A 72,089-nucleotide genomic window follows, 5' to 3' on the forward strand; every position below is an offset into this window, starting at 1 on the left:
CTCTTGGTATTGGGCATGCTCAGACTGATTAATGGAGAGAAGTCCAACCTCACTTTTCAAAAGTTTAATTTGCATTTCTTTAAGATCTCTTAACTGTTTTCTATAAACACATAAATCATCCATGTAATTATCATGTATACCTTTTTGCTTTAATGTTATTGAATTTCCAAGACTATCAAGATAGGTGCAGTAAGATTGCAAATCTTGAATTCCGTGTTCGCAGCGCGCAATTGTGGCTTCAACTCTGTCTAAATCAGAAAGTGATTCTCTGCTCTTGATGGAGCTTTGAGACCTTTTATCACCACGAAAGACCAGGTATTGACTAAGGTCATGAACTGGGTATTGCAGGGGTGGTCACAAGAATTGACAGAGGAAAAATTCAGGACTTTTAAGAGCAAGCAACAATTGCTCATTAAGGATTGCTTGTTCTGTGGGGAAAGGGTGATTGTACCCCAAAACCTAAGGAAAAGAGTCATGAAAATATTACATAAGGGACACCCAGGTATCGTCTGCATGAAAACCCTGGTGAGGAGCTATTTATGATGACTACAGTTAGACCAGGACATTGTGGAATGGGTGGGCACGTATAACCCTTGCCAAGAGTTGAGGCCAGCTCCACCCAGAACCACACCATGAGAATGGGACACCCTCAGAGGCCTGGGGGTAGGGTACATATAGACTTTGCAGGACCAATAACTTTCAGATCACAGAGGAGAGGAAGGTAGTCCTTTTCTACTTTTTGCATTTTGCATTTTTGGAATTCAAGGAGGAGGGGGAGATTTAACTGGCTGGAACAGACAAAGGGAAGGATAAAAACAGGAAAAAGCCATTTTAATTTGCACTTCAGATCACAGAGAAGGAGAGGAAGGTAGTGGCCCGCGCGCCTAACGGCGCGCGAATCATATAACTATAAACCAAAATCAGCAAAGTTTGGTAGCAATAGGGGTTGTGGATTTTATTGCTAAGTACTTGTATTTCAATACATTGTTAAGATGACTGGCTTGGTGCAGTGTAACACTTGTTTGGCTGTTGTCTTCCGTAGTACCTTGTGGAACTTGGGGTACTGCCCTCTTTGCATTAGGACATCTAGGTTAGATGGCGAGATCTCTAGATTGCAGTCCTTAGTTTGTAGCTTGCAGTCAGAAGTGGAAAGATTGTCCCAGCCACGTGCTGTAATGCAGCCATGTGTCCAGCCTCCACTTCCACAGCGCCACCCGAGGAGGAGGGCTGTGTGGACAACTGTCGGTTCAGGAAGATTGCGTGCAGTTGAGCAAAAACATAGTAATTTTGGTCTCTCTTTATCGAATTCCTATACTGTTCTTGCGGATTTAAATAGTAAGGATGTTGGAGATATTAGCAAGGCCCCTCAGGCAGAGAATGAGGGGATATTCAAAGGGGAAGTTGTTGTAAATGTCACCAAACCATCAAGTGCAGTTAGTAGAAATATAAAGAGGACACATTTTCTTGTGGGTGATTCGACTGTTAGAGGTGTTGATTTGGGACAGAGTAAGGACGTGGTGAAGGTGCTGAGGTGTCTCCCAGGGGCCACTGCCAGCAGGGACAGGAGGAGGATTACAAACATTGTCAAGGCTGTGAGTAAAGGTAATAACATTGATGTGGTGGTGCATCTTGGCACAAATGATTTGCCCCAGAGAAATGTCAATGTAGTAAAAAGAGATTTTCAATGTCTAAGTGTGGAGCTGGGTAAAATAGCAGATTCAGTGACTTTCTCAGAGGTGTTACCGGTTTGTGGCCAAGAGGATAAAACAACGTGTATCATAGAGTTTAATGTGTGGTTAAAGCAGTGGTGTAAAGCTGAAGGTTTTGGCTATGTAAGTCATGATGTCAGTAGGTGGTCTAATAGGGAGTTGTTTAAGAGGGATGGTTTGCATCCATCATACAGAGGTACCCAGGTACTCGGTGAGGAATTCAGAACTTTTTTGGACAGGCATTTAAACTAGGTAAAGGGGACAGAGATGTAACTGATGTGGGTGATTTCTGTCCCCGACCAATGAGGATAAAGCAGTTTTTGGAAGCTTATGAAAAGGGAGCTGCAAATAAAATAGATGTAGTTGTTGATGATAAGGGGCAAACTAATAATGAAAATAATGTTCTTCGTGTAATGTGCACGAATGCTCGAAGCTTGAGCAACAAGCTCTGTGAATTAATGGCCATAATATCTAGAGATAATTTGGACCTGGTTGCCATAACGGAGACATGGTTTAAGGATTCTAATGAATGGGAAATATCCATACCAGGATATACACTGTATAGGAAGGATAGAATAGAGAGAAGGGGAGGTGGAGTAGCCATTTATGTTAAAGAAACTCTAAAAACAACACTAATTCAAAATACATGTCAAGATCTAGAGACCCTCTGGATTTGCATGCAAAATAAAGATGGTTCTGTCATTAGAATTGGGGTGATCTATAGGCCTCCAGGGCAATCTGAGGAATATGACAACAAGATGGTGGATGAAATTACCCAAATGGCAGTAAAGGGAGATATTGTGGTTATGGGTGATTTCAACATGCCTGATGTTGACTGGAATATCCCCAGTGCCCTTACATGCAAAAGTAAGAATATAGTAGAGGCCTTTACAGGAGCAGCTCTGGCACAGCTGGTTAAGACACCAACTAGAGGGGAGAATATTCTAGATTTAGTTTTTACGAATGGGAATTGGGTTTCAGATGTCAAGGTGGGAGAAAATTTAGGTTGCAGTGACCATCTATGTTTGTGGTTTGATGTAAAAACTCATTGTGAGCAATCCTATAATGCAACCAAAGTATTGGATTTCAGAAAAACAAATTTTAATGCAATGGGGGAATATTTAGATAATGAATTAAAGGGGAGGGATAAAATGGCAGGAGCGAGCACCCAGTGGACTGTATTTAAAAAGGCCATCTTAAAAGCCACTGGACTGTATGTAAGACAAATAACTAAAGGTAAAAGGAAGAAGAAACCGCTATGGTTTAGCAATGATGTAAGGACTATAGTCAATGAAAAAAAGGCTGCCTATAGGAGGTATAAAGAGTCTGGAAGTATAGCTGATAGGGAGGTGTATAAAATGAGACAGAAGGAGGCGAAACAGATAATATATGCTGCTAAAGCCTCAAAAGAGGAAGAAATTGCCAAATCTCTAAAGAAGGGGGATAAAACCTTCTTCAGATATATTAGTGATAAGAAGAAGAAAAACTGCGGCATCACAAAGCTTAGTACCGGGAAAAATACATGCATTAATGGGAATAAGGAGATCGCTGACCATTTCAATAGCTACTTCTGTTCAGTTTTCTCAAAAGACACCTTACAAAATAATAGTATAGAGGGATATAGCATTGCCTCCAACTGTACGGATTCAGCTCCAGTGATCTTAGAAGCCGATGTCTTAGAAGAACTTGAACGATTAAAGATAAATAAGGCAATGGGTCCAGATGGCATCCACCCCAGAGTTCTTAAAGAACTCAGATCTGTCATTGCTACCCCCCTGACTGATTTGTTTAACCAATCCTTGTTAACAGGAGATGTTCCTGAGGATTGGAGAATGGCAAGTGTTGTGCCTATCCACAAGAAGGGCAGTAGAGAAGAAGCTGGTAACTACAGGCCAGTTAGCTTGACATCAGTTGTCGTTAAAATGATGGAGACTCTACTGAAAAAGAGGATAAATCAGCACCTAAAAAACAATAAATTATTGGACCCAAATCAGCATGGCTTTACTGAAGGCAAATCATGTCAGACTAATCTCATTGATTTCTTTGACTATGTCACAAAGGTGTTGGATGAAGGTGGTGCCGTGGATATTGCCTACCTGGACTTCAGCAAAGCCTTTGATACAGTTCCACATAAAGAGCTGATAGATAAATTAGTGAAGATTGGACTTAATCCCTGGATAGTTCAATGGATTTGCAGCTGGCTGAAGCATAGACACCAGAGGGTTGTTGTGAATGGCGAGTATTCTGAGCAGAGTCAGGTTGCAAGCGGTGTGCCACAGGGGTCTGTTCTGGGTCCTATTCTTTTTAATGTGTTTGTGAGTGACATAGGGGAAGGTCTGGTAGGGAAGGTTTGCCTATTTGCCGATGACTCTAAAGTGTGCAACAGGGTTGATATTCCTGGAGGCGTCGGCAATATGGTAAATGATTTAGCTTTACTAGATAAATGGTCAAAGCAATGGAAACTGCAGTTTAATGTTTCCAAATGTAAAATAATGCACTTGGGGAAAAGGAATCCTCAATCTGACTATTGTATTGGCAGTTCTGTGTTAGCAAATACTTCAAAAGAAAAGGATTTAGGCGTAGTGATTTCTGACAGTCTCAAAACGGGTGAACAGTGCAGTCAGGCAGTAGGGAAAGCAAGTAGGATGCTTGGCTGCATAGCTAGAGGTATAACAAGCAGGAAGAGGGAGATTATGATCCCGCTATATAGAATGCTGGTGAGACCACATTTGGAATACTGTGTTCAGTTCTGGAGACCTCACCTACAAAAAGATATTGACAAAATTGAACGGGTCCAAAGACGGGCTACAAGAATGGTGGAAGGTCTTAAGTATAAAACGTATCAGGAAAGACTTAATGAACTCAATCTGTATAGTCTGGAGGACAGAAGGAAAAGGGGGGACATGATCGAAACATTTAAATATATTAAAGGGTTAAATAAGGTCCAGGAGGGAAGTGTTTTTAATAGGAAAGTGAACACAAGAACAAGGGGACACAATCTGAGGTTAGTTGGGGGAAAGATCAAAAGCAACATGAGAAAATATTATTTTACTGAAAGAGTAGTAGATCCTTGGAACAAACTTCCAGCAGACGTGGTAGATAAATCCACAGTAACTGAATTTAAACATGCCTGGGATAAACATATATCCATCCTAAGATAAAATACAGAAAATAGTATAAGGGCAGACTAGATGGACCATGGGGTCTTTTTCTGCCGTCAGACTTCTATGTTTCTATGTTTCCTAATAGTCATAGAGGCTTTTTCTATGACTATTAGGAAAGTAACCAGTTTCTCAGTAAGTCTGGCAAGAAATCAGGTCACAGTCATATCATATACAACATGCTGTGAGCACCACCACTAACTCGGCTGCAGACTTCACCCCCATTCTTTACTTAATAAACTATGAAACTTCAAAATATGAAGGATTTAGTGTCTTCAATGGATATCGAAGGACAACAGAGAATCAAAGAAAATAAAGATTTCTATCCCTTCTATATAATTTCTCCATATTTAACAAATAATACACTCTAAGGGCTGTCAGTTTCCTGCCTCTTAGCCAACTCTCATCCAAAAGAATTATACTTCTAGAACAGATGGGAATGAAATGTCACTTCAGGCACAGGGAATTTTAAAACCAGCTATAAATTAGAAAAGAAAATGACAAAGAAGACCCGCTCTTAATATCAGACAGAGTTCAAGTGAATTGAACGTCAACAATCTAGATTGCCACCAAACTGCATGGTTCTTTATGACCTTCTTTAGAATTCTTTGGAGAACATATGCCACAATGGCAGACAGCAGAAATCAACTCCCTGGGTATTGAAGCAGATTCCTCCAGCATCGCTTTGTGGACATGTCCTAACAGGAAGGATGACAATCGTTATACAAGAGTGTCTCCATGGGGTGTTTCTGCTTTTCTCCAGCTGCCCCTCTGTACATGGAGTCCTGGAAGAGGCCTGGAGGACAAATTATCACTCATGTAATTATTACAACCCCCAGACTTTGAGATGATTACTACTACCATTTTTCCAGTGACTGCCTTTCATATAATGTCAGACTGAAGCAATATAGAATGGATCTTGCATCAGAAAAAGATATAAGCCTCTACTCGTGCTGAATGGTTTGCACAAGATTGAGGAGACAAAACTAACTCAGTCGATTGATTCAACTCCATGAATTATGGGCTTTCTGATTCTGTTTTCGATGCTACTGGTGTCCCTGACAATCTCTCAGAGCCTTAGAATGAAGTGCCCACTGAGTATGGTGCACCTGGATAGAGAAAGACCATGGAGCTACTACAGGCCAGGAGACCATCTCATTGGTATAGTCACCAGTGCAGTAACACTAAACCAGAAAATGTTGTTTTTCAACCGGCTTCCTTTTAGTCTGTCTTACTTGTAAGTTATTCATTGTGTTGAAATTGTATTCCTTCTATCTGGCAGTTCTAACACTTTCATTCATTTCTCCTCATTCTGCTTACTCCTATATTTCAGAAACTGATTACTTTTGTTGATTGATCAGACTTCTGTGGGATTCTTCTTTTCTCTTATTTAGGGGAAGAGACACAATTTAAAAGATGAAACAGTAAAAAAAATACCCGAAAGAAGTCCATATCATTTTCCTCTACAAGTCCAATCCTGAATTTATGATTTGACTAATGCCTTTTGTTTAAAGTAGAGATCATTGTAGTTAACCCTTGTCCAGCTCATTTCCATATTTTTATAACTGCTCATTGATATTCAATTCATGATTCTTATAGGAATAGAAGATGGCTTGATTTTAGAACAGCTTTATTGGGTCAATTATGAAATATCTTCTTTCTTTTGTGATAGTTGTGCTTTAAAAATGATTTTTTTTGCAGACTGTGTATTGTGCTGATGGAAATTACTGCTGCTATAATTAATACACTATGTGTAATTCTTATCTGCTTTCCATTTTCTCAAAAATATTAAATGTTGATGGGTGACAATTATCTGTATTGGCTTCAGACTCAATAATCATGTGCTCATAAAGAGGATGAAATTGGAAAAAAAGTTTTTTATTACTGCTGTTGATGATGCTTGTATTAACCAAAGTATTATTTTACGCTAGTGAATCCTATACTTCCAAAGGAATAGAATGCTTTATTTTCACCATTCAAGAGAGCAACAAGTATATTCAGCTCCTGTGCAATCTCACACTTGGCTACAATATCCATGACAACTATTTGAGAACTCTTGGTACTTCAGAAGTCTTGTTAGACATGCTCTCTACCGGAAACGCCAATGTTCCCAACTACAGCTGTGGAAGGAAGGACAACATTTTGGCTCTTCTTGATGCATCTGACAAAGAAATTTCCATCCAGATGTCCACATTAGTAGGAATCTACAAAGTCCCACAGGTTTGTGTATATTTTTCTTTATAGAGTAAAATGAGTGGGGTGGCGCTGGGTGCAGGATAGTTCCATCCATATCTTCTCTATGGAATTAAAGAGTTGCTTTTCACTATGTCCATTGTATGAGGACAGAAGGGAAAGGGGGGGACATGATAGAAACATTTATATATGTTAGAGAGTTAAATAAGTTTCAGGAGGAAAGTGTTTTTAATAGGAAAGTAGGAACAAAAGAACAAGGGGGCACAATCTGAGGTTAGTTGGGGGAAAGTTCAGAAGCAATGTTCTAGAAACTAATAAAAGTTCTAGAAACTAATAACTTGCTCTCTAACAAACAATTTGGATTCAGAAAAAAACTATCCTGTAATATGCAGCTCCTCCTCAGCAAACATATATGGACTACTCATCTTGATCAAGGGAAATCTATAGACGGAATTTATGTCGACTTCTGCAAAGCCTTTGATTCAGTGGTTCATGATAAACTACTCCTAAAACTAAAATCTTATGGCATCTCAGGACCACTCCATAGCTGGATTACAGCATTCCTGCCAAACAGACAACAAGTGGTCAAAATAGGAAGCACCGTATCCACCCCATCCCTGTTATATCCATCCTAAGATAAAATACAGGAAATAGCATAAGGGCAGACTAGATGGACCATGAGGTCTTTTTCTGCCATCGATCTTCTATGTTTCTATGTGTCATGGCTGGGAACTGGGATGCACATTAGGATGGGATCATTTTCCTTGCAGTCAAGAAAAACCAAGCTTTTCACAGGTACCAAGTGCACTAATAAAACAGATGGTAAGGAAGTAGGGGAACTCAGGCACAAAACAGGTTATGTAGAAAGTATATACAAATAACAAAAGAAGAATTCGAAAAAAAAACCCCAGAATTATATTTATTGGGTATTTTTAACAAAAAAATGGAAAAAGAGGTAAGATATTTAGTTATACACATATTAACAGCTGCCAGGATAGCATATGCCCAACAGTGGAAAATAGATAAAGCACCAGAAGAAAATATAGTAATTAAAAAAAAATTGGACTGTGCGGAAATGGACAGATTATCCAAAAAATTAAAGGGAAAGGAAGATTCAGATTATTATAAAATATGGGCAAAATTCTATGACTGGTTAAAGGAAAGAACAGAGAAGAATTAAATAAAAATTCAAGCAAAGCAACATGTCAAATAAAAGAATTAAAGAACCAATATTATGTAAAAGAAGCAAAATTCTCTGATTGAACACTCAAAAAAAAGTGGGGAAACTCTCATTTCCCAAATGTTGTATGTATATGTATATGTTTTGAGTATGTCTTTTTCTTTTCTTTCTGTTATATTTGAAAAAAATAATAATAAAAATGTCTATACACTAATACAGAGGAATAGGTGAATTAGAAATTCAAGTGACAGCAGATATGATATTGTTGCCATTACGGGAAACTTAGTGGGAGGAAACCCTCAAATGGAATACACAAGTAGAGGATTTAAATTATTTAAAAGAAGCAGACAAAATAAAAGAGGATGTGGAGTTACAATATATATAAGAAAGAACTACATCTTTACTGAAATAGAGGACAACAATGATGAAAATTGTCTTGAATGCATTTGTGTCAATATAAAAAGGGAGGGGATGATATTGAAATAGATGAATATATTTTTAAAATTATTTTTATTTTATTTTTGTTTATTTGCCAAGTGTATATATGATTACAGACAAAGTATAAACATGATTGTGAATACATAAGATGTATAAACATAGTTATCAGTATATGAGATGGTTACTAATACATGAGGACATTAGGACAGAGATGATAGGCACGCTGGTGTGCTTATGCCTGCACATTACAGTCCTCTTAGTAATGGGGTGAGGTCAATGGTAGACATTCTAAGGTTAAAGTTTTTGGGGGTTTGGGGAAGAAACTACAGAGTCTAGTAATGTATTTCAGGCATTGACAGCTCCGTTGCTGAAGTCAATTTTTTGACAATCAAGTTTGGAGCTGTTTACATTAAGTTTGCATCTATTGTATGCTTGTATATTGTTGCGGTTAAAGCTGTAGTAGTCATTGACAGGTAGGACATTGTAGCAGATTATTTTATGTGCTACACTTAGGTCAGATCGAATGTGGCATAGTTCTAAGTTGTCTAAGCCCAACATTTCAAATCAATTATCATCATTCATTATTGGTGGGAAATGAAAGCTATGGAAACAGACACAATTTCAACTAAAGATTTATTGGCTTATACCACTGACAAATTATATGGGGAATACATCTCCCTATCTCATGTACAACTGGAAAGGAAACTAAAAAGATGGCTGCATGAAGAATATGAAATATAGAAGCAGAGAAAGATGTAACAATCTTCCAAAATTAAATGGTCCTTATTGGAACAATATACTACAGTTAACATCTGCACATGTGAGTCTAACTGAATCCTGTTGGAGTAGGTGGCATATAAATATAATAATAAATTAATAAATTACATTGTAGTGGTGATCGAGAAATATGATTTGCATTTTGATTATTTTTTTACTTAATTTGTTTCTCATTTTTATATTATCTTCTCAATATACTGTGTTTAATATTTTAAAAAATGGCCAATGAACAAACTATTCTAATATGTTTATCAAAACAAAATTGGATTTATTAAAGACTCATATTTTGGAGTTCTCTTCTTCATTGCTTTTCCAGATAAGTCATACAGTTGTTTCAGAAACTCTGAGTGATAAAAGTAATTTTCCGTTTTTCCACCGGATGCTCCTCAAAGAAGGGTTTCGGTATTTAGCAATTGTCCGAGTGCTCCTGTACTTCAGATGGACCTTGATTGGCCTCCTTGCTCCAGACACAGATGAGGGAGAAAATTTCCTTAGGACTTTTCCTCATTTGCTTGTCAGGAATGGAATTTGTGTCGTTATATCGCAACAATTCTCAATGAGTGGATATCCAGTACCCTTCAGGGATTCAAGCTTTTCTCAGTGGAAACAAGTCAATGTCTTTGTTCACTTTACAGAACACATTATCGCTTCAAATACATTTCATATTTTTCATCTAACACTTGACATTTTGTCAGGACCCATCACAGAGAAAATCTGGATCACCACAAGTTTGGGAAACTATAAAATTGGGTATGGTGGATATCACAAATACATTCATAGTATTTGGAGCTTTGAATTTATGCAAAAAAGAAGCCCAAAATATGGTGCTTTTGAGCCCTTTTCCTTTGTAGACTCCCAGTATGAAGAGAAGAATTTTCAATGCTCTTTTTTAAAGAATGTTTTTTCTGTCAAAGGCCGGAAAAGATGCACCCAAAAATCTCCAGTGAGGACCGAAGATGAACTTAATGGGATATTGGTTGAAAACAGTGACTCGGTTTACATTATCTTTATGACTCTGGCCCACGTCTTGAAGACTGCATATTCGTCCAGATCCTGGAGAAAGAAGGAGGCCCAACAAACATTGGAGGCTCCAAGGCTGCAGCCATGGCAGGTAAGGGGTTCCAACAAGGATCCAATGAACCACATTCCTCTGGAGAAGGAATCCATTAGAGAAAGGGGGGAATCATATCAACCTTCTTGTGCTACAGAAGGCCAACAGATTTGGCCAATTTAGTTGCTGAGGGGCATATACCAGATATATTTTGATATTAAACACTTCTAATTTTAAAAGAACAATTGCACTATTCCTGTATGCAGGGTTTGTGATGAGTACTGTAAAATTTTACTTTTATGAATTTGAAAGAGACCCTTCAGCTGTTTACGTCAGCAAAAATAGAGCTTCATCCTTGAGACAAAGGTCCATTTCAGGTAATCTGAATAAAGGTTAGCTCATTATAATACTTTAATTTTATCATAATGGTTGCAACATGTCAACCTGTGTGACTGCTTTCACAAGATCAGAGTTCATCCTTTTTGGTACAGGATTACATATATTGTATTTAGTATAAGTTAGGAAAAAAACTCCAATCTTATTGTTCTCAGGAATTCTTGCTACATGTAGTTTGTCAGTTTTCCGGTTGGTAGTTCAGTCTACTCTAACTTTTGGTGGCTTGTTTCTGTATAACATGATCACTTCCTGTCTCACATTTATTTATTTGTTTGTTTGCTTTTTTGTTTGTTCTTTGTTAGAAACATAGAAACATAGAAGACTGACGGCAGAAAAAGACCTCATGGTCCATCTAGTCTGCCCTTTTACTATTTTCTGTATTTTATCTTACAATGGATATATGTTTATCCCAGGCATGTTTAAATTCGGTTACTATGGATTTACCAACCACGTCTGCTGGAAGTTTGTTCCAAGGATCTACTACTCTTTCAGTAAAATAATATTTTCTCATGTTGCCTTTGATCTTTCCCCCAACTAACTTCAGATTGTGTCCCCTTGTTCTTGTGTTCACTTTCCTGTTAAAAACACTTCCCTCCTGAACCCTATTTAACCCTTTAACATATTTAAATGTTTCGATCATGTCCCCCCTTTTCCTTCGGTCTTCCAGACTATACAGATTGAGTTCATTAAGTCTTTCCTGATACTTTTTATACTTAAGACCTTCCACCATTCTTGTAGCCCGTCTTTGGACCCGTTCAATTTTGTCAATATCTTTTTGTAGGTGAGGTCTCCAGAACTGAACACAGTACTCCAAATGTGGTCTCACCAGCGCTCTATATAAGGGGATCACAATCTCCCTCTTCCTGCTTGTTATACCTCTAGCTATGCAGCCAAGCATCCTACTTGCCTTTCCTACCGCCCGACCACACTGCTCACCCATTTTGAGACTGTCAGAAATCACTACCCCTAAATCCTTCTCTTCTGAAGTTTTTGCTAACACAGAACTGCCAATGCAGTACTCAGATTTAGGATTCCTTTTCCCCAAGTGCATTATTTTACATTTGGAAACATTAAACTGCAGTTTCCATTGCTTTGACCATTTATCTAGTAACGCTAAATCATTTACCATATTACAGACCCCTCCAGGAATATCAACCCTATTGCACACTTTAGAGTCATCGGCAAATAGGCAAACCTTCCCTACCAAACTTTCCCCTATGTCACTCACAAACATATTTAAAAAGAATAGGACCCAGAACAGACCCTTGTGGCACACCGCTTGTAACCTGCCTCTGCTCAGAATACTCGCCATTAACAATAACTCTCTTTTATTCTTGTTTATATATTCTCTTTCTACCCATTCAAAGCTAAATGCCACTGGGAACTAAACTAATTTCAATAAACATAAATGGTCTCAACAACAATCAGAAAAGAAAAAAGGTTTTCTCCAAACTCCTGAAACAGAAAGCACAGATAATATGTCTACAAGAAGTACATATCAAACTTGCACACAAAAAATATTTAGAATACACCAAATTGGGAGAGCTATACACTTCTCTAGATGAAAAAGAAAAGAAAAGAGGGGTAGCCACATATGTGAAAAAAGAATTAAACCCAAGAGAGATAAAAACTGACCCAAAAGGAAGATATATTATAGTAGAAGTAGAAATCAAAGGAGAGAAAATATTATTAGTAAATATATATGCACCAAATCATTAATTGAAACAATTTTATAAAAAAAATACATGAAATATTATTACAATTTAACCAAACAAATATATGTATAATAGGAGACTATAACGGAATAGTGAACCAAAAACTGGACTACAAAATAGAAACCAAGAGTAAAATAAAAAGAGCCACACTACCAACCACATTTGAGAAAATGACGGATGAACTAGATCTGGTAGATATGTGGAGATTAATACATCCAAATGAAAAACAATTTACATTCTACTCTGCCCCACACAACTCTTTCTCTAGGATAGATATGGTATGGCTAAGTAAGAATATGCACAAAAAAATAAAATCTGTTGACATAGAACCAAATACGTGGGCTGACCATAACCCAATAACAATCACTTGGCAGGGGGAAAAGAAAGAATTTAGAAGATGGTCATTAAATACAAACCTACTTCGAGATGAAAAATATACAGAAATGCTAAACAAAGAAATAAAATTATTTCTAGAGGAAAATAAGAAACAACCCACCTCAACTCAAATACTATGGGACACACTGAAAGCATATACTAGGGGAGTTACTATATCATATACAGCTAAAAAACAAAAAGAAGAGAAGGCAGAATATAATCACTACGTAAATAAAATAGCCAACCTGGAAAAAACTCTTCAACAAAACCCAACTAACAAACAGACACAAATATCACTAAGGGAAGCTAAATCCAAAATAAATATATTAGAACAGCAAGAATTTATTAGAAATTTAAAACAAACGAAACAAAAATACTTTGAAACAGCTAACAAACCAGGTAGATGGCTTGCACAGAAAATCAAAAAAATGAGAAGCGAAAAATTAATTTATCAATTAGAGGATAAAGACGGGACAATACAACACATGGAACAACAGAAAAAGGAAATAATACAAGATTATTACAACAACCTATATAAAGAAGAACCAATCGAAATGGTAAAAATTACTAAATACATACAAGAAAATAATACCATACAAATTGAAGAACTCGATAAACAAATTTTAAATGAAAAAATTACTTTACAAGAAATCCAATTAGCATTAAAAAAACAAAAAAACAATAAAACCCCAGGGCCGGATGGACTCCCGGGGGAATTCTATAAAGGAAATAAAGATCTATTTGAACCCATATTACTGGAGACATACAATGAAATATTAGAACAAGCAAAAATTCCAGAATCCTGGAGAGAATCATACATAACAATGATACCAAAGGAGGGGTTAGACAAACAGAAAATAAAAAACTACAGACCAATTTCTCTGCTCAACGCGGATTATAAGATCTTTATGGTAATCTTAGCAGACAGAATAAAAGAAATATTAAATAAAATCATCAACACAGACCAAAATGGCTTTCTACCCTCCAGACAAATTTTCAACTGCACCAGGACAGTTTTAGATGTCTTAGAATATGGTGAAGCCCATCCAGGAAAACAAATAGCTCTTGTCTTCCTGGATGCCCAGAAGGCATTTGATAATGTTAATTGGCAATACTTAAATGAGTTAATTAGAGAATTAAAATTAGGTAACAGATTTGAAAACATTATCAAAAATATATATACCACCCAAAAGGCCAGAGCAATAATAAATGGAGACACTACAAAACCAATTTTGATAGAAAAAGGAGTCCGCCAAGGCTGCCCAATGTCACCCTTATTATTTATACTGACACAGGAACTACTACTAAATAAAATAAGAAATAATAAAAATATACAAGGAATTAAAATTAAAAAAGAAGAATATAAATTACAGGCATATGCGGACGACATGGTGTTCTTTTTAGAAGAACCAACCAGCTCTGCCCCAGAGCTAATCAAAGAAATTGAAATTTTTGGGGAATTTGCAGGTCTAAAAATAAATAAACAGAAAACAATGTTAATGACAAAAAACATGAGTATACGACAAATTAGGAAATTAGAAGAAACTACTAAACTCCAAACTACAAAAAAAATGAAGTACTTAGGATTAATATTAACAAACAAAACAATTACACTTAAAAAAGACAATTATGACAAATTATTGCAAGATACCAAAAAATTTTTAGAGAAATGGAAAGACCTACAAATATCAATGTTAGGCAGAATATCTGTAATAAAAATGGATATTCTTCCCAAATTTTTATATCTTTTTCAGACAGCTCCGATTAACTTGGAACCAAATTTTTTTAAAGAAATCAATAAAATCATCTCCAAATTCATCTGGCAAAACAAAAGGCCAAGAATAAAATATGTGTATCTCCAAGATAATAGAATTAGAGGAGGCCTGGGGCTCCCGGATCTAAAATTATACTACAAAGCGGCAAGCCTAATTTGGATAAAAGAGTGGATTAACTTAAAAAATAAGAGAATACTTGTATTAGAAGGTCATGACTTACAAACAGGCTGGCATGCGCATTTATGGAAAGATAAATTGCAAAAACAAACTATATTTGACAGGCACTTGATCCGTAAATCACTACTAAAAACCTGGTACGAAATTAAAAATAAACACTACAACAAAATTCCAAGATGGCTTTCCACTATGGAAGCCATCATCTACCCAAATTTGATCGACATAGCCAAAACCATCCAGTACAGAGACATATTACACCCAAACGGGGAACTCAAATCTAGACAAGAACTGGAAAGATTAAATCATAAAATGGATTGGTGGACATACGCCCAAATAGAATCCAGATTTAAAAAAGACAATCAAACACCCGGTATTCAAAAATCTATGAACCCATTAGATAAGATTCTGATAGGAAATGAAAACAAACAAATAAGCAGAATATACCAAATACTTTTAGAACAGGAAAGAATAAAAGATACGACCAAAACACCAATGATAGCGTGGGGAAAAAATCTGCAACACGCCATCCATATTGCCGACTGGGAAAGAACATGGACCACAATATCCAAAATAACCCTTTCGGCAGCATATAAGGAAAACTATTACAAATTATTCTACAGATGGTACCTCCCACCGGCGAGATTAGCAAAGATCCACCCAAAGTTATCAGACTCGTGTTGGAAGTGTAAAAAGGAAAGAGGTACGTTTTTCCATATGTGGTGGTCCTGCCCCATGATACAAAAAATTTGGACAATAACTCATACTTGGCTCACAGAGATTACGAAAGAGGAAATAGAACTCACACCGGAAGCTATGCTTTTAGGAGTTTGGAGAAAACATTATTCAAAACAAACAATGCTCCTCACAACACATATTAACACCGCCACGAGAATTGCGATAGCACAACTCTGGAAAAGTGATCAGATACCAACGGAAGATTTAATTATAGATAAGATATATGCATGTGTAGAGATGGACGAATTCACGAACTCAATTAAGGGAAATAAATTAATAGAATCAAAAAGAACATCAAAAAAATGGCACGAATGGGTTCAAAAGAGAACATAAAAGCAACATAATATGAAACAACAGTACAATTGAAACGACCTACAGTTACCGTGTATAATTAATGAACGTAATAGATTTTAGAATTTAAAAATATAAAATACAATGTATATAATGAAAGGAAACCGGTCAAAACTTACTGTCAGAATGTTAACTGAGAATATGTATAATCTGTAATTCAAAATAATATGTGATGGGAATGACATAAGAAAAATTAATAAAGAGATTTAAAAAAACAAAACAAAAAACAATAACTCTCTGATGTCTATGCTTCAGCCAGCTTGAAATCCACTGAACTATCCAGGGATTAAGTCCAATCTTCACTAATTTATCTATCAGCTCTTTATGTGGAACTGTATCAAAGGCTTTGCTGAAGTCCAGATAGGCAATATCCACGGCACCACCTTGATCCAACACCTTTGTGACATAGTCAAAGAACTGAATGCGATTAGTCTGACACGATTTGCCTTCAGTAAAGCCATGCTGATTTGGGTCCAATAAGTTATTGGTTTTTAGATGCTGATTTATCCTCTTTTTGAGTAGAGTCTCCATCATTTTAACTACAACTGATGTCAAGCTAACTGGCCTGTAGTTACCAGCTTCTTCTCTACTGCCCTTCTTGTGGATAGGCACAACACTGGCCATTCTCCAATCCTCAGGAACATCTCCTGTTAACAGGGATTGGTTAAACAAATCAGTCAGGGGGGTAGCAATGACAGATCTGAGTTCTTTAAGAACTCTGGGGTGGATGCCATCTGGACCCATTGCCTTATTTATCTTTAATCTTTCAAGTTCTTCTAAGACATCGGCTTCTAAGATTACTGGAGCTGAATCCGTACAGCTGGAAGTAATGCTATATCCCTCTATAGTATTATTTTGTAAGGTGTCTTTTGAGAAAACTGAACAGAAGTAGCTATTGAAATGGTCAGCGATCTCCTTATTCCCATCAATGCATGTATTATTCCCGGTACTAAGCTTTGTGATGCTGCAGTTTTTCTTCTTCCTTTCACTAATATATCTGAAGAAGGTTTTATCCCCCTTCTTTACAGATTTTGCTATTTCTTCCTCTTTTGAGGCTTTAGCAGCATATATTATCTGTTTCGCCTCCTTCTGTCTCATTTTATACACCTCTCTATCAGCTATACTTCCAGACTCTTTATACCTCCTATAGGCAGCCTTTTTTTCATTGACTATAGCCCTTACATCATTGCTAAACCATAGCGGTTTCTTCTTCCTTTTACCTTTAGTTACTTGCTTTACATAAAGTCTTGTGGCTTTTAAGATGGCCTTTTTTAATACAGTCCACTGGGTGCTTGCTCCTGCCATTTTATCCCTCCCCTTTAATTCATTATTTAAATATTCCCCCATTGCATTAAAATTTGTTTTTCTGAAATCCAATACTTTGGTTGCAGTATAGGATTGCTCACAATCAGTTTTTACATCAAACCACAAACATAGATGGTCACTGCAACCTAAATTTTCTCCCACCTTGACCTCTGAAACCCGATTCCCATTTGTAAAAACTAAATCTAGAATATTCTCCCCTCTAGTTGGTGTCTTAACTAGCTGTGCCATAGCTGCTCCTGTAAAGGCCTCTACTATATTCTTACTTTTGCATGTAAGGGCACTGGGGATATTCCAGTCAACATCAGGCATGTTGAAATAACCCATAACCGCAATATCTCCCTTTACTGTCATTAGGGTAATCTCATCCACCATCTTGTTGTCATGTTCCTCAGATTGCCCTGGAGGCCTATAGATCACCCCAATTCTAATGACAGAACCGTCTTTATTTTGCATGCAAATCCAGAGGGTCTCCAGATCTTTACATGTATTTTGAATTAGTATTGTTTTTAGACTTTCTTTAACATAAATGGCTACTCCACCTCCCCTTCTCTCTATTCTATCCTTCCTATACAGTGTATATCCTGGTATGGATATTTCCCATTCATTAGAATCCTTAAACCATGTCTCAGTTATGGCAACCAGATCCAAATTATCTCTAGATATTATGGCCATTAACTCACAGAGCTTGTTGCTCAAGCTTCGAGCATTCGTGTACATTACCCGAAGAACGTTATTTTCATTATTAGTTTGCCCCTTATCATCAACAACTACATCTATTTTATTTACAGCTCCCTTTTCATAAGCTTCCAGAAACTGATTTATCCTCATTGGTCGGGGACAGAAATCCTCCACATCTGGTACATCTCTGTCCCCTTTACCTAGTTTAAATGCCTGTCCAAAAAAGTTCTGAATTCCTCACCGAGCACCTGGGTACCTCTGTATGATGGATGCAAACCATCCCTCTTAAACAACTCCCTATTAGACCACCTACTGACATCATGACTTACATAACCAAAACCTTCAGCTTTACACCACTGCCTTAACCACACATTAAACTATCTGATACAACTTGTTTTACCCTCCTGGCCACAAACCGGTAACACCTCTGAGAAAGTCACTGAATCAGTTATTTTACCCAGCTCCACACTTAGACATTGAAAATCTCTTTTTATTACATTAACATTTCTCTGGGACAAATCGTTTGTGCCAAGATGCACCACCACATCAACTTTATTACCTTTACTCACAGCCTTGACAATGTTTGTAATCCGCCTCCTGTCCCTGTGGGCAGTGGCTCCTGGAAGACACCTCATCACCTTCACCACATCCTTCCTCTGTCCCAAATCAACAGCTCTGACAATCGAGTCACTCACAAGAACATGTGTCCTCTCTTTATTTCTACTAACTGGACTTGGTTTGGTGACACTATGCTCCTCATTTACAACAACTTCTCCTTTGAACATCCCCTCATTCTCCGCCTGAGGGGCCTTTCTAATATCTACAACATCCTTACTATTTAAATCCGCAAGAACATTATGGGAATGTCAAGTACATGTTAGAATTATACATTATAATTATACATGTTAGAATTGACATTATAGGAATGTCAAGTACATTTATGTCAAGTACATGTTAGATAGCATATACAGAGGTACCTCGGTTAGCAAACGCCTTGGTTAGCATACTTTTCAGATAACAAACAAAATGTTCGGCAAAAATTTGTTTCGGATAGCAAACAAAAATTCAGATAGCAAACAACCACAGAAAATTTTGTTTATTAACTGAAATGTTACACCCAGCAGCAAAGCGTCGCTTTTGCTATGACAAAGCAGGCGTGCCACTGTCTATGCCTCCTGTGTGTTACACCCCCTCTCAGAAACATGGGGGTTGGGGGCTGAGTCCACTGAGTACTGAGCCGATTTGGCGGTGGCAACTGCTGAGATGGCTCTGGCGGCTTCCCTTCATCACGTGACATTCCTGGTACTGCTGTTCCTCGAAGGGAAGCCACTGCCGCCGGGAGGGGAAAAGTTGGTGCAGCTGCCTATAGGTAAAAATAGAACCACTGAAGAAAGGAGCCCCCCAAAGCTGCCGGCATTGCAGCTGCCCCCATCTTTCCTGCAGCTTGGAGTGGTTAGACGGTAGACTGTGGGAGGATGTTAAGTGGGTGGCCAGGATGGACCTGTTGGAGGCTGCACCTTCCTAGAACAGCGAGATGTGAAGATGTCATCCAGGGTGGGTAGCTGGAGCCCAATAATGTTCTGGGCAGTTTTAATAATTCTCTGTAGAGCTTTTTTGTTCGCTACAGAGCTGCTCCCATACCAAGCTAGAATGCCGTATGTCAGGACACTCTCAATGGTGCTGCGATAGTAGGACAACATTAGATACTGAGATAAATGTAAAACAAGGAGCCCTCCGGGGTATAGTGCCACAAAGAGTTTGCAACAGTGCAATTCGGTCAAGAGTCTCCGTTGCTGCCCTATTCCAGGCCACAGCAAGAGACTCTGCCAAGCTGTGGACCAGTGAATGTGGTAAAACCCCAAGCGCCCTCTGAAAGCCCTCTGGGTCCATCAGGCATCTGTGGTGGAACCACCTAGTCAGTTTTGCCTCCCTGTGGATTGAAGATAGGGATGACCACACCTTGTGACTATAGGTAGGGTAGGGAGCTGGTTCTCAAAGACATTTCAAAGATTATGTTTAGAGGTTCAGTTGTGGCAGTTGAGAGTTTTTTCATAGCCCATCAGGTCCAACGGATAGAGGTTTTTGAAGTCTTTGTACTGCCTTTTCTACAATATCTTCTGTTAAATCCATTTGTGTTAGATCATTTTAATTATTTGTGGTACAACTAGGAAATGTTGGGCAGAAACCATTTCTTTCATACATGAAAATTCCAGGTGGACTGCTTTTAAAATTCCTGGATGTTTCCATTCTAGTTCCATTCCTTTCTGGAGAAGAATGAATTCTACAATCTTTCCCACTGGAATATTTACATGGACGATAATAGAGAAATGGTTGCAGATATGGACATTGAGTTCATGGTGATTTCACCTGAAGGGGATTCTATGAAAAGGAAACTGGGGAATATTGAAAGACAAAGAATTATTATTAACAATATTGCTCTTTCATGGTTAAATTTGCTCAACAAGGTGGATAAACATTGCTGTATTTTTTTCTTTTTCTAACGATTATAACCCATTTCAAGTTGGTTCAATCATTTTATTTTATTTATTTATTTTGTCAAGCATTGATATGATTACAGACAAAGTATAAACATGATTATGAATATATAAGAAGTACAAGCATGTTTACGAGTACATGATATTTTATGAATATATAGGGTTGTTAGGATAGGGATGCTGGTGGGCTTATTCACTCCCCTTGCAGACCTCTTAGGAATGGGGTGAGGTCAAAGGTAGACCATTTAAAGGTAAAGTTTTGAGGATGTGGAAAAGAAACTACAGAGTTAGTAATGTATTCTAGGCATTGACCACTCTATTGCTGAACTCGAATTTTTTGCAATCAAGTTTGGAGTAGCTTACATGATTTTTAATAGTTTCACATCATCTGCAAAGCAGATGCAGTAGCTTTTTATATTATATAACAGGTACAGGTTTTGATAAAGTGCTTCCTATTTTGACCACTTGTTGCTTCTTTGACAGGAACACCGTTATCAATTTGTGCAGGGGTCCAGAAATGCCATAAGATTTTAGTTTGTCATGTACTATTGAGTCAAAGGCTTTGCAAAAGTCTATGTAAATTGTGCCTATTGCTTTGCCCTGGTCTGGTTGTCCATATGTTTTCTACAGTGTAGAAGTTTCAGATTGGAGATAAATTTTTCTTATTTATCTGCAAATAAATTGCTCTTTCATGGATAAATCTGCTCAACAAGGTGGGTCAAAGATTGCTATGTTTTATCTCTTTTTTCTAAGGATTATGGCCCATTTCAAGTGGGTTAATTCTAGTTGCCATGTTGGATGACCATCACTGGGAGTTGAATTTAGAGAAGAGAAAACTTAATGTTTTGATAAATGGATTGTGGAGACTTCAATACTATTCACGTCTGTCAGATGCCACTATAAGGAATATCATTTTAAACGGATTCTTTTGTGTCCAATATTAGACATTGTGTGATTATTCTTTAGGATGGAGACCATGGATCAAGCTGGTGAGAAATATTCAAGTTCTGGAGGTTGCTAATAGTGTCAGGTTCATTTAACCAGAAGGTTTGGACTGATTCAGATGAAATATAGTCATGACTGATGAAAGGTCCTGTTGATTCCTGTGAGAAATAAGCCTCATCTTGTTCAAGTTAAGGAATGTCTCTCTTGAAAGGTCACTGATGTTCTATAATCTTTTTAAGCAGCCCAAGCCTGGCCAGAGTTACCCATATCTCTCTTTCACCCCACCAGGATAAGCAATAGGCCTTCTGCTCCTCTGAAGAAGCTCCAAAGATGTTTATAGTTCACATGAAACCATAAAGGCGGTTTTGATGTGAGATAATGCCCATAACATGGAAAACTGAAGCAATGAAATAAGACTTTGGTCCAAAGAAAAGCTCTTCTCCATTTTGGAAATAACAAGGAAGAATTTGAAAGGAAATGCTGCTTAGATTTGGGGTTTGGCTTGTAAGAGGGCGCTTCACCTGATGAACCTAGAATGCTTTTTAAAAAACATCTATATTGTTAACTACAATAAGTCCCTCTGAGCAAAAAGGAGAATCCAAATTTTACTGATAAGAACTGTAGATTTGTCTTTCTGTGGAAGTTGGTGTCTCATAATTGTATTTCTTCAGTAGAAAAAGATCCAGATCCAGAGCTGGATACAAGTCTTCTACTCTTGTCCCACTTGCTGAAGATGAAAAATATATATTTTTGAGGGACAAGTTTTCATGACCCCTCCTGCATCTCATCTCACCCCAGTTCTAGAAACTGGGCGGTCATTTTTTCATCTTGGTTGAAAGCCATTTGAATTGAGGAAAGAAACATACAGATAAATAAATCCCTAATTTTTAAGGATTCTTTTGCCTTTATAATCTTAATTGGGGGATAGTTTTGGACTCCTTTCAAAGGGAAGAAGTTTTGCAATGTTTTATATACTCTAGAAGAAGCCAATACAGATCCTCCTTCTCCAAAGTTTCTTTATTCATTAATGTAATATTTTATTTAATAAATCTAATATAATAAAAATTTAATAAATCTTTTACAATAATTTCTTTTCCAAAATTTCATGCAGGATCATCAGACTGTACTTTAAAGACATGGATGAACTCACAGATACTGTAACAGCACATGTCAGCTTCTGTAAAGACCTATGTGTACCAACCAGGAAGTTGTGAATATACAGTAACAATAAACCTTGGTTCACAGCTAAACATAAGCAGTTTATTTATTTATTTATTTATTTATTTATTTATTTATTTATTCATTCATTCATTCATTCATTCATTTATTTATCTATTTATTTATTTATTTATTTATTTATTTATTATTAGAGTTGATAGGGACCTTACAGGTCATCAAGTCCAACCCCCTGCTTGAGCGGGAAATCCTACAGCACCCCAGCCAGATGGCAGTCCAATCTCCTCTTGAAAATGTCCAAAGTTGGGGAGTTCACAACCTCTGCTGGCAGTTATATCATTGCAAAGAAGAAGCCTACAGAAAAGGTAATAGAATGCTATACAATCAGGCCAGAAATGTATTAACAAGGGAGATCAGAGCAATAAAAAGGAACTACTCTGAAAAGCTAAAGAATCAATTCTCAACAAATGAACCAGTAAACATGTGGAAAACTGTCAAAGACATCACCGGTTACAGCAAACCACTTTCCCAATCTAAAGGAAATCAGCAACTGGCAGATGACCTGAATGTGTTGTACTGCAGGTTTGAAAAGAAACTACAGCCACCTATCTCCACAATCTCCTTCCCAGGCACACCAACAACAGCCAAATCTTCTACAACTGAACACATCCCACTGGGTTTATAACTCCTAGTGATCACAGAAAAGGAAGTGCAAGATCTGTTTCACAGACAGAAGCCGGGAAAAGCACCAGGTCCAGACAAGATAACTCCTTCTTGCTTAAAAGTCTGTGCTGACCAATTGGCCCCCATCTTCACCCAAATCTTCAACAAATCACTAGAGATGTGCTATGTCCCTTCCTGTTTCAAACACTCTAGTATCATCCTAGTGCCAAAGAAGCCCTTCATCAAGGAATTGGATGACTACAGACCAGTTGCTCTAACATCTGTAGTTATGAAAACCTTTGAAAGGCAAGTGATGTCCCACTTGAAAACCATCACGGATCCAGTGTTAGACCCCCTGCAATTTGGATACTGAGCAAATAGATCAACAGATGATGCTGTTAATATGGCTCTGTACTAAATCCTACAACATCTTAAATCTCCAAAGACCTATGCTAGGATCCTTTTTGTAGACTTTAGTTCAGCATTCAATACCATCATACCAGACATTCTTTTAACTAAATTAAATCAGCTATCAGTACCTGAACATACTTGTAAGTGGATCACAAGCTTCCTAACAGACAGGAAGCAACAGGTGAAGCAAGGAAAAATCATATTAGGTACCTCCACAATTAGCAACACCCCAACCCAGGTTGTGTACTCTCACCATTTCTCTTCTCTCTATACACCAATGGCTGCATCAAAAATGATCCATCTGTTAAACTACTGAAGTTTGCAGACAATATAACAGTGATTGGTCTCATTTGAGACAATGATGAAACCGCATAGAGGCGAGAAGTTGAATAACTAGCCTCATGGTGAGACCGGAACAATCTAGAACTGAACACACTCAAAATTGTAGAAATGGAAACCATAGAACATCTCACAATACTAGACAACACAGTATCAACAGTAGAGACTTTCAAATCTCTAGGTTCTATCATATCTCAAGACATAAAATGGTCACCTAACATCAAAAACATCATAAAAAAACCACAACAAAGAATGTTCTTTCTACACCAACTCAGGAAGCTCAACCTGCCCAAGGAACTGCTGATACAGTTCTACAGAGAAGTCATGGAGTCTGTCATCTGCGCTTCTATAACTGTCTGGTTTGGTTCTCCAATCCAACAAGACTGAAAGAGACTTCAGAGGCTAGTCAGAACTGCAGAAAACGGCAGTCAAAATATTTACTGACCCCTTGCATCCTGGACATAAACTGTTTCAACTCCTACCCTCAAAACGTCGCTACACAGCACTGCACACCAAGACAACTAGACACAAGAACATTTTTTTCCCAAACACCATCACTCTGCTAAACAAATAATTCCTTCAATGCTTTCAAACTATTTACTAAGTCTGCACAACTATTACTGCTAGTTTTTTCCTCATCATTGCTATCACCCATTTCCCCCCACTTATGACTCGATGACTGTAACTTGTTGCTTGTATCCTTAATATTCTTATTAATATTAATTGTTTCCTCATTGCTTATTTGACCCCTATGACAATCATTAAGAGTTGTACTTCATGATTCTTGACAAATGTATCTTTTTCCTATGTACACTGAGAGCATATGCACCAAAGACAAATTCCTTGTGTGCAATCACACTTGGCCAATAAAGAATAAAGAATTCTCTTTAAAATCATAGTTCTGTCAAGAATGGATAAATGCATGTTAACAAGGCTAGGAGGAGGAATGAAACTGGTTGTCACTTAAGGCTGAAATCTTTTCAATTCCATTTCTCCAGTCTTTTTAAAGTAGGAAAATCCATTATTTCAATGTTAGATGGCAAAGGGGAGTGAGTAAATAAACAATCTGTCCATATTTATTTGCACTACTAAATACCTTTTTGAATGAGTTAATAATTTCATATTTATCTGAGTGAAAGCCAGGGACTATCTGCTTCTCTCCCAATACATTTTGTTTTGGCATTTCTTCTTTTTCTGCTTAGTCTCTGCCTGAGTCCCAATGTGTGGAAAGTTGTCATCCTGGATTTGTCAAGCGGAAACGAGAAGGAGAGCCTGCTTGCTGCAACGACTGCATTCCTTGTCCTGAGGGAACCATCTCTATCCACGAAGGTGAGGGAAAGCAAGGAAAAGGGCAAGCCTTGTGGGAGTGGATTAATCTGAAACATTGTCATGAAAGTTTAAGTTAGATTGAAGTTCAATTGTTTGTTTGTTTTTTGCCACCAGTTTGGCAGTTCAATTATCACCAGCTGAAAGACGATTCAGCCTTCCATCCTTCCGAGATTAATAATATGAGGACCCAGATTGTTGGAGGCAATAGGCTGACTTTAATCTGCTGAGATTCAATTCTGAGCAGAGACTGGTTACAAGCAATGTGCCACAAGGATCTGCTCTGGGTCCTATTCTTTTTAATTTGTTTGTGAGTGACATAGGAGAAGGTTTGGGAGGGAAGGTTTGCCTATTTGCCGATGACTCTAAAGTGTGCAATACGGTTGATATTCCTTGAGGCATCTGTAATATGGCAAATGATTTACCTTTACTAGATAAGTGGTCAAAGCAATAGAAACTGCACTTTAATGTTTCCAAATGTAAAATAATGCACTTGGGAAAAAGGAATCCTCAATCTGAGTATTGTATTGGCAGTTCTGTGTTAGCAAAAAATTCAGAAGAGAAGGATTTAGGAGTAGTGATTTCTGACAGTCTTAAAATAGTGAACATTGCAGTCAAGTGGTAGGGAAAGTAAGTAGAATGCTTGGCTGCATAGCTAGAGGTATAACAAGCAGGAAGCTGGAGATTGTGATCCCGCTGTATAGAGCACAGGTGAGACCACATTTGGAATACTGCGTTCAGTTCTGGAGACCTCACCTACAAAAAGATATTGATAAAATTGAATGAGCCCAAAGACAGGCTACAAACGTGGTGGAAGGTCTTAAGCATAAAACCTATCAGGAAAGACTTAATGAACTCAATCTGTATAATCTGGAGGACAGAAGGGAAAAGTTAAATAAGGGTCAGGAGGGAAGTGTTTTTAATAGGAAAGTGAACACAAGAACAAGGGGGCACAATCTGAGATTAGTTGGGGGGAAATGAGAAGCAACATGAGAAAATATGATTTTATTGAAAGAATAGTAGATACTTGGAACAAATTTCCACCAGACATGATTGGTAAATCCACAGTAAGTGAATTTAAACATACTTGGGATAAACATATATCCATCCTAAGATAAAATACAGGAAATAGCATAAGGGCATACTAGTTCAACTAGGAGGTCTTTTTCTGCCATCAATCTTTTTTGTTTCTATGTTTCTATGTTTAGAGAGGGCTGTAAAGTACACAAAGCAGTTTATATAAGTCTAAGAACTATTGCCATTATCTTCGGGTTGCACAATTTCTTACCTAGAGGAAGGGATATTAGAAAAACCTTGAGGGAAGACCTAGGAGGAGATTGGTGGTGGAGCAGATTGGACAAGCTTCTCTACTGCCAGAAAACTATACTTTTTAGTTTGGAATCCAGATTATTTGCAAAACTAACTTTTTTTCCTAGCTAATTAAATTTCAAAAGACAGGCTTCCCAAGTCAAATATGTTAAGAAGTTTGCTGGAGGAACTGGAGAAGTTTGCTAACAGCTTGCCTCCAGAGGTTGTGAATGCTCCAACACTGGAAGTTTTTCAGTAGATTTTGGATAGCCATCTGTCTGAAGTAGTGTAGGATTTCTTGCCTAAGTAGGGGGTTGGACTAGAAGACCTCCAAGTTCCCTTCCCACTCTGTTGTTGTTGTTGTTATTGTTATTGTTATATTATGATTGTGATTATTATTATTATTATTATGACTATGACTATGACTATGACTGATTATTATTATTATTATTGTTACTGTTACTGTTACTGTTATTGTTGTTGTTGTTGTTGTTGTCATCTGGGAGGATCCAGGAAATCTATATAGAAAGATTAACCGATGCATTATCTATCGCTAATAATTGATTGATTTAATTGGATTTGTATGCCACCCCTCTCCAAGGACTCAGGGCGGCTCACAGCACGTACAAAACAGAACAATAATATGAATCCAATTAATAATACATTAAAACAATCATTAAATTCTAATTAAAAGAAAACCCATCAAACCAGTTATTCAACAATCATACTGAAAACATTCATAATAATGTACGTTTTGCAAATTACAAAATAAATCATGCAGGTTTATTTATTGTTAGAGTTGAAAGGGACCATGACGGCCATCGAGTTCAACCCCCTGCCCAAGCAGGAACCCTATAGTACACCAGTCAAGTGGCAGTTCAATCTTCTCTTTAAAATGTCCAGCGTGTTAGAGTTCACAACATCCGCTGGTAGGTTGTTCCATCGCTCTGACCGTCAGGAAGTTCCTCCTTATCTCCATGTTGAATCTCTCCTTGCTCAGCTTCTAGCCATTGTTCCTCGTCCGGCCCTCTGGTGCCCTGAAGAATAAAGTGACCCCCTCCTCTCTGTGACATCCCCTCGTATACTTGTAGACTGCTATCATGTCCGCTCTGGCCCTCCTTTTCTCTAGGCTATCCATGCCCAGTTCCCTCAGTCTCTCTTCCTTCAGGTTCCAGGACTTCTTGTAATTTCATAAACTAAAAATATAAAGAGATTCTTTTTAAGATAATAATATTTTTCTTACCTTCTTTCTGCTATTGGTAACAAATGTTGTCACAGAAAAGTATTTCTTGAAAGGTGAAAGTATAGGGTTTTTTTTAAAAAAAAATTGCTTTCATTTTGTTTACTCAGATACAGAAAAATGCACCAAGTGTCCAGATGAAAAATATCCGAATGAAGACAGAATCAAATGTATCCCCAAAGTGATATCCTTCCTTTCTTATGAAGAACATATGGGGATTATTCTGATCTCTTTGGCCCTATTCTTTTTCCTAACCACAGGCCTTGTTTTTATCATATTCATTAAATACCGAGAAACTCCCATTGTCAGGGCCAACAACCGCAACCTTTCTTACATCCTCTTGGTCTCCCTCCTGATTTGCTTCTTGTCTCCTTTTCTCTTCATCGGTCAACCAAGGAAAGCCACTTGCCTTCTCCGTCAAACAATTTTCAGCATAATCTTCTCAGTTGCTGTTTCTTCTCTCTTGGCCAAAACCATCACAGTGGTGCTGGCTTTCCTGGCCACAAAACCAGGAAACCGAGTAGAGAGATGGTTGGGAAAGAGCTTGGCCAATTCCATTCTCCTTTCTTGTTCTAGTATCCAAATTATGATCTGCTGCATCTGGTTGGGAATTTCTCCCCCATTCCGTGACTTAGACTTTCACTCCCAGCCTGGGGAAATCATCCTGCAATGCAATGAAGGATTTGTTTTCATGTTCTACATCACCCTGGCTTCCTGGCTTCCTGGCTTCCATCTGCTTCACAGTGGCTTTCCTGGCCAGGAATCTCCCTGGAGCCTTTAATGAAGCCAGGCTGATCACCTTCAGCATGCTGGTCTTCTGCAATGTCTGGGTCTCCTTCCTGCCCACCTACCTGAGCACCAAGGGGAAATACATGGTGGCTGTGCAGGTCTTCTCCATCTTGGCCTCCAGTGCTGGTCTGCTGGTCTGTGTCTTCATCCCCAAGTGCTACATTATCATTCTGAGGCCAGACTTGAATACAAAGGAGTATCTTATGACCAGAAGAAATGTATAAATGTGAGTTAGAGGAATTTCCACTCTCAACACATTACAAAAGGCCTAGCAAGACATTATCCAGTATAATTGCTAGATGTGGCTAATCCGGTGTTTCTTCCTCATTACAAATTACATTTTTTGAGTAATTCCAAATAATTATCGTCTTTGATTGTTGTGCATTTTACTGTTAAATTTACACCTAAGTATTTAATTTTTTTTCTATTGAATTCCTTATTTTCCTTCCAATATTTGATTCTCTTTATTTGTTAATTTTTTTGAAATTATTTTGGTATTTTGTTTATTTATCTTTAAATCTGCCACTCTTCCAATTTTATTGATTTCTTCTAATAATCTTTATCCAGTTTCTAATGGTTCTTCAATATTGAATACTAAATCATCCACAAATGCTAAGAGTTAATATTCCTGTCTTTTAATCCCAAAACCTTTAATATCATTGTTGGATCGTATTTGAATCAATAATATTTCTATTTCCAAAATAAATACTAGGGGGATAATGGACATCCCTGACAAACTCCTTTTTCAATATTTATATTTTCTGTATTGTCTCCGTTGACTATAATTTTGACCGTTTGTTTAGTATTTTTGGTTTGAATCGTTCTGATAAATTTTTCTCCAAGTTTCATCTTTATCAATTGATTTAAAAAGAAGTTCTGGTTCAAATTATCAAAAGCCTTTTCTGCGTCAAGGAACGTTAGGGCTACTGGTTTTCCCGAGTATACCTCGTTGTACTCAATAATATTTAATAAAGTTCTTGTATTATTTCTAATGTTTCTGTTTGAGAGAAAGCCATTTTTATTAGGTTGAGTTATCTCATTAATTGTATTTTTTTAACGATCTGCAATTATTGTGGCAAATATTTTATAATCATGATTTAATAATGAAATTGGTCTATATTGTTTAATCATGTATTTCATCTTATGATCTTTAGGAATTAAAGTAATTAATCCTTCTTCCCATGTTTGTGAATTTTTCCCTTTATTTAGGACTTCGTTGAATGTTACTAATAATAATTTTTTCAAAGATTCCTGCATTATTTTGTAAAATTTAGCTGGAATCTCGTCTGGTCCAGGGGTTTTATTATTTTTTTGTTTTTTGATTGCTCTTTCTAATTCTATCATTGTTATGTCCTCTTCCATTCTGTCTTTATTTATTTCCAATATTTCTGGAATGTTAGCTTGGTCTAAATATACATGTATATCTCGTTTCTCTATTTCATCTCTTTTATATAATTCCTGAAAGTATTCTGTTATTATTTGTTTCTTCTCCTCCATCTCAAATCTTCTATTTCCTAGTTTATCTTCTAATTGTTGTATGTATTTTTTTTCTTTTTCTTTTTTAAATTTATATGCTAACCATCTACCAGGTTTATTGGCTTTTTCAATTTTGTTTTGCTATTTTTATTTTGGTAGCTATCTCTTCTTGTATTACCAAATTCATTTTGTGTTTAAGTGATTCTTTTTCTTCTTTAGTTCTCATATCATTGAGATCGTTTCGCATTTTATTTTCCAATTCTCTTTCATTTGTTCACGTCTAATCCTATTTTTCTTAACTGTATATGCTATTGTTAATCCTGTTATATATGCTTTTGTTGTATCCCATATATTCTGGATAGAGGTATCATTATTCCAATTCACTATTTAAAAAAAGGCTAATTATTTTCCATTAATTATTTATATTCTGTTTCTTCTATTACCTTTGAGTTCATTGCCCATCTATTTATTTTTTTCTGTTCTCCTTTAATTGTTACTGTTATGGGATTGTGATCTGCCCATATGTTAGGTTCAATTTCCACTGTTATTATATCCTTTTCTAACTCTATATCTGTCCAAAACATATCAACTCTGGACCATGATTTATGGGGATTTGAGAAGTATGTGTATTTTTCTTGTTCCCAATGTCTCTCTCTCTCCATATATCTTTTAGCTTAAATTCATTTGCCAGAATTCATTTGAATTATGAAGGCAACCCTTTCCTATTTTTAATTTTCCCTTTACCTTTATAGTCTTTTTAAATATCCAATACAGCTCCCACTATAAAATCTCCCACTATACAAATATTTTCTTTCTCTAATTTTATGATTTTTTTTGTATAGTTCCTTAAAAAAAATTCTGTTCAATGTTAGGTGCATATATTATGATTAATGTTACTTTTTAAAAATTCATTGTAATCTCAATAATTAGTATTCTTCCTTCTTCATTTGCGTATATTTGTTTAGGATTTAACCAATGTTTATTATATGTATATCTCTTTAACCAGCTGCTAGCAATCACCTGACATGAATTTATACAATCTTTTACAAATACTTAAGACAATATCTAATGCTAAAAAGCACAGAGAGAGAGAGAAAGAGTGAGTCAGAGAGAGAGAGCACCTAGGGAGAGAGAAAGGCTACCCCCTCCTGGTCCTTCTACTAAAAAACACAAGGAATGAAGAACAGGGTGGGATTCTTAAGGAGGGGGTGTAATTTTGTTTTAGAATTACTGAATCAGAAAAGATTCCATGAAGTAGAAACTTTTTTGATAAAGACAGGGAAACTGTGCTCATTTGTTATTTCGATTTCTGCCTTACTTCTAATCAAATTAAAATAAAAAACTCCTGCTCCTTCTTCTAAAAACACTACTTCTAGACACACACACACAGGCAGAATGGAAGGGAATGAAAAGGAACAAATCCTCTGATTGGCTGACAGGAAAGTGTCCCCTGCATCCAAAAGGCCAGGGTGAAAGTGCTTTTCAGTCCATTCAGCGAAAGGGCCAGGGGGAGCAGAAGGCTGGGGACTAAACAGGCTCGGAGAAGTAGAAGAGGCAAAAAGTCCCATTCCAAGGTGCTATACAGGTGTGCTGTATTCAAGAATTGGTCTAGCAAAAGTTTTCTAAGCTCTGATTATTAGTGTAATATTAATGTAATATTGCCAGAGAAGAAGCTATTCAAGATTAGATTAATAACTAAACACCAAATAAGCAGGAATAGCCAACTCTCCAGAAGATAGGCTCAAGATACAGAAAGATCTTGACAGACTTGAACATAGGGCGCTATCAGGCAAACAAAATGAAATTCAATGGTGAAAAAGGTAAGATTCTACATTTAGGCAAGAAAAACAAAATGCACAGGTACAGTATATGTGGTACCTTGCTCAACAGTAGTAACTGTGAGAGGGATCTTGGAGTCCTAGTGTACAACTATTTAAATATGAGCCAACAGTGTGCAGCACCTGGTCAAAAAGCCAACACAATTCTAGGGTGCATTCACCGAGGGATAGAATCAAAATTACATGAAGTGTTAATACCACTATATAATACCTTGGTAAGGCCATACTTGGAATATGGTATTCAGTTTTAGTCACCACGATGTAAAAGGTATGCTGAGACTTGGGAAAGAGTGCAGACAAGAGCAACAAAGATGATTAGGGGACTGGAGGCTAAAACATATGAAGAATGGTTGCAGAAACTTGGTATGTATAGTTTAATGAAAAGAAGGATTAGATGAAACATGATAGCAGTGTTCCAATATCTCAAGGGTTGCCACAAAGAAGAAGGAGTCAACCTATTATCTATCTATCTATCTATCTATCTATCTGTCTGTCTGTCTGTCTGTCTGTCTGTCTGTCTGTCTGTCTGTCTATCTATCTATCATTTATCTATCTATTTATCTATCTATCTATCTATTTATTTGTTTGTTTATTTTTTTATTTATTTGATTTCTATGCCGCCCTTCTCGAGGGCGGCGTACAACATTATATATTAAATCTAATAACTATAAAATATGAAAATTTACTAAAACATTTTTAAACACCCCATGTACACTCACACACATTCATCCAATCCAATCATATCTTGTATTTGCTGGAGACAGCCCCAATGGGAAAGGTAGGTTTTTAACGCTTTACGAAAGACCAAGAGGGAGGGGGTGGTATGTATCTCTGGAGGGAATTCATTCCAGAGGGCCGTGCCCACCACCTGCACCCCCCACCAGATGACATTGTCTGGCCAATGGGACCTGGGGCAGGCTGACTCTGTGGGACCTAACTGGCCACTGGGATATAAGAGGCAGAAAATAGTCCCAAAGATAATCTGGCCCTAAGCCATGTAGCGCTTTGTAGGCCATAGCCAGCACTTTGAATTGGGCCTGGAGACCAATTGGTAACCAGTGCAGCTCACGGAGTGATGTTGAAATGTGGGCAGATGTTGGCAGTCCCACTATAGCTCACACAGCTGCATTTTGCACAATTTGTAGTCTCCAAACAGTCTTCAAAGGCAACCCCATGTAGAGAGCATTGCAGTAATCGAACCTCAAGGTGATAAGGGCATGAGTGACTGTGAGAAGTGATTCCCTGTCCAGATAGGGCCACAACTGGCATACAAGGTGTACCCGTCCGAATGCCCCCCTCACCACAGCTGAGAGATGGTCTTCTAAGCTCAGTTGTGGATCAAGGAGGATGCCCAATTTGCAAACCCTCTCTGAGGGGGGCAAAGATTCCCCCCCTCAGGGTAATGAATGGACAATTGGTATTGTCCCTGGGAGGCAAAACTGACAGCCACTCTGTCTTGTCGAGGTTGAGTCTGAACCTATTAGCACCCGCCCAGACCCTGACAGCCTCCAGACACCAGCACATTAGCTCCACTGCTCCACTGAATGGACATAGGATGGAAAGGAGTTGACCTCTGGCCATCTGCTAACTCTGACTGTGACTGACCAGAGAGGTAGAAGGAGAACCACTGCAGAACGGTGCCTCTCACTCCCAACTCCTCCAGCCAGTGCAGAAGCCGGCCTACTTTCCAACAAACAATTCGGTTTCAGGAAAAAAATTATCCTGCAATCTGCAACTCTTATACTGTAAAAACATATGAACTACCCAACTTGATCAGGGTAGATCAATAGATGCAATCTATATAGACTTTTGCAAAGCCTTTGACTCAGTAGTTCATGACAAACTTCTTCTGAAACTAAAATCCTATGGCACCTCTGGACCTCTGTAGAAGTTTGTATTTCAGCTTCCTGTCCAACAGACAACAAGTGGTCAAAATAGGTAATGCCATATCTAATCCTGCTCCAGGTAACAGTGGTGTCCCACAAGGCAGTGTTTTAGGACCTACTCTCTTTATACTCCACATAAATAATCTCTGTGACAATATCACAAGCAATTGTGTTCTCTTTGCTGATGATGTTAAACTATTTAATGCCTCTGACAATACTTCTACCCTTCAAAAGGACCTTGACCATGTAGCTGAATGGTCTAACAACTGGCAACTTCAAATCTCTTCCAACGAATGCTCCGTCCTACACATTGGTAAAAAGAATCTGAATACTAAATACATACTTGGTAAAACTAAACTCACAGAGGACCCTCACTCAGTCAAAGACCTTGAAGTACTCATTTCCAATGACCTAAGTGCTAGAGCCCACTGTAACGGCATTGCCAAAAAAGCATTAAGAATTGTAAATCTAATCTTAAGTAGCTTCTTCTCTAGAAACACTGATTTATTAACCAGAGCATACAAAATATTCGCCAGACCTCTTCTAGAATACAGCTCATCTGTGTGGAATCCACACTGCATATCAGACATTAATACAATTGAAAGAGTCCAGAAATACTTTACAAGAAGAGTCCTTCCCTCCTCCTCATGTAATAAATTACCTTACTCCTCCAGACTTCAAATACTACATCTAGAAAATTTACAACTATGTCGTCTCGGAATTGAATTAACTGAATTAACTGTTCTTAAAATCATACATCATAATGTACTCCTTGTCAGTGACTAATTCACCTTTAACAACAACAACACAAGAGCATGTAGTAGATACAAACTGAATTAAGGGGCGTGCATAAGTGCACCAGTGTGCCTTACGTCCCCTGTCCAATTGTCTCTCCTTATCTCATTTATCTTTTCTTCCTTTCAAATATGTTCACCTATACTTTTATATTTTTCTTCTATTCTTTTCTTTGTTTGTATTATTACATATCTATTCTCTTCAATGTGTATTATGTATTGGACTAACTAACTAACTAACTAACTAACTAACTAACTAACTAACTAAATAAATAAATGTAAATAGCTCCAAACTTGATTGCAGAAATTACAATTTCAGCAATAGAGTGGTCACTGTCTGGAACTCATTACCTGTTGTTGCTTCCCCCAGCCCCAAAATCTTCAACTTTATATTATCTACAATTGACTTCTCCCCTTTTCTAAGAGGTCTATAAGGGGGTGTGCATAAGTGCACTTTTGCGCCTACTGTCCCTGTCCTACTGTCTCACCTCAAGGTTCGACTACTGTTAACTGGGGGTTTGATTGAGAGAGGGAAGCTGACCAAATAGATAGAACTAACCTGATCATAACTGGTTGAATATGGGTCATACTTGGTGACATCTGATGTGCTATTCAAAAGTTGTCCTATTGTATGGCCCTTGGCTTCTCAGTGCCTGGCTACCAGATATTTTGTGGCTCTGGATCCCAGCTGTTGCATTTGTATGCCATATTGATGCCTAACAAGGTTGCTTTCACTGGATCTTCTTATTCATATAAGGGCAGGTGGATTGGTCCTTGGATTACCCTGTGCTAATCCTTGCATGTACTTCGATTTATAGACAAAGTTCAAAAGATGGAACACCTAAAGGACATCTTGAGAGCATTGAAGGAAAACTCTAATGTAATCTAGTCAAACATGTAAGAGCCCACATTTGAGATTATCTCATGATGATAATGGTAGTGAAGCAGCAATATTATTCCACTCTCATTGTGTCTGCTGATAACCAGTCAGCAGCCTTATGTAGGGTAACTCAGTCCTTGTTGGTTCAGTCCCTATAGTTCAGGGTTGAGATATTAGGTTCTTGGTGCTCTCTGAGCCTGGTTGGGTTGTGGGGTTTATTTTGGCAGATGTTTTATTACCCAAGCGTATCTTTCCTTAAAATAAAACCCCTCAGCTCAAGGTTGACTTAGCCTTCCATCCTTTTGAAGTCAATAAAATGAAGAACCAGATTGTTGGGGGCAATATGCTGACTCTGTAAACCATTCAGAAGGTACTGTAAAACATTGTGGAGTAGTATATAAATCTAAGATGATACAACAGTGATTGGTCTCATTTGAGACAATGATGAAACCGTATATAGATGGGAGGTTGGACAACTAGCCTCATGGTGCGACCAGAACAATCTAGAACTGAACACACTCAAAACCATAGAAATGGTGGTAGACTTTAGGAGAAACCCTCCCATCCTATCACCTCTCACAACACTAGACAACACAGTATCAACAGTAGAGATTTCTAGGTTCTGTCATACCTCAAGACCTAAAATGGTCATCTAATATCAAAAACATAATAAAAAAAGCACAACAAAGAATGCTCTTTGATAGAAAGATTTTTGAGGCAATGAATAGGAAGATATCACCACTGTAATTCCTGAACACATTTTTGAGGTATGGTTATCTGATAATGCTTTTAAAGAGGACTGCCATAAGCTTTGAAGTCAGGAGAACAAAACTTTTTTTTCTGGATAGCAATAGACTCAAACCACAAGGAATGCCAGCTTAACTTGCACGGATAATGTTGAACCCTGTGTGTGCCCCATACCACTGAATAAATCCCAGAATATCTAACGCTTCCTAACCAAATTAGACTAATCATCTGTATCTTCCATTCAGTTAATTTTCTTAGAATGCTCTAAAATATTTAATGGAGCATACAAATCTAAATAATAAAATAAATAAACAAACAAACAAATAAATAAATAAATAAATAAAGGGCAGTGTGATGCAGTGTTTGTCAGACTGGCTGAGAAAATGAAGCCAAGGAGCACTCTTCAATGATTTCTCTTATAATAACCATTAACAATTTAATTTGGTTACAATGTTCTATTCCAATGATGGTGAACCCTTTTTTTGCCAAAAGGGTGTGTTGTTGTTGTTAACTATCATCATCATCATCATCATCATCTACACATGAATAGTGCACCCGCGCCCACAAGGTACACTCACGTGGGCATGAGGAAGGGAACCGGCAGTGAGTTAAATAGGAACCCACCCCTGGACAAAGTCCACAATAGAACACTGCCTCAAGGGGTGTATATGTGAATTCTCACAAATATGCTTTTCTCCAGCTACCCTTCCTTCCATGGAAGAAGTTCTGGGTCCCAAGAGGAGAAGTTTATTCTCACTGTTATTAATATTATACCAGCCTTGAGATCTCTTCTCCTACTGTATTTCTCCAGTGACTGCTTTGGATGTAAACATCAGACTAAAGCAACATGGAAGGAAATTTGCATTAAAAAGGATAAAGACCACAGGTTATGCTATTTGTGGCTCAAATTATGGGACAGACAGGAATTGTCCTCTTGAATGTACTTTCTCTCTCTCCCAGATGGATTGAGGGTTTTGAATCAGGAAAGCCACTGGATGCTACATCCTGGAGAATGCTTATAATCCTTCCAATTCTTCTTTAGAAATGGGAAGAAGACACTCATCTCCATGAATAATGGATTTCCTGATGCTGCTTCTGTTGCTGCTAATGTCCCAGCCATTCTCTGGGAAGTCAAGAATGAAGTGCCCACTGAATTTGGACCTCCAAGATGGAGGAAAGCCATGGAGCTATTATAGCCCAGGAGATCTTCTCATTGGTATACTTGTTTCTGCATCAGCAATAGCACCAGCAACATTACTCTTCAACATGGTTCCTTCTATTCAGATTCGGTTGTAAGTCATTCACTGTGATGCAGTTTCATTCCCTTCATTTGCAGTTCTAATACTCTTTTTTTCTTCTTATTTTACTTAGTCTTATATTGCATGACCTGACTAATTTCTTGCATCCTTTTGATTGCCACAGCCTCTTTCTTTTGCCTTGTTTTCTGGAAGAGGTTCAAATCCAAATGCGAGGCAAATAAAACATGAAAGAAGTCCACATTATTTCCCTCTCCCTGTTAAATTGTATGCCGCCACGAGTTCTAATACTCTTTTTTTCTTCTTATTTTACTTAGTCTTATATTGCATGACCTGACTAATTTCTTGCATCCTTTTGATTGCCACAGCCTCTTTCTTTTGCCTTGTTTTCTGGAAGAGGTTCAAATCCAAATGCGAGGCAAATAAAACATGAAAGAAGTCCACATTATTTCCCTCTCCCTGTTAAATTGTATGCCGCCACGAGTCTACGGAGAGGGGTGGCATACAAATCTAATTAATAATACTAATACTAATACTAATAGTAATACTAATACTACTACTACTACTACTACTAATAATAATAATAATCATCATCAACATCATCATAAAAATGCTAAATTCATGACTTGAATACTGAGTTTAGTTGAAAGTAGTGATTGTTGTAGTTTCACCTGCCAGCTCATTTCCATATTGTTATAACCTCTCACTGATATTCTACAGTATGCCTGATTTTTATAGGAATAACTTGTTTTTAGAATGACTCTTCTGGGTCATTCATCAAAAATTCTCTTCCATTTATGATTGTTCTACTTTAATGAGTGAATTATTCTGCAACCTTTTACTGGACTGATGAAAATTAGTAGTTCTACAAATAATGGTGTATATCCAATTTTTAATCCTTTGGGAAACTATCTATCCTACCTTTGTAACACTCACAAATATTAAAAGGTGATGGGTGACTATGATTTGCCTCTGGTTTTGGATCAATATTGGCTTAAGTCTCAGTTAGCTTGTGGAGAAAAAGAGGATTAAATAGAGAGAAAGTATTTAGTTTTTGCAGTTGATGATCCTAATATTAACCTGAGCATGGTTTTACAGAAATTTACTTTATGAAACAGAAAGAATGATTTTCAATATTGAAATGGTTAACAAAAAATACCAGCTCCTGCTCAATCTCACATTTGGCTACAACATCCATGACAACTATTCAAACACACTTGGAACTTCAAACGCCTTGCTACATGTACTGTCTACTGGAGAAGCCAATGTTCCCAACTACACCTGTGGAAGGGAGGACAACCTCTTGGCTCTTCTGGATGGAGCCCTTGAGAACATCTCCAGCCAAATGTCAATATTAGCAGGCCCCTACAAAGTCCCTCAGGTTTGTGTTTGCATTTCTCTATTTGGTAAAGTAAGTGGGGTATTGGTTTATGAGGAATAGATTCAACCGTGCCTTCTCCATGGAATTCAATAACTACTTTTTACCATGGCATTTGACTAGGGATTGGGATATACAGTGAAGGGAGGGGGGGGCATGGATCAAAAGACGCATATCTTCTCATGACCCCATCCTCATTGCTTAGAGGTCTTCTGCTGCATCCTTGTGAAGGTGAGGAGAGGCTCTGTGTTCTATCAAAGGGTCTTCTGTACAGTAGGAAAGGGTCTTCTGTACAGTAGATATTCTCAACCATGAACAAATCCAAGATTTATAAGCAGAGTCTTACTGGATTAACTTGAGCTTCCCAGAGTCCCTCGGAAGTTGAGTGGCATACAAATTTGAATAAATAAATGCAATAAATAAATCTTTCCTAATGTTGCTAAACATTATATAATATGAACCTGTGAGAACCACTAACATTAATTAACAATTTCACATAAAACTATGAATATGTTAGCCATCCTGTTAATTATTTTTTGTCCTGAAATGCTCATGATTAAATTCATCATAAAAGGTTTGAAAAACAACATTGCCCATGGAAAGGATTTTCTACCAGCTAAACAATTCAAGAAACATACCAATGGTGGGACCCTTTATTGGCAACTTTATTCAAACATATAAATAATATCTACTATGCCCATTTGGATTGAACATAAGTCCTATAGATTAAAAAGGGGAATGAAAAGGATGGTAGCAATTCCAGGCCCATATCTCTAAATATTCCTACTCTCATAAATATTATTTGATGATTAATCAATAAAACTCAAAAGTTATGGTCTTTGGAAAATGACATTATTACTATATAAGGCTATTCAGTGAGGAGCCAATAGAAAAAGTTCACACTTTTCCTTACTTGGGGTATTTTTCTCTGTGATTGGATCTTCAATCCCTCAACATTAAAGGAGCTCATTTAGATCAAAGGCACAAATGAATAGTCTGCTGTTGTTTTTAAAAAAAATCATAGCTATGCAGCTTTGTTAGTCTGAATTATTAAAGTATAAAAGGCCAAAATTACTACACATGCATTTATACTGAGCTGAATTTGGGGGTTTAATTTATACCACTATTGGAACAATTTTGATCACATCCTCTTACAAGTATCTTGAGAATGGACAAAATGACTTCAAATGCTGCCTTTAGAGTTCAATTGGGAATTTATACAATTTATAAATTTAGGGCATATAATTATTTTTTATAAAATTAATTGGAGAAAAAACTAAAAAAATAATGCTGCATGAAGAATCCAAGATTTTCAAAACAAAGAAAGACCTCTGTAAGGTTGGCATGTTGAAATGCATTAGCTGTTTCCAAATTGACAAATATTGAATTGAATTTTTCAAATCCCTTACAATGAACATACTTATCTATCTATCTATCTATCTATCTATCTATCTATCTATCTATCTATCTATCTATCTATCTATCTATCTATCATCTATCTATCTATCTATCTATCTATCTATCTATCTATCTATCTATCTATCTATCTATCTATCTATTAATCAGATTTGTATGCCGCCCCTCTCCACAGACTCAGGGCAGCTCACAGCAATAATAATACAATGTAAACAAATCTAATATTTAAGTTAATTTAAAACCCCAATTTAGAAACCAATCATACATACTAGCATACCATGCATAAATTTTATAAGCCTAGGGGGAGGGAAAGTATCAATTCCCCCATGCCTGACGACAGAGGTGGATTTTAAGGAGCTTACGAAAGGCTAGGAGGGTGGGGGCAACTCTGATATCTGGGGGGAGTTGGTTCCAAAGGGTCGGGGCTGCCACAGAGAAGGCTCTTCCCCTGGGTCCCGCCAAACGACATTGTTTAGTTGATGGAACCCGGAGAAGGCCAACTCTGTGGGACCTAACTGGTCACTAGGATTCGTGCGGCAGAAGGCGGTCCCGGAGATATTCTGGTCTGGTGCCATGAAGGGCTTTATAGGTCATAACCAACACTTTGAATTGTGATCGGAAACTGATCAGCAACCAATGAAGACTGCGGAGTGTTGGTGTGACATGGGCGTATTTAGGAAAGCCCATGATAGCTCTCGCAGCTGCATTCTGCACAATCTGAAGTTTCCGAACACTTTTTAAAGGTAGCCCCATGTAGAGAACCTCGAGGTGATGAGGGCATGAGTGACTGTGAGCAGTGACTTCCGGTCCAAATAGGGCCACAACTGGTGCACCAGGCGAACCTGGGCAATTGCCCCCCTCGCCACAGCTGAAAAATGTTTCTCTAATGTGAGCTGTGGATCGAGGAGGATGCCCAAGTTGCGGACCTTCTCTGAGGGGGTTAGTGATTCCCACCCAGGGTAATGGACGGACAGATGGAATTGTCCTTGGGAGGCAAAACCCACAGCTACTCAGTCTTATCAGGGTTGAGTTTGAGTCTGTTGACACCCATCTAGACCCCAACAGCCTCCAGGCACCGGCACATCACTTCCATTGCTTCGCTGGAAGTTCCAGAGATAGAAGATATAGCACATCTATTATTTTGAATGTCAAGTGTATAAAAGGGAGATCAATATCTTGGACTGCACTTTATAGAAACAACCTATTGGGATACTAATTTCAAAACAATGTATTTCATGTGTGGTCAGAATTCTGAAATTATATATAGCCCTTTTGGGGGAGTAAATTAATTCAGCTGAAATCTTATGTAGTTGGCTTGTAGTAAATTCTGGGGATCATAAGAAATACTATTTTTATTCTTTATGTTCCTTCTATTCTATTTAATGTTTTAAATTTTATTTTTATATATGGTCTTGTTGATGTTCTGTGTTTTATAGTCTGTATCTTGATATGGCTTACTGACTAATCAACAAGAAACTATTCTAATATGTACATGAGAAAAAACCCTGAGTTTATTAAAAGCTAAAACTTTGGACTTGATAAAACCCAAATATAAGACAGAATTCTTCATTGCTTTTTCAGATCAGTCAGAGAATTGCTTCAGTGGCTCTGAGGGATAAAAGTCAATTCCCGTTTTTCCATCCAATGCTCCCCACAGAAGGGTTCCAGTATCCAGCAATTATCAAACTGCTCCTCCATTTTGAATGGACACTGATTGGTCTCTTTGCTTCAGATACAGAGAAGGGGGAGAATTTCATGAGGACTTTTACTCCTATACTTGTGAAGAATAGAATTTGTGTTGTTATTTCACAACAGTTCTCAGTGACTGCACACACAGCACGCCTCAGGGATGCCCTCTCCCAGTGGAAGCAAGTCAATGTTTTTATTCATTTCATGGAATATGAGTCTCCTTTTGACAGAATTCTTCCTTTCCATTTAACACTTGAAGGTTTGCCAGGTCCCATTGAAGGGAAAGTTTGGATTGTGACAGTGGTTGGATTACATTTAATGAAAAAGGACAGGAGTCTCAAGTATGTCCATAGTATTTGGAGCTTTCCTCTTCAGTGGAAAAAAAGTTGGCAAAAAGATGAAGATTATAAAACATATTTCTTCGTGCAACCTGAATTTCAAGATGAGTATTTTCATTGTTCTGTTTCAAAAAATATATTTTCTGTCAAAGGCCAGAGAAGATGCACCCAGAAAGCATCACTGGAGACCCCCCAAAAAGGGGATAATATATTGATTGTAAATCCAGGCACTACATATAGTGTCATTAAGATTCTGGCCCATGCCTTAAATGCTGTGTTTAAACCCCAGAGGAGAAGGAAGAAGGGAGAACAGAGATTGGATGCTCCAAGGCTGCAACCATGGAAGGTAAGGGCCCTCAACAAGGATTTGTCAAACTAAATTCATTTTCATGGTTTTTGGTGCTATCTGAGCTTGGTTGTTTAAGATTTTAAGCTTCTGTATAACATCTTCTACTTATTGGATGAGCCTTGCATCCTTTGTTTTACAACTGTTCTGTCGGGCTCTCTGGTAGACTCCTCCCAAAAATTCACAGGTACAAATTTCAGACACACACACGTTTGAAAATTCAAAACAATGTTCTTTATAATGAAAATTCACTTAAACTAAGCCCTCTTTTGGTATAGCAAAGAGCACTGGTCTCCAAGCAGACTGGTCATTTGTACAAGTCCCTTATCAGTTCTGTGATACTTAGCTTGCAGCTGTGAGGCAATTCACAGTCCTTCTTTCACAAAGTGAAACACACTTTGCTCTGGTTTAGTTTCAAAGCGGGGAAAAATTAGCACACAAAGGGTCAAAGTCAGTAAAGCAGTCACGAAATAATGATCAGATAATCCTCCACAATGGCCAAACCCACAGGCTGCTATTTATAGCAGCCTCACTAATTACCACAGCCCCACCCAACCACAGGTGGCCTCATTTTCTTTGATAATAATCTCTCAGTTGTTGTTGCCTATGCATCGCTCTCCGCATGCATGGCTGTATCATTAACTCTTGTTCTGAATCCAAGGAGGAGCTAGATAATTGATCTCCTTCTGAGCTGTCTGTCACACTCTCCTCCTCCCTGTCACTCATGTCTTCTTGGTCAGAGGAGCCTTCACCAGCAGATTCCACCAGGGGCAAAACAGGCCTGCAGCATGTGGATGTCTCCCCCACATCCACAGTCCTTGGGGCAGGAGCTGGGCCAGAGCTAACCACAACAACAACCAAGACGTTTTATATATTCTGAAAAAATGTTCCCTGTTTGTTTGATTTTAAGGTCCTATAAACCAACTTGTTTCTTCTCCTTGTTGTCATTACACAACGTTAAAAGCAGATCTTTTTATTCCTTCCTTGCCTTCTTTGTCCTTGCCTAAAACTGATATAAACGTTGTCTTCTCCAAGTGTGGTGCCTGCAAAGGGACCTAGTATGATTGGACTGGATCATTAATGACACCATCTTCAAATTAATAATATAACACAATAACAGAGTTGCAAGGACCTTCTAGTCCAACCCCTGCTCAAGCAGGAAACCCCATACTGTTTCAGAAAAATGATTATCCAACATCTTCTTTAAAACTTCCAGTGTTGGGGCATCCACACTTCTGGAGACAAGTTGTTACACTGATTACTTGTTCTGTCCAGGAATTTCTCCTTAGTTCTAGGTTGTTTGTCTCCTTGATTAGTTTCCACCCCTTGCTTCTTGTCCTACCTTCAGGTGCCTTGGAAAATAGGTTGACCCCATCTTCTCTGTGGCAGTTCCTGAGATATTGGAACACTGCTATCATGGCTCCACTGGGCCTTCTTTTCATTAAAGTAAACACCCACTTTCTGCAACCGTTTTTCATATGTTTTACACTCCAGTCCCCTAATCATCATTGTTGCTCTTCTCTACATTCTTTCTTTCTCAACATCCTTTTTTTTTTACATTGTGGCAATCAAAACTGCAGTATTTCAAGGCCTTATCAAGCCATTATAAAGTGCTATTAACATTCCACATGATCTGTTAATGCAGCCTAGAAATGTGTTGGGTTTTTTTGGCAGCTGCAGCACACTGCATATTTAGGTGATTGTCTACTAGGACTCCAAGATCCACCAAGGCTGCACAAAGATCTCTCTGATAAACTGAAAGACAAAAACAATAAGTACAAAAAATGGAAAGAGGGATTCATAAGGAAGGCAGAATAGCAGCAGATGCCCTAAAATCTGCAAAGATGAAGTGAGGAAAGCAAAGACTCAGAATGAACAAAGACTTGAAAGCAAAGTCAAAGATGATAAAAAGGAACTTTCTTTCAACATACAATATATTTTTTTACAATATATATATTTTTTAAAAGGAAAGGTTGGTCCACTGAAGAGAGGCAGTAGAGAGAAAGCACAGTTGCTTAACTCAATTTTTGCATCAGTCTTCATGCAAAAAGAACCTTGGTGTGTGATCAATCTGGTCCTGGTGATTTGAATTCGTTTAGAGTGGACAGGTGCTCATTTACAATTTTCTTCCCTATTTTAACTTGTGCGACTAATCTGCCTTTTGTCATGCTGTTTTTGATAGGTTGAACTGGTCTCCCCCCCCTCCCTTATGAAAATACAGATGCAAAATATGAGTTAAGTAGCTCTGGTTTCTTTTTCCCTGTTGCTTGTCACCTTCTTGCCACTTTATCCCAGCAATGGACCAATGGTTTCCTTGACCTTTTTCTTGTTTTTTACATATTGAAAGGTGATGGGTTTTGCTATTTATTTATTTATTTATTTACTTATCTATCTATCTATCTATCTATCTATCTATCTATCTATCTATCTATTTATTGCGTTTGTTGCAAGTCTTTGTTCAACATGAGCCTTATCATTCCTCACTTCATCTTTGCAGGCTTACGCTATTTGCTGACATTTTGCCCTAGTTATGCACCCCTCTTTTCACTTTTTATACTAGTCCTTTTTGCATTTCAAGTCTACGGAGAGGGGCGGCATACAAATCCAATTAATAATAATAATAATAATAATAATAATAATAATAATAATAATAATAATAATAATCAGAAAGTTCTATTTGCAGCCATGCTGGTTTCTTTATAGAGCTGTTATTTTTCTTGGTATTGTGCTGGACTGGTCTTTTATAGTCTCATTTTTCAAAGATTCCCAAGGTTCTTCGGTTGTTTTCCCCTTGAGGATTCTCATCTATGGAATCATTCCCAAGCTCTCTCTAAGTTTATTGAAATTAGCTCTCTCAAAGTCTAAGATTCTAGTTTGACTTTCGTTTGATTGTGTTTGCATAATGTTGAATTCCAATATTACAATATCCCCCCCAGGAAGGTTTCTGTAGCTTCAACGCCTTCTATTGTTTCATGTCTGTTCGTGAGAATTAAGTCCAATATGGCTGATCCCCTACTTCACTTCTCTATGTTTGGGGGGCAAAGTTGTCTGCTAGGCTTGTCAGGAACCTGTTTGGTTTTCCACAAGGTGCAGAGTTTTTCTATCAGTGGATGTCAGGGTAGTTAAAGTCCCCCACTACTATTGTGATGTGCTTCCTGTATACCTTAGTTAACTGACTGGCAAAAAGCATATCTATTTCATCTGTTTGATTGGGTGGCCTATGGCAGTGATGGCAAACCCTTTTTTTGCTCAAGGGACAAAAGGTCGCACACAAGTGTGATAGCACATGGGCATGTGCCCACACCCATAATGCAATGCCCCCCGTGCATGCACGCACAACCCCCCCATGCTACAACCACCCCCCCACACACAAATGCATACAGGGCTCACTGAAGACTCCAGACTTTCAGTAGGTCTATTGGGCTTCATTTTTGAAGTTCCGGTATGTCCGTTGGGTCTGGGTTTTTTTCCATCCACAGGCTCCAAAGGATTTTCTGAAGTCTGGGGAAGGCAAATATGACCTCCTCCCACCCTCTGGAAGGCCAAAAATCAGCAGGACAGTGCGCACATATGCGCTGAAAACGGCATAGGGCAAGTCTCACGTGCCCTCAGACATGTTTCTATGTGCCATCTGTAGCATGTGTGTCATAGTTTTTTTAATTTATTTATTGGATTTGTATGCCGCCCCTCTCTGGGCCTATGACAATGTTATTTCCCCCCTTTTATATTGACCTAAATTCATTCAAGACTGTTTTAATCATTGCTGTGCTCTATTTCTGTAGATATATTATTTCTTGCAACTCTACTTCCTTTTTAATTTGTTTTGTTCCTTTTAAATAACTTAAATACCTTTAGCTCTATATTTCATTTAGAATGGAATAACAGAGTTGGAAAGGACTAACCACCTGCTTAGTCAAGAAATCCAATATCTTCTTAAAAACTTCCAGAGTTGGAGCATTCAAAACTCCTGAACGCAACTGTCAGGAAATTTCTCCTTAGTTGCTTCTCTCCTTGATTGGTTTCCATTCATTGCTTCTTGTCCTACCCTCAGATGTTTTGGAGAATAGCTTGACTCCCTCTTTGTAGATTTTGTCCAACCAATGAGAATAATATGATAATTCTCTTAAAATTAAAATACTACTACTACTTTATTATAATCGGTAAGCATTCAATGTATAGAATAATATGAGAAAATCTACAAATGATCATGTGAGATAAGAAACCATGATTTCTCCTTTTAAAATTTCTGGATGTTTCCATTCTAGTTCCATCCATTTCTAAAGGAGAAGGAATTGTATAATCTTTCCCTATTTACAGTGTACCTGGATCAAAATGGAGACATAGCAGCAAATCTGGATATCATTAGTGGGGTAGTTCTTCCCAAGGAGGATCCCATCAACAAACATTTGGGGAGTTTTGAAAGGCAGAGACTTATAATCAACCAAAATGCTTTGTCACAGCTAAAATTGCTCAACAAGGTGAAGAAAATATTGATGTCTTTTCTCTTTTTTTCAAAAGCCTTAGGACCATTTCAAGAGGACTCAACCTAGACAAAAATATAGATAACCTTCACTGACAATTGAACATATATATATATTGGCCTCATCAGCTAGCCATACCCACTGGGACTTGAACCTGCAACCTCTGCCTTATAAGGTAGATAATTATCCTCTAGGCTACAGTATCCAATCCAATCCAATATAATTTTCTTAAATAGATAAGGAGACTTCAGTTCTATTGACCAATTTATCTTCCAGATGCTACAATGCTGAATACTTTTGTATGCTGATTCAGCCATATCTAAAATAAGATTTTGGGTGATTACTATTTAGGATACAAGTCATTGCCTTTTGGTATCTTTTTTGCAATTTAATATTTCCATAAAGCTGGAAAGAGGATTGCAACTTTACACCCCCCACCACCACCATCTTCACCTGTTCCTTGTCTTCAAAGATCAAAGATTAAGGCAAGCTCAGATTTGGATCAAATCTTATGAAATGGAATCAAAATTGTAGAGAGTTCCTGCAGGATAGACATCTGTTGTTCCAATTGGGAAATAAGCTTCATCTTGTCCTGGTTGGAATCAGGCTCTCCTAAAAAAATGCAGGTCCATAGACTGTGAGGTTATTAATCAGCTGAGAGCATAGTTATACATGTGTCTCTTTAATCTCACGGGAACAGTAGAATTTAGGATGGAAATCCAAGGCCTTCGGTTCATATAAAATAATAATGACTTGTCCAGGGGTGGGTTCCACTTACTTTCAACTTGGCCAATGTTCATATCTACCTCCATCTTATATGGACGATTTTCTTTGGTATTTCTTCTTTTTCTTCCCAGTCTCTTCCTCAGTCTAAATGTGTGGAAAAATGTCAGCCTGGATTTGTCAAAAAAGCTCAAGAAGGAGAGCCAGTTTGCTGTTATGACTGCATTCCTTGTCCAGAGGGGACCATCTCAACTCAGGAAGGTGGGTGAGCACCGTAGGGAAGCATTCTGAATTCATCCACAGCACTTTGATCAATATATATCTTAAAGACACATCTACGTTTGTTGGTTTTGTTTTTAATTGTTGTGGTGTCCAATCTCTTCCATAATGGGAGAGAAAAGGAAAAGGTCTTGAAGGACGAGGTAGGAAGAAAGATGTTGCGAATTGGGTAGGGAATCTCTCTTTCATTTGTAAGTTTGGATGTGTCCTTCCATATTTATCTTCCTTAGGGACATTTAATTTTTTTGTAACTTGAGGAATGATTTTAGATCAATGTGTTCTGTTCACCCAAACCAACTTTACATTAGAAGTCAAAAGATACATCAATCAGTCCTTCAATTAATCAGTCAATGTTTATAAAGATGTTTATAAACAAACCATCATAAGCTGAAATATCTAATTAGGAGGAGCAATGAAGGGAGAGAAGTTGAGTTGAAGTAGGAAATGAAAACCAAGCAATGGACACACTATAAAAACATCAAGTGGATATTTGCTTCCTACCTTTTTTATATTTCCAATTTGTTTTGTGGTTAATAATGAGTTACAAACAGTTATGACACCAACAAAGAAAGCAATATAGTTGTGGTTTTGAAAGGAAAAAAAAACACACTACAATATTGAGATTAAAAGGAACAGAAAGGAGAGGGAAAAAGAACTAACAGAGGAATGTACTAAATATCCATTGATACCAATGTTAAATTCATTCTCTCTTAAAAATTGTTGCCAAATCTAGAGAGTATGGAAGTATATTGCTTCATCTTCTCATGTTTTCATGGTAAAAAGACTTTGCAGTACAGTGGACTAAGTTTCCCTTCTTGAATTCCTTCATGAATTAACCTTCCTTAAGATCTTAAGATATATATATGTATCACATGTTTTTGCTGAAGTTTTAAAATTAAGGGAGACTAGGATAGTGCTATTTCGGCCTTGTTCTGAAATAGCGCTATCCTAGTCTCCCTTCATTTTAAAAATTCAGGAAAAACATGTGATACATATAGAATATAGTTTGTCGACTATGAATATATATATATATATATATATATATATATATATATATATATATATATATATATATATATATATACAGTGATCCCCCGCTCGTTGCGAGGGTTCCGTTCCAGGACCCCCCGCAACGAGCGGGTTTTCGCGAAGTAGCGCTGCGGAAGTAAAAACACCATCTGCGCATGTGCAGATGGTGTTTTTACTCCCACAGCGCTAGCGAGGAGCTGAAGATTGGGGGCGGCGCGGCTGTTTGCCGCTGGCATGGAGGGCTTCCTAGCAGCCCCCCAAACCCGGGTTGGGGGTCCGGGGGGCGCTGGCTCTCGGCGCTTTTGAGCTGAGTCCGGGAGCGAATTCGCTCCCGGACTCAGCTCAAAAGCGCCGATAGCAAGCGGCAAGGAACGGCTTGTCCACGCCGTTCATTCTCGCCGCTTTCGAGCTGAGTCCGGGAGCGAATTCGCTCCCGGACTCAGCTCGAAAGCGCCGAGAACGAACGGCAAGGAACGGCTTGTCCACGCCGTTCATTCTCGCCGCTTTCGAGCTGAGTCCGGGAGCGAATTCGCTCCCGGACTCAGCTCGAAAGCGGCGAGAATGAACGGCGTGGGCGGGCGAAGGGCGGGCGGCAGCGAGGAGTTTGCGTGGGCGGTGGGGAAACTCCTCGCTGACGCCAGCAAGAGGGGGAAGACTCAGGGAAGCCGCCCAGCAGCTGATCTCCCGGTTGCCATCTACGCATGCGTGCCCACGGACACGCATGCGTAGATGGTATTTTGACTTCCGGGTTGAAAAATAGCGAAGTACCCTGTTCGCAATGGTTGGGGACGCAATAAACGGGGGATCACTGTATATATATATATATATCACATTTTTTTGCTGAATTTGAAAATTAAGGGAAACTAGGATAGATCTATTTCGGCCTTATTTTGGCCTCACTGGGACTTGAACCTGCAACCTTTGCCTTGTAAGGCAGAGAATTATCCTCTAGGCTACAGTATCCAATCCCTTCAGCTCTGCACCAGGGAAGGATTACATATTTTTGTGTCGAATCACCCTGGTGCATTGAAGGAACATCACAGCTCCTTAGTTGCCTCTCAGCCCAACCCAGGGCCATTTCCAAGGCAGTTAAGTTTATTGAAAGCTGACAATTCTATCTGTATGTGTCACATGGTTTTTTTTTGCTGAATTTGAATATATATATATATATATATATATATATATATATATATATATATATATATATATATGTGTGTGTAGATTGTTCTGAGTTCGGGTTTTGCCCTGTGTAATGTTTTGCATGTCTATGCGACGTTTCGGCGAAATCACATTCACCATCTTCAGGCTGTAGTTCCAATCTTTGTGTTGTTTTAAATGGAATATTTATATATATATATATATATATATATATATATATATGTGTGTGTGTGTGTGTGTGTGTGTGTGTGTGTGTGTGTGTGTGTGTTTCTTATGTCGGATCACCCTGGTATATTTAAGGAACGTCACAGCTCCTTTTTGCCTCTAGGCCCAACCCAGGGCCACTACAAGGCAGTTAATTTTGCTGAATATTTAAAATTAAGGGAGACTAGGATAGCGCTATTTCGGCCTTGTTCTGGCCTCATCAGCTAGCCATACCCTTACTGGGATTTCATCCTGGGGCTTCTGCCTTGTAAGTCAGAGAATTAACCTCTAGGCCATAACCTCTAGCTCCCCATATGCCCATTCTGGTCACATTGATAGCATTTTATTCCCCTCTTGGCCCATGAGCATGGAGACCCCAGCTGGCAAGGGGAAAAACAACGTCTCAAAAAATTATCTGGTGCATGAAGGAGGGGAGGAGGTTCCTTCTCAGCAGGAATTACTTCACCCAAAGTGACCATGTTGGCGTACCAATCTTGAATGGTCCAGTTTCCTCCCCACTGCCTCTCACAAGCCTCTCTCAATTCTGGATCAAGGGCACTCTTGAACATATGGATCAATTGGGTTTCTGGCCACCCCCTCAAGTGGCATGCAATTTTCTGGAAAGCTGCCACAAAAACATTCACAGGTTTGCCTGATTGCTTTAAATGGGAAATCTGGAAATTTTCCTCTGGCTGTGTTTCTGCCCTTTTCCCCTGGGTGGCCCCTTCATATTGCAATTCAGAAAGCAGTTCAGGCCAGCCACATTCCTGCATTCCAATGTTATCTTCACATTGCATCTGGCTTATTGTAATTTGAGACTTAGCCAGATAATTTTTTACAGTGAAGCTTTCTTTGTGCAGACAAGAGCCTCCTTTCACTCTTAATACTCTTAGAGATTGAGATGGTTGGGCATGGAAAGCTGCATTATTTTCTGCTGTAGTGCAAAAACTGAACTTTGGGACCCCAAAGGGAAGAGGACTTTCAGTAATCCACTGGCACCTCCCCCATTCAAACTTCGGAGAATAAATTGCATTTGGTTTCCTCATCTCAGCCCAACCTCTTTCTCTAATGCAGAAGCTCCCCCCCTGTACCTCTGAATAGCTGGATTCTGGCCAGATCCTCTGGAGAAGGGGTGGTGGCAAATTCTTTCATTTGGTTACTTCTTTCATTTCCGTTCCTGAAGATTAAGAGAAAATGGGTGCTGATATCTGTGTCAGCAAACCAGCTAGTCTTTGGAGAGGGGTGGCATACAAATCTAATAAATTATTATAATTATAATTATAATTATAATTATAATTATAAATATAATTATAATTATAAATATAATTATAATTATAATTATAATTATAATTATAATTATAATTATAATTATAATTATAATTATAATTATAATTATAATTATAATTATAATTATAATTATAATTATAATTATAATTATAATTATAATTATTATTATAATTATAATTATAATTATAATTATAATTATAATTATAATTATAATTATAATTATAATTATAATTATAATTATTATTATTATTATTATTATTATTATTATTATCTGAAAAAATAAATTCAATTCCACTGTTGTTCCATTTATTATCAGAGCCATGTCTGGATTCTGCCGTGATAATATCAGCACTGAATTTCACTTCCGTGATTTATTTTTAGGTTAAAGTTCATTCCTACAGCCCCACCCCCACAAGTGCATCACATGTACCAATCCGGGGAAGGGAATGCTAGCTTCTCCTTGTACAGTCAATCTATGGCTCTGCACAAAGAATGTGCTGTAGTTCCAACGTCTATCTCTCTCTCTCATTCCTCCCATTCCCTATCGCTGTTATTCTGTCAGGAGGCCTGACAATGGGTTAAATTGGAAAAGGAGATCAATGGGATATGTAATAGAAAATTGATATTCACAAGTTGGAAAAAAACGATATAGATAAATTAATAGGCCCCTTGAAAGGGACCTTAGAAATTTGGAAAAAGTGGCAAGGAAAATAGGATTAATTAAATCTAAGCTTTCAACATTGTATGTTAGGAATAGAGACAATGAATCAAACCTGAATAAGATAATAGGTGAGCTGAAGGGCATAAATAGAATAGAACAGCTATATGAGAATAATGGAAGAATTAGCAGAACTCGTATAGAATGGTGGTTAGGGCAATAGAAATGGTTGCAGACAAATGCAATATATGCATATTTGAATGAAACAGAGAATAAAGTACTACTAAGAGACAGAGTTAGAGAAACTTTTAAGAAATAAACACGATAATATAAGGTAATATATATAGGATGTAGACAGTTGTGTAATTCAAGGATTAACTAGTTTTTGGGAAAAGTGAACTTCAAATACAAGAGATGTACAAGAGATGAAGAACATAGTGGAGAGTATAAGGAAAATTAAGAATACAGGGGTTAGAGAAATGAGAAGGAAAATATTACATAAGTGGCATTATACACCTGTACAACTTGCTCATATCTCTAAGCTAAGGCACTCTGTTGGCATGGATGTCAGGAGAGAGGGTTGTTTATGCATATGTTTTAAGAGTCTCCGGTAGTACAGAAATTTTGGAAAGAGATGCAAGGTGAATTAATAGGATGCTGAATATAAAATGTGTGGTTACAAAGGAAATGGTACTACTAATAACGAGGAGGAATATGGGTGAGTTTAAAGGTTGGAAGGATGCAATAAAATGGACTTTACAAAATTGGTATCTGTACATCATGGAGCACATTCAATTTGAAATTATGGAAATTAAAATGAAAATGATTGATGAAAATAAAGTGGAAAAACTGATAGGACGATGGGACAGGGTCAGAGGTTTTATGGCTAGTAGAATTCGAGATCAAGCCATAAAGCCATTAACTATTTATAATTTTTATACATTTTTTAACTAATTTATTGGGGGGTAATTTTAGTGATGGATATTTGGGATCAGATGGAAGGTATATATGAAATGAATCGAATGAATGGTGGGACTAACTTGCAGGATGGGTGGGGTATGGATGAGGTAAATGGTAATTGCAATTTTTATAATATGAACGGGTGGGGTGAGTGGGACGGTATGTATGGGAACAATAGGGTCAGTATGAATGCAGAATTTAGTCTACCTGGCGGTAGAGAGACAGGAGGGATGGGGGTATCTTTCTCTGGGGTGACAGAGGGCCAGACTATCCCGGTCCTGCTGGGGAGAGGTAGATATGGCGGGAGTCACGGGGCTAGCCGTTCTGGAGGAAAAAGAGATCGCTGCTTAATAGCGATCCCTTGTTCAGGTCCCGTGAGCTCAAACTGGAGCCCTAGTGACGAGTGTAATCTGGGCCCTGGGCTCAAGCTGCTGCTACTCAATGCCAGATCGGTCGTGAATAAAGCTCTCCTCATCCGGGATCTGATCCTGGATGAGGAGGCCAATCTGGCATGTGTTACTGAAACCTGGCTGGGCCCAGAGGGAGGGGTGCCTCTCTCGGAAATATGTCCAGCCGTGTTTCAGATATGGCACCAGCCCGGTTACAGCACGGAAACTGCTTTGGTCGCGTTGATGGATGATCTCTGGCGGGCCCGGGACAGGGGCTTGTCCTCTGTCCTGGTGCTTCTTGACCTCTCAGCGGCTTTCGATACCATTGACCATGGTATCCTTCTGCGCCGACTGGAGGGGTTGGGAGTGGGAGGCACTGTTCTCCAGTGGTTCTCCTCCTACCTCTCTGGTCGGTCGCAGTCGGTGTTAGTGGGGGGTCAGAGGTCGACCTCTAGGTTTCTCCCTTGTGGGGTACCTCAGGGGTCGGTCCTCTCCCCCCTGCTATTTAATATCTACATGAAACCGCTGGGTGAGATCATCCAAGGGCATGGGGTGAGGTATCATCAATATGCGGATGATACCCAGTTGTACATCTCCACCCCATGTCCAGTCAGCGAAGCAGTGGAAGTGATGTGCCAGTGCCTGGAGGCTGTTGGGGACTGGATGGGTGTCAACAAACTCAAACTCAATCCAGACAAGACGGAGTGGCTGTGGGTGTTGCCTCCCAAGGACAATTCCATCTGTCCGTCCATTACCCTGGGGGGGGAAACTACTGACCCCCTCAGAGAGGGTGCGCAACTTGGGCGTCCTCCTCGACCCACAGCTGACATTGGAACATCATCTTTCGGCTGTGGCGAGGAGGGCGTTTGCCCAGGTTCGCCTGGTGCACCAGTTGCGGCCCTATTTGGACAGGGAGTCATTGCTCACAGTCACTCATGCCCTTATCACCTCGAGGTTCAATTACTGCAACGCTCTCTACATGGGGCTACCTCTGAAAAGTGTTCGGAAACTTCAGATCGTGCAGAATGCAGCCGCGAGAGCCATCGTGGGGCTTCCCAAATTCGCCCACGTTTCTACAACACTCCGTGGTCTGCATTGGCTGCCGATCAGTTTCCTGTCACAATTCAAAGTGTTGGTTATGACCTTTAAAGCCCTACATGGCATTGGACCAGAATACCTCCGGAACCGCCTACTACCGCACCAATCCCAGCTGCCGATAAGGTCCCACAGAGTTGGCCTTCTCCGGGTCCCGTCGACTAAACAATGTCGTCTGGTGGGCCCCAGGGGAAGAGCCTTCTCTGTGGCGGCCCCAGCCCTCTGGAATCAACTCCGCCCGGAGATTAGAACTGCTCCCACCCTCCTTGTCTTCCGTAAACTACTTAAGACCCATCTATACCGCCAGGCATGGGGGATTTGAGACACCTTTCCCCCAGGCTTATTATAATTTATGTTTGGTATGTATGTGCTGTTTGGTTTTTTAAATTGATAGGGTTTTTAGTTTTTTCTTAATATTAGATTTGTGCCTGTACAATATTGTTTTATCGCTTGTTGTGAGCCACCCCAAGTCTTCGGAGAGGGGCGGCATACAAATCTACTAAATTATTATTAATTATTATTATTATAAAGAACAAATTGGAATAACTCTACATTTTGCAAACACATTGATGTTTTTGGTTGTAAAATATTATAAATGAGTACACCCACATTTGGTGGAGGGACTGAATGTATGTTGTTGGGTGGTGGGAGCAAAATTCACAGTTCACTGTTTTGTGTTGTGTATATTTTTAAATTATAAAAATCAATAAAATATATTTTTAAAAAGAGAAAGAATATGGTTGGTGGGTCAATCATCAGTAACTGAGTTTAAACTTTTGGGGACAAATGTATGTCTAAAACCCTACATGAGGCAGAACCAGGGTATCTGCAGAGCTTCTTCTCCTTGAGGATATTTCCCTGTCCCACCAAAGCAGATATAATTGGCATGCAAAAGATCTGTTCCCTTAAAAATGGCCACTTTATGGATCCTTGGATGCCTACTTTTTATGGTGGAGTTATTACCCCATTGGACCCACTCCCCCTTGAATTTCAATAGGCCCCCATCCTCTTAAACAAACTTGCTACTTCTCCCAGTCATTTGAAATAAAGTAAAGGCAGTGCAAGATAAGAATCTGGTGGATTAGAGATCAGAGAAGGGACGTTGTGGCACAAGATATTTCTTCTTTTAATTTTATTATGTTTTTGCTCTTGTTCTTGTTTTTATAGTAGTATGTATTGGAGATATTTTTAATTGGAGTGTAAGTATATTCCATTTATTGAGACTTTCCTGTCTCTCAGTATCAAATCTGATTCAAAGTTTTTCTTGAAATTTGAAAGATTATAAAATAAATATTACTTTGATTTCTCAGATACTGAAAAATGTACCAAATGCCAAGATGACCATTATCCATCCAAGAACAGAGTCCGGTGTATCCCCAAAAGAATTACCTTCCTGTCCTATGAAGAACATCTGGGCATCCTCCTCATCTCCATTGCCCTAATCTTGTTTCTAACCACAGGCTTTGTTTTCATCATGTTCCTTAAATACTTAGAATCTCCCATTGTCAAAGCCAACAACCGGGACCTCTCCTACATCCTCCTGGTCTCCCTCCTCCTTTGTTTTTTGTCCACCTTTCTCTTCATTGGCCAACCAAGGAAAGCCACCTGCCTTCTCCAACAAACAGTGTTCAGCAGTGTCTTTTCAGTAGCTGTGTCTTCTGTGTTGGCCAAAACAATCATGGTGGTACTGGCTTTCCTGGCCTCAAAACCAGGAAACAGGATGAGAAGATGGTTGGGGAAGAGCTTGGCCAATTCCATCATCCTTTCTTGTTCTGGTATCCAAATTATCATCTGTGTCATGTGGTTGGGAGTTTCCCCTCCATTCCCTGACTCTGACAAGCATTCCCAACCAGAAGTGATCATCCTTCAATGCAATGAAGGTTCTGCTACCATGTTTTATGTTGTCCTTGGCTACATGGGCTTCCTGGCTGTCATTTGCTTCACTGTGGCTTTCATGGCCAGGAACCTGCCTGGGGCCTTCAATGAAGCCAAGCTAATTACCTTCAGCATGCTAGTCTTCTGCAGTGTTTGGGTCTCCTTCCTCCCCACCTACCTGAGCACCAAAGGGAAATACATGGTGGCTGTTCAGATCTTCTCCATCTTGGCCTCCAGTGCTGGACTGTTGGGTTGCATCTTTTTTCCTAAGTGCTATATTATAATCCTGAGACCAGATCTAAACACTAAGGAACATTTAATGACAAAAACAGGAGAATGACCATGAAATTGTTTCTTAGCCTCACAACTTTTAATTATCCATTATAATTGGGTTTGGCATATTTTTCAGAGTAATAGATGCACGATTCCCTCCCCTAAAACAGACTTAAAATTTGGGTGTGTCTTATACTCTTATTGTAGCTTTTACTAACCTTTTTTTCAGCCCTAACAAAGTGCTAACAAGTGAAGTGATCTTCTGTGCTTTACTAGCTAAGCAATCTTCCCTTTGCCTGTTTTTTCACTGCTGCTCTTTCCAACAATCAGCTGGGCTTCTGTGCTTTAGAAACCTTTTTTCAGCCCTAAGGAAGTGCTAACCAATGAAGCAATCTTCCATGTTTGCTAGCAAAGAAAAATCCCCTTTGCCTGCTTTTCTTATTGTTTTTCTCTCTCTGAAGGGAGAGAGAGTGGTGTTTTAGAAAACTGATTTTTATTCCCAACCAGGGGATAAAAAGCAAGCACACATGCTCAAAACTGTTGTGGTTAGCTCTGGCCCAGCTCCTGCCCCAAGGACTGTGGGTGTGGGGGAGACATCCACATGCTGCAGGCCTGTTTTGCCCCTGGTGGAATCTGCTGATGAAGGCTCCTCTGACCAAGAAGACATGAGTAACAGGGAGGAGGAGAGTGTGGCAGACAGCTCAGAAGGAGATAATTATCTAGCTCCTCCTTGGATTCAGAACAAGAGTTAATGATACAGCCACGCAAGCGGAGAGCGATGCATAGGCAACAACAACTGAGAGATTATTATCAAAGAAAATGAGGCCACCTGTGGTTGGGTGGGGCTGTGGTAATTAGGGAGGCTGCTGTAAAGAGCAGCCTGTGGGTTTGGCCATTGTGGAGGATTATCTGATCGTTGTGTTTCGGGACTGCCTTACTGACTTTGACCTTTTGTGTGCTGATTTTCCCCCGCTTTGAAACTAAACCAGGGCAAAGTGTGTTTCACTTTGTGAAAGAAGGACTGTGAGTTGCCTCACAGCTGCAAGTTAAGTATCACAGAACTGATAAGGGAGTTGTACAAATTACCAGTTTGTTTGGAGACAAGGGCTTGGTTTAAGTTAATTTTCATTATAAAGAACACTGTTTTGAATTTTCAAACGTGTGTGTGTCTGAAATTTGTATCTGTGAATTTTTGGCAGGAGTTTACCAGAGAGCCCGACAGAACAAAAACCAGCAAACTAATGTGCTGAAACTGATCAGATGGCCAGATGAATACCTGGTAGGCAGTTAATTTTTTCCTTATTTTCTTCCCCAAGATCTAAGCTGCATCTTACACTACGAAAAATAGGATATATGCTTCCTTTGCATTCTTTTGACAAGTTATGTTTATTAAAACTGAAGGAAATAAATATAAGGGATGATCTCTTAATTCATATAGGTGAATCTGCAAAAAGTTGAAACCATACGAATTGCATGAAATGTGTAATGACGTTAGGTCATGGTGGTGACCCTTTCACATAAAGAAGCCATGCAGAGGAATATAGGAATACAGAATTTATCCAGAATGCTATTCAGAATATTATAATGTATGGGTGAAATGTTATGACTAGATAGAAAATGAATGTGTTTAGAAGATAAGTAACACTGGCAAAATTGGAGGAAAATGAAGAATTAAGGGTGGTAGATACAGCTGACAAAATTAGGCAGTAAAGGAGGCAACAATAGGATAGTAGAATATACCTAGAAAAAAAAGAAGAAGTTATATATATTATAATATTTATTTGTATAAATATGTAAATGAATGAATGAATGAATGAATGAGTCCCAGGTTTGCAGGTCCCGTTGTCTAAGCAATGCAGGTTGGCAGAGCTGCTGGTGAGGGCCTTCACTGTTGCCGCCCCGGCTCTATGGAATCAACTCCTCCCCCCCGATGTTCATACTGCTCCCACCCTATTGACTTTTTGTGAGGCCACGAAGACCATCTTTTTGGGACAGATCACTTGTGCCAAGATGTATAATAGCATTAACATCACAGTCCTTAACTGACATTCTTGACTGTCTTAATAGACAAATTGACACATATTTTATGTGGCCTTGCAGCTCACATGACCCATGGGGAAAGGTTGGATGAAAATGTTTCTTTTAATATACATACAATAGACAAAACTTCCACATAGCAAAATGAATTGTGAATATGGGAAAGCCCAGCAGTTGTGCTCACCTCAGATTGAAATTCAGCTTTTTAAATGCACAGACGTATAATTTTATTATATCTATGGTGATGTGGTGATGAAACTTCCCACATGCAAGACCACATTCCTTATATCCCTGTTTTGTTTTATATTTTTATATATATTTATATATATATTTTTATATTTTTATACTTTTATACTTTTATACTTTTATACTTTTATACTTTTATACTTTTATACTTTTATACTTTTATACTTTTATACTTTTATACTTTTATACTTTTATACTTTTATACTTTTATACTTTTATACTTTTATACTTTTATACTTTTATACTTTTATACTTTTATACTTTTATATTATTTTTATATTATTTTTATAATATTTTTATAATATTTTTATATATATTTATATTTTTTAAATATATTTTATATATTTTTATATTTTTACATTTATACATTTTGACATTTTGACATTTTTATATTATTTTTATATTATTTGTATATATTTTTTATATTTTTGTATTTTTGTATTTTTGTATTTTTATATTATTTTTATATTTTTATATTTTTATATTTTTATATTTTTATATTTTTATATTTTTATATTTTTATATTTTTATATTTTTATATTTTTATATTTTTATATTTTTATATTTTTATATTTTTATATTTTTATATTTTTATATTTTTATATTTTTATATTTTTATATTTTTATATTTTTATATTTTTATATTATTTTTATATTATTTTTATATTATTTTTATATTTTTATATTTTTATATTTTTATATTTTTATATTTTTATATTTTTATATTTTTATATTTTTATATTTTTATATTTTTATATTTTTATATTTTTATATTTTTATATTTTTATATTTTTATATTTTTATATTTTTATATTTTTATATTTTTATATTTTTATATTTTTATATTTTTATATTTTTATATTTTTATATTTTTATATTTTTATATTTTTATATTTTTATATTTTTATATTTTTATATTTTTATATTTTTATATTTTTATATTTTTATATTTTTATATTTTTATATTTTTATATTTTTATATTTTTATATTTTTATATTTTTATATTTTTATATTTTTATATTTTTCATTCCTTCATTCCTTCATTCCTTCATTCCTTCATTCCTTCCTTCCTTCCTTCATTCATTCATTCATTCATTCATTCAATTTTTTATGCCGCCCCTCTGCTTAGACTCAGGGGGGTTTACAACATGTTAGCAATAGCACTTTTTAACAGAGCCAGCATATTGCCCCCACAATCCGGGTCCTCATTTTATCCATCTTGGAAGGATGGAAGGCTGAGTCAACCTTGAGCAGGTGCTGAGATTTGAGCCTCTGACCTGCAGATCTAGCAGTCAGCTTTAGTGGCCTGCAGTACTGCACTCTACCCACTGTGCCACCTCAGTTCATTTATCTGTCGGTCGGTCTGTCTGTCTGTCTGTCTATCAATATATCTATCTGGATTTATATGCCACCCCTCTTACATCTGAAAAGATTTCCTATTAAACAGTCCCCTACATCTAAAAAGTGATTTTTACCCACATTATTGTGACTAAAAATGAGACTTGATATATTGTTATTGCTTTCTTTAGGAATATGGAGGAAAGTAATAAGGGGAAAACATCCTCCCCATGTGTGCCTTGCTCTCTTCCTTCCCATGTTTTAATCAGTTAGTGCTACTATTTATTATTTTAATATTTTGTTTTCTTTTGTCTCAGTTGTCATAGCAATAGCACTTAGACTTACATACCACTTCACAGAGCTTTACCACACTCTCTAAGTGGTTTACATATTGCCCCCAACAATCTGGGTCCTCATTTTACTGACCTTGGAAGAATGGAAAGCTGAGTTAACTTTGAGCCTGGTAAGATTTGAACTGCAAAATTGCAGGTAGCCAGGGGTCAGCAGAATTAACCTGCAGTACTGCTTTCTAACCACTGTGCCACAATGGCTCTTTAAGCTGCCTGGAGTAATTTCTAGCTACAATAGGTTTCATTTAGGTTTAATAAATAAAAAAACAAACATTAAATGTTCAAATGTGTTTTTCAATCCTATTAAATTACATTTTTGAAAAATAATAAATTTGTAAAGGCCATTTTGTTTCCTATTTTATTTTGACATCAAATATTCTTTTGTATTCAGATCTGGCCTAAAAATAATAAGGTAGCATTTGGGACTGAAGATGCAGCCCAACAGACCAGCACTGGAGGCTAAGATGGAGAAGGCTTGAACTGCCACCATGTATTTCCCCTTGGTGCTTAGGTAGGCTGGCACAAAGGATACCCAGACACTGCAGAAAATCAGCATGCTGAAGGAGATCAGTTTGGTTTCATTGAAGGCTCCTGGGAGATTTCTAGCCAGAAAAGCCACCATGAAGCAGATGGCAGACAGAAAGCCCATGTACCCAAGGGCAACATAAAACATGGTAACAGAACCTTCATTACATTGTAGGATGATCTCTTTAGGTTGGGAGTGCATGTCAGAGTCAGGGAATGGGGGGAAAGTGCCCAACCAGATGCTGCAGATGACAACTTGGAGACCAGAACAAGAAAGGACAATGGAGTTGGCCAAGCTCTTCCCCAACCACCTCTGCACTTTATTTCCTGGTTTTGTAGCCAAGAAGGCTAACACCACTGTGATCGTTTTGGCTAAGATTGAAGAAATGGCAACTGAGTAGACAATGCTGAAAGCTATTTGTCGGAGGAGGCAGGTCACTGTCTTTGGCTGGCCAATGAACAGGAAGGAGGTCAAGATGGAAAGGAGGAGGGAGATCAGGAGAATGTAGGAGAGGTCCCGGTTGTTGGCTTTGACAATTGGTGTTTCCATGAACTTAATGAAGATTCCCAAGCCAAAGCCTGTGGTTAAAAAGAGGAACAAAGCAATGGCAGTCAGGATGAGCCCCAGATTTTCTTTATAAAAAAGATAAGTTTTAATCTTGAGGATACAGTGAACTCGATTGCTGTTTGGATGTTGATCTTCTGGACATTTGGTACATTTGTCTGCATCTGAAAAAAAGCAAGAGTAGGATCTCTCTTTAGCATATCCTTTAATCAAATGCATTGTTTCGATAATATATTTTTGATGTGACTAGATATAAAGAAATATAAGGATGAAGTCAATATATTTCATCATTTCCCTCCATCTAGAACATTTTAACATTATTTTTTGATGTCACCTTTTCCTTAATGAACTTGTTGAGAGAGAATAAGGCAGGGAGAGAGGATTTAAGGAAGGAAGGTAATTCTACCATTTTACTATCCTCTTGAAAATTGGAGCTGAGTCTTTTCTTAAAGCTTTAAGACACCAATGAGATCTACCTTGCAAATGGAATGAAGTTCATGTAATGGATTGCTTAATGTTGCTAAAGCCAGCTAGTGGATAAATGCTACTTTTGCCATGGAGAAAGAAATGTTAGGTGGAGTTCTCCTTGAAGATGAAGTAGCTATGGAGTGACGACATCAAAATGTATTCCTGTGTTTTATATAAGCAGAAAAGGGTCATCTTTCCGAAGTTCAGGGAGGAAGTCTGACTCAGTCCCAACTCATTCATCCTCTCCTCCTCTTATCACTACTTGTGAAGGCTGGGCCAAAACATACTCAGACAATGGCTTTAAAGAAGAGCCTCCAGCAGAACCTGGGGAAGTCAACCTCAGGTGATTACCTGAGGCTGATACAAAGGAGAAACCACATGTACAGATAGCTCAGTCAAAGGATTATTATATGAGGTTGCCTAGCCCCTCCTGCCCACAGAAAGTAGAACACACAGCCAAGACACCCTATGAGACTCCTTTGGCAAGGTAGCATATCTTTTGATTAAAGGCAGGTGGTTCCAACCAGAAACTGTGGCTGCCCAAAATACCCATCAGACATGGACACTTGCAAGAATCTAACCAATCTTATAAAGATCCAAACAAAGTTTGATCATTATATTCTGGAACTTGGAAACTTTCACAATAGCAAATTATAATAAATCATGGAAGATGTGTGCTAAGTGATTAAGAACAAGAGGTACCATCTCAATACTCAACCCAGACTTATCTTGTATATTTAGCCATAAACTTTCTCCCTGTTTTCTTGGTTTATATGCCAGATTAGCCTCCAAGTTTATTTCTTATAATTCACTATGACATACATGTATATGTTGATCAAGCTTCAAGAGGTGAGACACACTCTGGCCAACCCTTTCATAATGCATGTTCATTGAGAATCTCAGTGGAGATCTATGGTCCTTCCCAAAATCTCTCCTTTTTTCCTGCTGTCACCTACCTTCCTGGGTGGAGATGGATCCTTCTGGGCAAGTATGACAATGGTAACAGCAGATGGGCTTCCCTTCCTGAGCCACCTTCATGAATCCAGCAGGGCAATTTTCCACACACCTGGAAGGAGGCATAGGCTGGCCAGAAAGAGAGGGGAAGAATAACATCCAGAACACAAATTATTTTATTTCCTAAAAAAAGTAAAAGGAAAAGTTTGGGGATCTCCAATTCAAGGTTTAGCTTTGCTAAATTCAAAGTCTCAAGAAATTTAGAGCTCCTCAAACTGATGCGGTTGTTTGCTGTTTTCCTATTATCTTCTCTACTAGTTCTTTTCCCCGCTAAAATTTTATTTTAAATTCTGAATATACCTACTGAAAAGAAAGTTGAATGGATTTCTGCTTTGACAAAATCAATCACTTTGTCCCATGATTTAAATCTAGCTTCCTTGTAGAACTTTGATAAACAGTTAACTGGAATAGTTAAGGATATTGGAGGCTCTGCTCCAATTCTGCAATTGTTTTGGAAAGACCTTCATAAAGAGCAGAATAATTTCTTTCCCTTACCGTGTTCAGCATTTCCATCTTTGCAATAGCATTCTGGTTCAGCATCAACTTGAAACCTAAGGATCCCACTCTTTCTAGCCTCCCAACTACCACTTGGTTAGCGGAGAAATTGGAGAAAATCACCATGTTTACAATGTCCAGGTCTGCTACCAGCTCTCCATTCTCATTCAAATATACCCCATCGATGGAATTATTATAAAACTGAGAGGTTCGAAGGAAAGGATGAAGCTGGAATGTAAGAGAAAATGGCCAATGTTACATAGGACACAGAAAGCTCTTTGGCAAGACTCCCCCTTTTGAGCTGGTATGAAGGATCTATACTAAGGAATATAGAATAAAAATCTTGTTGGAAGGACCTGTTTATCCCAGGCATGTTTAAATTCAGTTACTGTGGATTTACCAACCACGTCTGCTGGAAGTTTGTTCCAAGGATCTACTAATCTTTCAGTGAAATAATATTTTCTCATGTTGCTTTTGATCTTTCCCCCAACCAATGGGAAATAACCAAAGCAAAGGAGACATTCAGTATGAATTAGTGAGACCCAAAGTTAAAACCTTCAAGGAAATAAATGTTGTCCAGAAGAGGTGGAGGAAAAAATATTTACCAAGAAACTTGTAAAAAGAAATTGTAAAAGAATTTAGCAGGGTGAAATGAATTGCAGAAAAGACAACAATGAAAAATAGGAATTTAATTTAATTGCTTTTTTCAGAATACAATAAAACTATAGTCAGAATAATTGTATGATTCTTAAAATTATAACATTGATTCCAAACTGCTATGTAAAGCTATACGATAGAAAATAAATACCTGTTGGACCACGTTCCTGTCTAACAGACTTCCTGTCCTGTTAGACAGGAACATGGTTATCCAATCATGTAGGGGTCCAAAGATGATATAGGATTTTAGCTTCAGAAGTAGTTTGTCCTGTACAAGGCTTTACAAACATCTATGTAGATTGCATCTATTGTTTTACCCAGATCAAGTTGAGTGATCCATATGTTTTTGCAGTGTAAGAGATGCAGATTACATGATAGTTTTTTTCCTAAAAGCAAAATGTTTGTTGGAGAGTAGGTTTCTAAGTGGAGTATAATGGATTGGTTTATGATTGATTCAATGACTTTGCAAGTGACAGAACCCAAATATAGCTTTGTCCGAGTCTCCGGAGAGGGGCGGCATACAAATCAAAATTATTATTATTATTATTATTATTATTATTATTATTATTATTATTATTATTATCATTATCATCATCATTATCATCATCATCATCATCATCATCATCATCATTATCATTATTATGTCAGTACAACACAGCAAACGAGATCACTATGCTGGATTTTGTATTTCATCACCAGTTGGACGCTTCCCAAGCACCTAGGACTGTGTGATGTAGCGGCGAATTATGTTTGCCGATCCCAGTAAAGCGGCCTTTTGCAATTGACAGATGGAGATTTTGTCAATTCCAATGGTTTTCAAATGTCCGCTGAGATCCTTTGGTACTGCGCCCAGCGTGCCAAGTATCACTGGGACTACTTTCACTGGCTTATGCCAGAGTCGTTGCAGCTCGATTTTTAGATCTTCGTATTTCACTAATTTCTCTAGCTGCTTCTCCTCAATTCTGCTGTCCCCTGGGATTGCGATGTTGATGATCCATACTTTCTTTTTCTCCACAATCAGGATATCTGGTGAGTTGTGCTTCAGAATTGGTCAGTCTGAAGTTGGAAGTCCCACAGTAGTTTTGCTTGCTCATTTTCAACCACTTTTTCGGGCTTATGATCCCACCAGTTCTTTGCCACTGGTAAATGGCAGTTCCGGCACAAGTTCCAGTGGATCATCTGTGCCACAGCATCATGCCTATGCTTGTAGTCAGTCTGTGCGATCTTTTTGCAGCAGCTAAGTATGTGATCGATTGTTTCATCTGTTTCTTTACAGAGTCTGCACTTTGGATCGTCTGTTGATTTTTCAATTTTGGCTTTGACAGCATTTGTTCTAATGGCCTGTTCTTCTGCTGCCAGTATTAGTCCTTCTGTCTCCTTTTTGAATGTTCCACTTGTAAGGCATGACCAGGTCTTTTCTTTATCCACTTTGCCTTCAATCTTCTCCAAAAACTGGCCATGCAATGCTTTGTTCCGCCAACTGTCCATACGACATTGAGTTACAGTTTTTCTGTACTGGTCCTTAGTTTGCTTCACCTTGAGAAGCTTCCTATTGTTGACCTCCATCAACGTTGACTCTTTGCTCTCCTTCACATAGTCAGATTATTATTATTATTATTATTATTATTATTATTATTATTATTATTCAACTTTACTTGGACATCCTTTTTTGAAGACAGCAGTTTATTTATTTATTGTTTGTTTGTTTTGTCAAGTATGTAATGGTGGTATACAAAGATATAATAATATTTATATACATGATACTAGTAAAAGGGAAACATTAGGACAGGGAACAGAAGGCACTCTGGTGTACTTATGCATGCCCCTTACTGAGCTCTTAGAAATCGGGAGAGGTCAACAGTGGATAGTGTAATAGTAAAGTTTTGGGGGTTAGGTGATGATACTACAGAGTCTGGTAGAGAGTTCCATGCATCAAATACTTGGTTACTCAAGTTGTATTTCCTACAGTCAGGTTTAGAGTGGTTTACTTTAAGTTTGTATCTGTTGTGTGCTCTTGTGTTGTGGTTGAAACTAAAGTTGTCAGTTATAGGAAGGACATTGTAGCAGATGATTTTATGGCCTAGTGACCATAGGTTGGGTAAGGAACTAGTCCTGAACGATTTAAAAAAAAATATGTTTAGAGGTTTGGCCAAGATTGTGGAGAGCTTTTTAAAGAAGCATGCACATAGTCCATCAGGTCCAATAGATAGATATGGTTTTAGGTTGCGTAATGCCTTTCTAACATTAGCTTCTGTAAAATTGATTTGTGTTAGATCGTTGAAGATTGTTGAAGTTGATTGTGATAAGTCCATTAGGTCCTTTAACGGGTGAGATGGATCTTGAGTCTTTGAGTTGGTTATAGTTATAGAAGGCATGAGTGACCTTTGTAGAGAGAATATTTACTTCTTGATTGATGTGATAATTGGTATATTCAGTCTTTATTTGATGACACATATTTTTCTAGTGGCTTTTAACATTTGCAACATAGCCTGTTTTATTTTTTTCGCCAAAGAGATTGTGTTTTTTTTGGACTGGAGCTTCCTTATTTTTATGGGTAGTTTATTTTTCTTGATTTTGGTGATTATCTGTATAGTTAAACTCAGGGCCATCTCTAGAAACTTCAATGATTTCTTCAGTGGGAAATTTTGATGCAATAATAATGCAAACCTGATCTATATCAGGTTCATTTGTGACTTCAAGCCCAAATAGAATAGCATTATTACGTTTTTGTTCCCGTTCAAGGGTGTCTTTGATGAGTAAGGATATATTGTTTGAATGGTTGGTAGATTTTTGGAGTAGTGGTTGCTGTGGTTGTGCAAGTGGTTGAGGTAGTGGTTGTAGAGCTAGTGATTGAGGTAGTGGCTGTGGTATTTGTTGTGAGCCGCCCCGAGTCTACAGAGAGGGGCGGCATACAAATCTAATAAATAATAATAAATAATAATAATAATAATAATAATAATAATAATAATAATAATAATAATAATAATAATAATAATAATATTGGAGTATGATTTTGAGCATTTGAATTTCCATTTGTCTGTGCTGTAATATTTTATCCAAAGATGTGAAGCATGCTTCTATGCATTATATTGTGATGCTATGGTTGTTTCCAGGGTTTGGAATTTATTAGACATGGTAATTAGATCGTCCAATATAGGTAGACATGATAGAGAGAAATAAAGAAATGTGGAAGGAAATTCCACATTTTGTAGGAAATTGGCTACATTTTTGTTTATTTCCAGGCAGGTATTGTGGGCCTAATTTGGGCACATGTGACTTTTTTGTATTCTTCTTTCTCTATGGTGGTTTTGTTACATTTGTAGCATATACCATCTTTGGTCAAGGTATCTTTCATTTGGGAGTGTTTGATTATGCAGGTTTTTTAAAAATTTTGTTTGGCATGATTAATTAAATAGTGACTGACAGATAAGTAAATAAGTTAAACAATAATTTAACAGATTAATTAATTAATATCAACAGCCAATCAAACCCTGTCTCTTGTGACTTCATGACTATAACTTTGTTGCTTCTATCTTTTTGCGATTTATATTGAATTTGTTTCCTAGTATTTATTTATTTATTTATTTATTTATTGGATTTGTATGCCGCCCCTCTCCAGAGACTCGGGGCGGCTAACAGCGACAATAAAACAGTGTACAATAGTAATTTGGTATTGATGATTAAAAATCAATTAATATAAAAACCAAACATACATACATACATACCATGCATAGAATTGTAAAGGCCTAGGGGGAAAGAGGATCTCAATTCCCCCATGCCTGGCGGCAGAGGTGGGTTTTAAGTTGTTTACGAAAGGCAAGGAGGGTGGGGGCAGTTCTAATCTCTGGGGGGAGTTGGTTCCAGAGGGCCGGGGCCGCCACAGAGAAGGCTCTTCCCCTGGGTCCCGCCAGGCGACATTGCTTAGTTGACGGGACCCGGAGAAGATCCACTCTGTGGGACCTAACTGGTCGCTGGGATTCGTGCAGCAGAAGGCGGTCCCTGAGGTAATCTGGTCCGGTGCCGTGAAGGGCTTTATAGGTCATAACCAACACTTTGAATTGTGACTGGAAACTGATCGGCAACCAATGCAGATTGCGGAGTGTTGGTGTAACATGGGCATATTTGGGAAAGCCCATGATTGCTCTCGCAGCTGCATTCTGCATGATCTGAAGTTTCCGAACATTTTTCAAAGGTAGCCCCATGTAGAGAGCGTTACAGTAGTCAAGCCTCGAGGTGATGAGTATGGTTTGATTGCGTATTGCCCCGTATGACTGTCACTGGATGTTGTGCCTTGTGATTCTTGATGAATGTATCTTGTCTTTTTATGTATACTGAGAGCATATGCACCAAAGACAAATTGCTTGTGTGTCCAATCACATGTATCCAATAAAAAGTTCTATTCTTATTCTATTCTATTCTACTCTACTCTACTCTACTCCACTCCACTCCATTCCATTCTATTCTATTCTGTTCTATTCTCTGTATTACTACTGTTAGAGTTGGTTAAAAAAGACCTGACCAGTCAATGCATTGTTCACAAAAATGTATAATGTATATGGAAAAATACAAAAAAAATTGGCATATATAAAAAAAGAAAATAAGTACCTGCCATGCCTTTAGCATGGGAGTTTTCAAATTTTTATCAACTTTATATGTCCTTCTGAATCTGGATATGTAAGCTGTATTTAATGTCCGTGCCACAGCCCAAATTGTGTTGTAAATGAAATAGTTATCCCCAGCCAGGATTAGATCTATCTCCTCTTCCATGAGAGCTTCCAATTCTTCTCTCTGCATGCACCGTCTCCAGACTTTTACCGAAAAGGCATCATTGGTGTAGGAACACAAGAAGGAGGTCTCTACATAGTTCCTCAAAAAAGAATTAAATTTCAGATACCCATTGTACTTTGCAATTTGATATTTTGTCATAGGAAAGTAAAATATGCTATGGATGTATCGAACAGGGAAGGTTTTTTTTGAAAAATAAATAGTGATGTCCCAGCGGATTGTGGTGATAAGGACTTTTCCTCTGGAAGTAACCCTTTCAAATATCTGACCCAAAAGTGTAACACCTGCATGATACGAAGTCAAATCTGCACCATAAATAAAGACCTTCACCTTTCTCCAATTGAGGTATAAGTGCCAGTCTATGTTCACAATCCAAGAAGCTGTAGAAAAGGTTTGTGATAAAACTGGGCAAATGCCATTTCTAATCAACATGGAAGTAAATGTCTTCATGAACGTTTGTCCATTCTCAGTGTCTGGAGCAAGGAGACCTACCAAGGTCCACCTGAAATGAAGGACCAGCATCACCATCCCTGGGTACTGGGCTCCTTCAGCAGGGAGCATTGGGTAGAAGAAGAAAGGATTGTCATCATTCAGACCCTGGGAATCAAAACCATGATTGATCTGAAAAGAAAAAAAAGTAAACTTGATTTGATTTTTGTGAGACCATTAAAACAAAATTAATTACTGCTCATCTGTCTGGAACCCACACCACATCTCAGACATCAATACCCTTGAAAATGTCCAAAGATATTTCACCAGAAGAGCCCTTCACTCCTCCACTCGAAACAGAAAATCCTACGAAAATAGACTAACAATCCTGGGCCTAGAAAGCCTAGAACTACGGCGCCTAAAACACGATTTGAGTATTGCCCACAAAATCATATGCTACAATGTCCTACCGGTCAATGACTACTTCAGCTTCAACCGCAATAACACAAGAGCACGCAACAGATTCAAACTTAATACGAACCGCTCCAAACTTGACGGTAAAAAATATGATTTCAACAATCGAGTTATCGAAGCGTGGAACTCATTACCGGACTCAATTGTGTCAACCCCTAACCCCCAACATTTCTCCCTTAGACTCTCCATGATTGACCTCTCCAGGTTCCTAAGAGGCCAGTAAGGGGCGTACATAAGTGCACTGGTGTGCCTTTCGTCCCCTGTCCAATTGTCTTTCATTTCTTTCACCTATCTTATATAATCTCTTCCTTTCATATATCCTCTCCTCTAGGTTAACTTTCACCCTCATATATATTACCACATGTCTATTTTTCTCCCTATGTATTTGTGTATTGGACAAATGAATAAATAAATAAATAAATAAATTCTAGCTCTAATGGAGCAAATGTTCCACTCCTTGCAATGAAGAACCTTTTATAGGGAGCCTATGATCATTCTGCTCTTTTGCTTTTCTTCTGCCCCCATTTTCACACTGCCCCCATTACATTTTAACTTCCCAGATGTTGGTTGGAGGAGCTGTTGCCTGTGAGTGGAGGAGACTGAAAGAGAAAGGTAGATTCAAACTGCCCCCATTACATTTTAACCTCTCAGCTGGTGGGAAGAGCTGCTGCCTGTGAGTGGGAAAGTCTGAGAGGGAGTACAAAGAATAAAGGTAGCAGCCCACATGCCTAATGGCACACAAATTATATAACTACAAACCAAAAAAAGCAATAATACATTCAGGGTTCCTGCACATGAGATTGTGATTTTGTTTTATTTCAAAATAACTGGCTTATTTCAGTATAATATTTGTTTTTCAATTGTGTTTCAGAGTACTCCATTCAAATTGGGATACTGTCCTCTTTGTAAACAAATACTAGTCTATGTGGACGTGGACAGATGACCTATCTAGAATCTCTAATCTGTGCTCTCCAAGCAGAAAGTATGTGCCCAATTCAGTCATTCCATTCTACTGAGCTGCCGCAGCCCCTTCTACCACTCACTTCTCCAGAAGATGTTGGAGTAGTGTAGGGTTTCCTGCCTAAGCATGAGGTTGTACAAAAAGACCTCCAAGGTCCCTTCCAACTCTGTTATTCTATTCTATTCTATTCTGTTCTGTTCTGTTATGCTATGCTCTAATCTAATCTACTCTACTCTACTCTATTCTATTCTCACTTCAGTGTAGCATTTGGCTGTTGCAAATAGGCAGCAGAATGGCACAATCTACATGACAATTATGCGAGGGAAAGGATTGTCTGCTCCAATCCTTCTCTTCCATTTGATAGAACTTTCATCTTTACTTCATGCCCACAATACAATTGTGCTCTTCCTTTACAACAGAGGATGTCTGGCTGTAAGTTACATGTGTAAAAGTGGTCTTTACAACAAAGACACACCTGTGGGATTTTGTAGGTTCCCAACATGGTTGAAGTCTGGAAGGAGATGTCAGTATCCGCCCCTTCGAGAACAGCCACTGTGTTT

General features: G+C 38.0%; 3 protein-coding genes across 3 annotated transcripts in view; 2 read left to right on the forward strand and 1 right to left on the reverse strand.

Annotated features, from left to right (window-relative positions):
- Nucleotides 1-6,766: 6,766 nt before the first annotated feature.
- Nucleotides 6,767-37,546, forward strand: LOC139159162 (vomeronasal type-2 receptor 26-like). The gene is made up of 8 exons (XM_070736515.1): nucleotides 6,767-7,090; nucleotides 9,775-10,569; nucleotides 20,290-20,518; nucleotides 23,346-23,626; nucleotides 25,269-25,395; nucleotides 27,498-27,629; nucleotides 28,685-28,925; nucleotides 37,393-37,546. Exons 1-8 carry the CDS (start codon nucleotides 6,767-6,769, stop codon nucleotides 37,544-37,546), a joined length of 2,283 nt encoding a protein of 760 aa, XP_070592616.1.
- A 1,201-nt stretch (nucleotides 37,547-38,747) lies between these two features.
- LOC139159163 (vomeronasal type-2 receptor 26-like) lies at nucleotides 38,748-57,251 on the forward strand. The gene is made up of 5 exons (XM_070736516.1): nucleotides 38,748-38,987; nucleotides 41,982-42,773; nucleotides 47,039-47,251; nucleotides 48,112-48,238; nucleotides 56,347-57,251. Exons 1-5 carry the CDS (start codon nucleotides 38,748-38,750, stop codon nucleotides 57,249-57,251), a joined length of 2,277 nt encoding a protein of 758 aa, XP_070592617.1.
- Nucleotides 57,252-61,514: 4,263 nt separating this feature from the next.
- The window catches only part of LOC139158329 (vomeronasal type-2 receptor 26-like), a 10,652-nt gene continuing 77 nt past the window's right edge, over nucleotides 61,515-72,089 (reverse strand). The window contains exons 1-5 of the mRNA XM_070735633.1: nucleotides 72,005-72,089; nucleotides 69,486-70,286; nucleotides 64,249-64,451; nucleotides 63,671-63,804; nucleotides 61,515-62,410 (exon numbers count right to left, since the gene is read on the reverse strand). The exon at nucleotides 72,005-72,089 is cut by the window's right edge and continues 77 nt beyond it. Coding sequence (XP_070591734.1) covers nucleotides 61,515-62,410; nucleotides 63,671-63,804; nucleotides 64,249-64,451; nucleotides 69,486-70,286; nucleotides 72,005-72,089 — 2,119 coding nt within the window. The remainder of the gene's footprint in view (nucleotides 62,411-63,670; nucleotides 63,805-64,248; nucleotides 64,452-69,485; nucleotides 70,287-72,004) is intronic.

This window comes from Erythrolamprus reginae, chromosome 2 (assembly GCF_031021105.1).
Source record: "Erythrolamprus reginae isolate rEryReg1 chromosome 2, rEryReg1.hap1, whole genome shotgun sequence".
In the NCBI taxonomy this organism is placed as follows: Eukaryota; Metazoa; Chordata; class Lepidosauria; order Squamata; family Dipsadidae; genus Erythrolamprus; species Erythrolamprus reginae.

Coding starts and splice junctions, on each gene's coding strand:
- LOC139159162 (XM_070736515.1), top strand. CDS start 6,767: ATGCTTGTATTAACCAAAGTATTATTTTACGCTAGTGAATCCTATACT. Junction 7,091..9,774: donor GAATCTACAAAGTCCCACAG/GTTTGTGTATAT, acceptor TTGCTTTTCCAG/ATAAGTCATACAGTTGTTTC. Junction 28,926..37,392: donor CCAGACTTGAATACAAAGGA/GTATCTTATGAC, acceptor ATTCTTCTTTAG/AAATGGGAAGAAGACACTCA.
- LOC139159163 (XM_070736516.1), top strand. CDS start 38,748: ATGGTTAACAAAAAATACCAGCTCCTGCTCAATCTCACATTTGGCTAC. Junction 42,774..47,038: donor CAAGGCTGCAACCATGGAAG/GTAAGGGCCCTC, acceptor TTTCCATTCTAG/TTCCATCCATTTCTAAAGGA. Junction 47,252..48,111: donor AGCTAAAATTGCTCAACAAG/GTGAAGAAAATA, acceptor TTTTCTTCCCAG/TCTCTTCCTCAGTCTAAATG.